We start from the raw sequence: 72,089 nt of genomic DNA, 5'->3' as shown, positions 1-72,089 counted from the left end.
GCACTGCGTGACTTTAACGGACAATTGCGCGGTCATGCGACGCTGTACCTAAACGAATTTGACGTCTTTTTTTTCCCACAAACAGAGCTTTCTTTTGGGGGTATTTGATCACCTGTGCGATTTTTTTATCATGCGCTATAAACAAAAAAAGAGCGTCAATTTTGCAAAAATAATATTTTTCACATTTTTTTATATGAAGTTCCCCAAAAAAAATGTAAAAATCAAAATTTTTTAACATTTTCAGCCAATTTGTTTTATGCTACATATGTTTGGTATAAAAAATCGCAAAAAGCGTATTTTGATTGGTTTGCGCAAAAGTTATCACGTTTACTTTGTTTTTTTTTTAACGCGTAATGGCGGAGATCTGCAATTTTTTTTGCGGGACTGCGACATTGGGGCAGACAGATCGGACCCTTGACTGACATTTTTGACACTTTTGGGGTTACCAGTGACATTTCTACAGTAATCAGTGCTATACATATTCACTGTTACTGTAAAATGACACTGGTAGTGAAGGGGTTAACTTTTTTTGAGAGGGAGGGGTGGTGTGTGTCCCTAGGGGCGTGATTCTTACTGTTATTGGCTGTGGCTTGAGCTGTAGGAACAGTGATCAAAGGTCCTACATAGTAGAACCGTATGATCACTATTCCTACACAGGGGAGAATGACAGGCGGCTTGTTTACATCAGCCGCCTGCCTTTCTCCCTCTGTCACAGACGATCGTGAGTGTCTGGCAGACATCGAGTCCGCCGGGCACACGCGCGGGGGGGTCCGTGACCGAGCGGGAGTGGGAGTGGGAGCGCGCCAACGGCAGCGCGCGATTGCTCCCCAGAGCCTCACAGGCTAGTGACGTACCCATACGTCACTTTGCCTGTGAGGGGCTGACCACCACAGTATATGTACTTGCGGCAGTCGGCAAGTGGTTAACTTATGCCTGGTTTGCTATTGGAGACATTTCCCATCACTTTCTTTCCTAAAAACAGATGTTTCAACCCTTTTCTGCCCCATGTAAAACAAAATAAATCTAGGACAATACCTTTTAGGGTTCCTGAGAGTTGTAATGGATTGCAGTTGATGCCTCTTGTCAGTTTAGAAGGGTTACATTGGGTGGATATACTTTTTTGCAAAACACAGAAATCCTGTATTTACTCTCTTTCTTGTGCTTGCTTCAGATAGTATTGATGCATTCATTCTCAATTACACCAATAAGAGTGTGCTCCTTTTAATTTTCCTTCTTACCTACATCTTAAATTAGCTTACACTTGTAATGTTCATGTGCCATGCCCACTACACAGAGGCTTCTTAGGATATGTGATATGTGGGAATTTCTCATCTTTATGTTTTTATGCACTTCCTCAATGAGGTCTGATAAGCTAACAGAGAACTTAGATAATTCATACCTTTACGAAACCAAAGGTAACTTATGAGATAATGATACATGATCATTAGGAGTACTGTGCAAAGGGAAATGTGTTGTTTGCTGGCATACTTCCCATTGACAATTGCAATCCTTGCTATAATTTATATACTCTTCATTATTAGGACTATCTATCATCTATCTGGTTAAAACAGGTCAAGAAATGTTTAATGACAGACTAAACATTTAAAATTTGGTAGCTTAGTTCAACGGTAAATAATTGCATAATTACATTTATCCTATACTCTATAAAGGAGGTGTATGATTATGAAGACACTTATAATCAATAATTATTGGGTATGATTTCAAAATGTACAGTATGTATTACACTACTGACTCTAAAAATATGGTGTAAGTCTGAAGAAGGCGCTATATACTTAATCATATTCCTGCTATTCCACCCAATGCTGAACTTCTGAAACCTGTGTTTTCTATGTTCTGTCTTTAATTGTGGTATGTTTATTTGTTTACCCATCTGTAGACTGGTCCTTGCAATGTTTTCTTACCTTTAATTTTTAACCTTTATAGGCTTTAACATTTAGAAGTATCTCTTAATGTCTGTTCCTAAATCTTTATGAAGTGAAAATCATGCTCTGTCTAACCAGCCTTAATTTACTAATTCTTGATTGGTTAATTGGATAGCCTCCACCCCAGGTCTAACAGTATATAAGTACAGCATCTCTTGGGGAAGGCACGTTTGCAAGGGGGGCACGTTTGTTTTTTGGGGGCTCATTCTCAAAGTGGGGCAATTTCTATAAGTGGATGCACTTCTGACTTTGCACTTCAGCGAATGCACAAAGTGAAAGAACAAAGGAAAGGCTGAGATATACACCACATAGACTCCAGGTGACCTAATTTATCCTATCAGCTCTTGCTCCTTGTAACATGCACTCTCTACCACTACTTTTTACTGCCGTGTCCTCTATCCTTAAACTCTCTCTCCTTCACCCCTCTTCTCCACCCCACAGCTTACATATATCACCCTCACTACTGTCCTCTCCTTATTACTGCACATACCATCTCCTGCTATTTCTAAATCCACACGCACACAAAACCTCAAGGACACTGGGGCATGTCCCTTCATATAAATCACACTCTCATATTACCACCCTCACCTTTTTGCTTCTCCTAACCTCTGGAGACATATCCCCAAACCCTGGGCCTCCATCATTTACATGTACTCAACACACCCACTACCCTGCACCCTCTGGCTGCAGCCGCAATCAGCACAATCTAGTTTCCATCTCTCTTCTTCCCAAGACCAGACTCAGTTTCTCTTGCGCCCTTCGGAACGCCCGCTCTGTCTGTAATAAACTCACCTCTCTCCATGACCTTTTTATAGCTAACTCATTTAATCTACTTGCCATCACTGAAACCTGGCTTCATAAATCTGACACCACGTCTCCTGCTTCCCTATCCCAAGGTGGTCTTCTATGGACTCACTCCCCCAGACCCAATGGACGCAAAGGAGGGGATGTTGGGATCCTTCTAGCCCCACATAGCACCTTTCAAGTACTTCACCCACCTCCCTCTCTGTCACTCTCCTCATTTGAGGTACATTGCATTCGTCTTTTCTCCCCTGTTTCCCTAAGCATAGCTGTGATCTACCGCCCACCTGGACCTAAATCGACCTTTCTTGATGACTTTTCTGCCTGGCTAGCCTACTTTCTCTTTTCCGAAATCCCCACAATCACTCCCGGCGACTTCAACATCCCTTTTAATACTAACACCCCTGCCACTTCCAAACTTCTCAATCTAACCTCCTCCTTTGACCTGAAGCAATGGGTACATGCTTCTACTCATTCTGAAGGCAATATCCTTGACCTTGTTTTCTCCCACCTATGCACGCCTACACAACCTTTAAAACAATCCTTTCCCTCTCTCTGATCACTACCTTATTAGTTTCACTCTCTCCCTCTACTCCACCTCCTCTCCCTCCAGCTACCTTACAGTTACCCGCAGAAACCTACGCCATCTCAACCCTTCTCTTCTCTTCTCTACTCTGCTACCGACCACCTCTATGACAAAATCGCACCCCTGTCCTGCACCAACCTAGCCACTTCTGTATAAAACGCTTCACTCTTATGGGCCATACATGCTATAAGATTTTCTGAAGACCTTTTCCTTTAGACTTACCAAAACCATATAATACCAGGTCAAACCTAAACACTTTCAATTTGTATGCAATCTGGCAGGCCCTTGCACTACATAGAAAAGGTAAATCTGAAGGAAATCTAACCACAAAAGTTGGATAGTGTGTATCCAGCTTTAGCCTCCCTGGACACACTGGCCCCCCTCACTACACACCGAATCAGACCCCGACCCCTTCAACCTTGGCAAACAGATAACGCTAGAAGTCTGAAAAAGCATAGCCGTGCTCTTGAGCGCCTATGGCGTAAGACAGTCTCAGAAAGATTTAAACCAATATAAATCTGCCCTCCAAAAATACAATTCCAATCTCCACACTGCCAAGCAGACCTATTTTATCACTCTCATTAACAACTTGTCATCTCAAGATAGGTTGGTAAAGGCGCTACCTGTAAGAAATGACTAAAATAGATACTGTGTGTGTAAAATCACTGAATACATACACAAATTAAATACAATATGGAGATAAAGTGCGAAAGTGCAAGTAAACTGGAATAATCAATAAATAAATACTGTGTGTATAAAATCACTGGATACATACACAAATAAAATTCAATGTTGATATAAAGTGCAAAAGTGCCAGTAAACTGGAATAATCAGGGTTGTAATTGCCACAAACGCCCCAAAAAAGTGCTCAGTGTAACGGAAGTGTGCAATAGGCAATAATAACAAAAGTGCACAAGATGTGATAAATATTTATTGTAGGTTGTATTTTATATATAGTGCAGGAGATAAAAATATATAGTGCAAAAATTATATAGAAACCGTTTGGAATGCTGCAAAAAAAATATTATATTATGTATATATATTTTTCTCGATTTGATGCAAAATATAGTGAGCAAAGGTAAATAGTGGAAAGCAAGAGGTTCTTTCCTAAAGAGTGTTAAGAAACAGTGTCCAGGATAAAACCGAAAATGTTTCACAAGAGTGTGTACACCTGTGTCAAATACTAGGTGTCACACTACCAATACGACCTGTATGTTGGAGACAGGCTGGCAAATCCGGGGGTCCCCTCCGCTTCTGATGAGCAGATGCTTTAGGCAGAAGGATCGATCTGAATGCTCAAGCAGAAAGAGAACCCCATGAGAAAGTGTGCAAGGCGATAACACAAAGAGTAGTATCCACTCACTCAGTAGGCTGATCAGGATCAGTAAGATGACGGGAAGCTTCCGCGTTCCACGGCTCAGGCGCACTGTCAGAGTATTGAGTCCAAATTACTCATAACATTTGATATCTAATATACAGATAATTTTTTAAAATTTATCTTTGTTACCATTTGGTATATATTGGGATTAAAGCATATGCCCTACACTTTATTTACAGCTTCAAGCATGTACAATCCCTCTATTTTGCCCTCTGCCATCTACTATTCCTTTCCTCCTTTCTCCCCCCCCCTTTTTTTCCTCTTTCTCCCCCCCCCTTTCCTCTTACTTTCTTCTTCTTCCCCTTTTTTTCCTTGCTTTCCTTTTCTCCCCCCCCCTTTTTCCTTCTTTCTTTCTTCCCCCTCCCCCTTTTCTTTCCTCTTTTTCCGCCCCCCCCCCCTTTCCCCCCCTTGTTTCCTTCCCCTCTCTTCCTTTGTCCCCCTCCCACCCTTCCCCCTTTTTCCTTTAGGTTCCTCTTCCCTCTTTTTTTTTTGCATACTATATATATGCTTGGATAGACGTCTCCAAAACTCCTGTTTCGTCTTACCGACGTAGAAGGAGCCACACTCGCACTGAAATAGGTATACAATGCCACGTGTCTGGCAATTTGTGAAATGTTTCAGGATAAACAATTCCCCATTAGGGAGTTTGAAGGATTTCCGTTTCTTAATGTAGGGACAGTGGGAACAGTGTCCACATGGGTAAGAACCCACAGTTGGACAATGTTTGTTTTTACTTGCATCACGATATTCACTGTGTGTAAGTTTGTCTTTGAGTGAACTAGCTCTTTTAAATGTGATAGATGGAACTGTCGGTACGAATTTATTGATTTTTGGATCGTCTGTTAATATTGACCAGTGTTGTCCAATGATGTTTCTGATAGCCGAGTGTTGAAGGAAATAACGCATGATGATGCGTAGTGGATCTCTATCTGTACTTTTTGGAATCTTTGATTTTTTTGTTGCTAAACAATAATTCATGTCGTGATTTGGAAAGAGCCTTGTTATATGCTCTTTTAAGTCATGAACGACTTTCTTATCGGGCATTTGTGGGCGTTTTCCATCTTACAATACAGACATGGGCCCCTGTCTCCCAAAATAAGTTAATACTATGATTTTACAGGCAGGTGTCTATGCCCCGTTTGGTAGGCTCTAGATGTGGCTCCTTGTAGCCCTGTGCATTTTCCTTGCTGCCTTGGTGGGAGAATCCATGCCTCCATTTTGGAAGATGACTTCTTAGCCATCAACATATCTTCTGGTTCCTGACCAACATCGCCAATTTGGTAAAGTTATCCTACATGTCTGTACACTCATGTGACAGCATACAATCTTTGTTTTGTGTGTGTCCTAACTGTAATACATGTTCTTTTTAGACATCACAGACCCCCCGAGGAAGACCTTACTCCATAGGTCGAAACGCATTGGGGTTTCCTGCATTTCCATGTGATGATCTTATCATGCGATTGTTATATATTTTTTGATACACCATGTTATTATGTTTGTAACCAGAGCTCATAATCTACCTATTTTTCTCCCCACATGGGGATTGTTTTATCATGTATGTTTTTTTATACATTTTTTCATTCTACTAATAAAAGTTAATTTTTATAAAAAAAACACAGTTTGATACATTCTATACAAAATTCATTGCTACTAAAAAAAAAAACCTGGGGGTCGGTACTTGTGTACTCTCTTTCTCCATCTGCTTTTAGCAAGGCATCCGACCTAGCGCAACTGCTTGCCATTGGCAAAGCTTCCGTTATTACAGGTGTTAATCGTCTGCGCATGTGTGTCATTCACCACCCTGCTGTAAGCCGGGCATTTGGTGACTACTGGAGCCATCCTAGAACTTCTGGACACCACATGATGCTCCCAAAATCCACACGGCTGTCCTGCGTGAGACCCCAGTCACCACATCTTCCAAAAGGTAGGAAACTGTATACAAAATGGTCCTTATGAGTGAGGAGGCAAAAAAGGACTGCGACCTCTGGCTCAGCCTGAAAATTTATGGGAGTGGGGTCCTATGGGGTTGGAGCGAGGGCGGGGCTACCCAAACATATGCTGCCATGGAAGTCTGTCAGGAAATGCATTTATGATTGATTTGTTTGTGAGTTTATTTCCTTTCTTTTGATACCAATAAACAATACTTGGGTAATGCGTAAGGATGGTGAGCCCTGTTTTAGTTTTTCTACAGTATTACTTCTGCAGGACAGTTTGTTCTGTAGCCGTCACATCTAAAATTTGGTTAGCTGCAATATAATAAATGTTTGGTTTTGTGTTTAACCACTTCTGGACCGGAAGGACTTGCCCCCTTAACCTCCCTGGCGGTAATCCCGAGCGTAACTCGGGGTGGATTTTTTAGTCCAGGATGGGTATCCCCGAGTCACGCTCGGGGTAGATGTGCAGAGAGCGCAGCGGTGTCTCTTACCTTCTCCTGGCGATCCAGCGATGATCTCTCATTGCTGTGACCGCCAGCCGAGAGTCCCGCCGCTCGTCCTTCGGTGTAATGACTTCCTAGTTCCGTTCCCTGCAGCAGCAATGCTGCATGGGAGCGGAACTAGAGAGGGAAATTCAAAACGTTGCACAAAACACAAACACATAACACATTTTATATTATATATATATATATATATATATATATATATATATATATATATATATATATATGTATATATGTGTATATATATATATATATATATATATATGCACACACACACACACATATATATATATATATATATATATATATATATATATATATATATATACACCTATATACACACGTATATATATATATAATAAAATTATATTATTGATTCGATTATAATTCATGCGTTATATATTATATATATATATATTGTGGGGATTAGCTCGGTGGCTGGTGTGTATGACCCCTTGGGGGGGTGCATTTACACAGGGAGATAGCCGAGAAGTGGTTGCAAACAACAGTTTGGTTTATTCTTGCAATTTACTTCACACAAGTGCAAGCCTCAAAAACATCAAAATAAAAATAAAACACAAAATAAATCCTTGCCACTGTGGGCGGCTACCTTCTCACATACAGGAACCTACCTATGGAGTCTGTCTCCAACCTACTGCTGGGCAAACTTTGCTGATCCTACAGCAGACACTCAATAGTCCATGTTTTTTCTTCACACAACAAATGTCAATTGATCATGTCCCTTTTCCTCTTCACATTGAACATGTCCCTTTGCTTTTCTCTTCACATAGAACACATTCCTTTGTTCGTCTCTTCACATAGCAAACAGTGCATTTATTTCTTTCCACATAGAAATAGTCCAAGACCTCACCTTGAGTAGTCTTCAGTCTTAATTAATTTCCCCTTCACACAGGAAATGTCCATTGGTTTCTTTTCACATAGAAACGTTCCAAGACGTCACCTTGAGTAGTCTTCACACTTGTTACCCTCCTCAGCGCACATCGCTTCAGGAGGTCTTCCCCATGCTCACACAGCTTCAGGGGGCATCCCTTCTCCCATGCCCACACAGCGTCGGGAGGCACACATCTGACTGTCCTCCTCTCCCCACACGGTGTCAGGAGGCAGCAATCAATAGACTTCCTTTGGACAAATTATAGAGGCCTTAACTTCCTCATTCCGAACAGCTGAAGGCCTTTCAACTTCCTTAAGCCAGTTCTGGCTACCTTTGCAGCCGACACCCTATAGTAATTGGTGAATTTTCTAAACCAGGTGGAAATGTATCTCCTGTCTGTGACTACATCCACAGATTTACCTGACTTCCTGTCACATACCTCCCCCCCTCTTGTTTCAACCCTAGGGTTGGGACACAGATTTCCAGACACGCATGTGTCAGGCACTGCTCTTGACTCTCACTGATAAGCCTCCTAGTATCTTCAAGCTTCAGGATGAAACTGTTTCTGTCATCTTCATTGACAGATTTCTCATAAATGTCAGACAACTTGTCCTTTATCTCATATACACATTCTTTAACTGCATTTTTGGCATCATTTCGCTCCTTTTCAAGTTTGTCCTGCATAACCGTCTGTCCTATCCGCCATGGAGGACCGTGATCCATAGGCAACTCAATTGTGCTAGTCTTAATGTCTTCAACATTCTTAAGACGCCTCTCTCTGCAGTCAACAAATGACTTCCACAACACTTTGAGAACCTCTGCTTCACTTGGCTTTGTTCCAAGAAATGTCTGTACTTTATCAACTTTCCTTCCACCTTCATATGGGTCAAAAGCAGTAGCTTCATTAATTAGCCGTAGACAGTTGAACCCAGTGATCTGGGTGGTATCCATTACAGACCTCCTCTCTGCATCAATGAAGGAGCATGGAACTGCAACACAGTCTATTACAGGTTTCTTCAATGCACTCTCTGCTATTGCATTACTTTTCACTTGTAGCTCCTTTTCTTTATCTGAACTCCACATGGAATGTATCTCAAGATCACGCTCAAACTTCTGCCACCTGTCTTTCACCAGATCCATTTTGGAAATATTCCCAGCCTTAGTTTTCTCCACTAGGTGGTGTTTTCTTTTTTCTCCAAGATTTATATCACTTGCGTTTTTCACTAGACTTTCAGCCTGAACTGAGAAATCATCACATTTCTTACACAGCTCCTTTGTTTGCTGAAGTTCTAATGATACATTTTCCAGTGCTTGAAGTTTTTGAAGGAACGGTTTATTCCAAAGGGGTGATTCAAGCCACATGTCATCAAATTTCTGATGCTCACTCAGGACAGACCCCAAAACACTGATCCTTTTAAAAACTGCATCAGGCACACTATCCCCTCTTTGGGACAGATCCTCTGTTGCCTGTAATTCCTCTTCAAGTTCCTGCAACGGAATCTTCATCTCTTCTACTTGCTGTTCAAAGGCTCGCTTAGACTTTTCTAGCTCCTGAACGCTTTTCCCAACATCATCCTTAGAGCTGACCAAATCTTCCATTTCTGTACACAGCTGTTTGTTAACTCTTTCTAGTTCAACCTTACACTCTAGAGCTTCCTCCAAAGAGCGAGCCAAGAACAGGGCTTTGCTCTCTTTATCACGCGCCTCCGCTTCTGCACGGTCGCGTTCTTCTGCATATTTTGCAGACACAGTCTTCTCCTCACCAAGCATCTGATCCAACTTCTTTTTCACATTTTCAACATTTTCTAATGAACCAACGCTTTCTTCCATGCGTTTTTTTATATCCGCTATCTGAGCTTGCAATGTTGCGACTTGCTCTGATAGGTTTTTCTTTGCTTCCTCCTCCTCTTTTAATTGTTCCAGGACGCCATTTTTCTCATCTTCCATTTGTTTGAGCTTTGTGCTAAAATTCAGCCTTTGACACCTCTCTTCCTGTAAGAGTTCCTGCGTGTCTTGCAGCTGCGATTCCAAGATAGAGAAATCTTTGGCAATTTCTCTAGATTTGCTGTCTGCTTGAGAAAACTGATTTATGACATTGTCCAACTCAACCTGCAGTCAGTTTGCCTTCTCTGACAGCTTAGCACACAATCGGTCACCTTCTGACACCTTGACTTGCGATTCCTGCAGCTGTGCCTCTACTTTTTTCCTCTTGTGTTCAGAATCTCCTTTTCCCTGCATAAGAGCCTTCACCTCATTGGCTAGTTTCTGGGAATGAGACTGTAATTCTGCCACACAGGCTTCTTTCTCCTTTAGCTGCTGCTGGACACGTTGGACTTCATCTTTCCAACTTTCACAGTCTGTACGTAATTCATCTACCACATTGCTCAAAGTGGTGAGCTCATACACATTACTCAGTAATTTAGCCTCTCTCTCATTTTTCTCCTTGTAGCTGAGAGACAATGTTGTTTTCAGAGCGACATTCTGTTCCTGCGCCCCCTGCAGGTCTATTTTTGTAGCTTCCAAAGACTGAAGACTTTTTTTCAGCTGATTACGCAACTCCAACATTTCACCCATACTTTGCTCCTGCAAAGTCTTAACTTCAATTTCCTTCTCCATGAGGATGGTATCTTTCTCCATTATAGTCTCTCTGCGTTTTTTCAACTCGGAAAAAAAAAGAGCAGTGGATTCTTCCCACTGTAACACTTGAGCCTGCAAGTTTCTATGCTCCATCCTAAGCAACTCCAGGGTGTGTTCCTTTTCTTCCATTTTCCATTGCAAGGCATCCAGCTCAGCCCTGCACACATACTCGGTTTCCTCCAAACTGATGACCTCCATTTGCTGCTGGCGTCTCTGTTTCCAGCCTGCCATGCTCTCTTGGTGAGCCTTTTGTTGAGCTGCAAAGCTCTGCTGAAAATTCGCATTTGCCCCAGTGTTGCTAGGGACAACAACCTTTCTCTTTAGCAGACTTTGTTCAGGCATGGATGGGGCTCGTTCAGGCGGTAACATCCCTTCCATCCATAGAATTCGGTCTCTCATTTCAGCTATCTTTGCATCTTTCAGGCGTTTTGACCGCCTCATCTTCAATTACTCCACAATAAATTTTTCACAGTCCAGCAAAAATTTTGAGACCACTGTCTCTTTAAAGCCAGTAGCTTTTCTCTCTCTTGCAGGATCTTCTCTCCTGCACACATAGATTGTGCAATCTCATGCACCAGACAAAGTTCATAGAACATATGCACTTCTTTGCAGGGATCTCTGCTTCTGCCCGCATCCTCCACCATATGTGGGGATTAGCTCGGTGGCGGGTGTGGATGACCCCTTGGGGGGGGGTGCGTTTACACAGGGAGATAGCCGAGAAGTGGTTGCAAACAACAGTTTGGTTTATTCTTGCAATTTACTTCACACAAGTGCAAGCCTCAAAAACATCAAAATAAAAATAAAACACAAAATAAATCCTTGCCACTGTGGGCGGCTACCTTTCTTACATACAGGAACCTACCTACCTAACCTACCTAGAGTCTGTCTCCAACCTACTGTTGGGCAAACTTTGCTGATCCTACAGCAGACACTCAATAGTCCATGTTTTTTTCTTCACACAACAAATGTCCATTGATCATATCCCTTTTCCTCTTCACATTGAACATGTCCCTTTGCTTTTCTCTTCACATAGAACACATTCCTTTGTTTGTCTCTTCACATAGCAAACAGTGTATTTATTTCTTTCCACATAGAAATAGTCCAAGACCTCACCTTGAGTAGTCTTCAGTCTTAATTAATTTCCCCTTCACACAGGAAATGTCCATTGGTTTCTTTTCACATAGAAACGATCCAAGACCTCACCTTGAGTAGTCTTCACACTTGTTACCCTCCTCAGCGCACATCGCTTCAGGAGGTCTTCCCCATGCTCATACAGCTTCAGGGGGCATCCCTTCTCCCATGCCCACACAGCGTCGGGAGGCACACATCTGACTGTCCTCCTCTCCCCACACGGTGTCAGGAGGCAGCAATCAATAGACTTCCTTTGGACAAATTATAGAGGCCTTAACTTCCTCATTCCGAACAGCTGAAAGCCTTTCAACTTCCTTAAGCCAGTTCTGGCTACCTTTGCAGCCGACACCCTATAGTAATTGGTGAATCTTCTAAACCAGGTGGAAATGTATCTCCTGTCTGTGACTACATCCACAGATTTACCTGACTTCCTGTCACAACATATATATATATATATATATATATATATATATATGTGTGTGTATATATATATATATATATATATATATATATATATATATATATATATATACACACACACACACACACACATATATATATATAATATATAACGCATGAATTATAATCTAATCAATAATATAATTGTATTATATATATTATATAATAAAATTATATTATTGATTCGATTATAATTCATGCGTTTGTGTTTCAAATTTATCACATCTGGGATGTCTACTAGACTCTTGTTTTGGTCAGGTTTAAGTCAGTAATTACTAATAATTGTAGGCCTATAATACATAACGCCAAATTTCCATGAAAAAGAATTGTACCGCTTTTGGTATATAATTCCTGACATAATCATACCGCCAGGGAGGTTAATGACCAGGCCATATTTTGCGATTCGGCACTTCGTTACTTTAACGGAAAATTGCACAGTCGTGCGACACTGTACCTAAATAAAATTGATGTCCTTTTTTTTTCCACAAATAGAGCTTTTTTTTGGTGAAAAAACTTTTTTTTTTCACATTCTACTATATAACATTCCCCAAAAAAAATAAAAAAATAAAAATTCTTTAATATTTTAGGCCAATTTGTTTTCTGCTACATGTTTTTGGTAAAAAAAAATCACAATAAGCGTATTTTGATTGGTTTCGCGTCTACTAACTACGGGAAAGATTTATGTCATTTTTATTCTTTTTTTTTTTTACTAGTAATGGTGGCGATCTGCGATTTTTTGCGGGACTGCAACATTGTGGCGGACAGATCGGACCCCTGACTGACATGTTTTACACTTTTGGGGGGATCAGTGACATTACTACAGTAATCAGTGCTAAAAATATGCACTGTTACTGTAATAATGACACTGGCAGGGAAGGGGTTAACTGTGTGGGTGATCAAGGGGTTAAATGTGTACCTAGGGGCGTGTTTCTAACTGTGGGGGGCATGGCTTGTGGAATGACTGTAGAGACCTGTGATCCTATATAGAAGGATCACAGGCACTCTGTGATCATTTCAGAGAGAAGAACGGTCAGCTGTGTTTACAACAGCTGACCGTTCTTCTCTCTCAGCGGGGAGCAATTGTGGATGTCAGGTGGCAATCAGAGCAGCCTGCCCCATGCATTGGCTTCCCTGCTGACGAGCGGGGGCAGGAGCGTGCTGGTGGCAGTGCGCGCTCGTCCCCTAGCTGCAGGCGCATGACTGACGTCGATTTGCCTGGGAGAGCCACACTGCCGCCGTTTTTCAGGCGGACCTGATGGGATGCTCCATGCAGCCCTATGGAGCAGCAGATGTTAGCGGAGACATCTCCACTGACACCCGCAGCTATCCAATCCAATCCTGTCCGTGAAATCCGACTGCAGGATCAGAAAAGATAAGATCGGATGAAAACGGACAGGCGGTCTGTTATCATCCGAACTCTCATAGAGGAGAGCAGGGATCTGACAGCTCCGCTGGGCAAAGTAAGCGGAGACGGAGCTGTCATCCACCTGCTTAGCGGGGATCGGCAGATTAATCCCTGCTGAGCAAAACGGAGTCTGTCGGGCACACCGACTATGTGAAAGGGGCTGTAGATTAGTGGAAGTCCACCAGGAATAAATGAGGGAAATGCATTAAACAACAATAGGGTGGAAATATTCCAGTAGGCACTATTGTTCCAGTGATAATTCTTTCGGGGGGTTTTCCTTTCAAGAGATTTCTTTTTACATCTTTCTGTGTTTTTAAGACAGGAAGTAAAGGTGAAAAACTGACTGGGGTCTTAACCATTCCATAATCCATCTATAACTAAAAAATTTAATAAAAATCATTTTTATATTTAAAGTTAATGTGTTAAAAAAAGTGGGCACACTCAAACACTGAGCATTTTAGAAAAGAATCCATAAATGAAAGCACCCTGATGGGAAAGCTACATGTCAAAATTAGAAGAAGATCCAAAGATATAGGCATCTAAAACTATATGCAATCCTCAGGCTTTTCTGTAAAATACAGCACCAGCTACCCCCACCCCTTCTAATATGCTCAGTTTAAACCAGTGTACTGCATATGTTACTTTTGATTGTGGGCATTAGTATTTTTCTATAACCACTGCTTGTAATTTTTTAAGTCATTTGCAAAAAAAAAATTTTATAAACCAGAAAGTCTATCTTTGTTTCTTTTTTATCCCGGTAATGTCTAATCTTATAGGTGTATTTGTGAAACAGGAAATTAATCAGCACGTATTTTGTTAAAAATAAATATACATTTTAAAAGCTGTGTTGGTAAGTCCACATTAAGTGAACAATATCTCTACAGTATTAATATTTACTACAAAACCTGAATGTAGCCTACCTTTGTTGACTTGGGATAGGCTATTAAAAGTAATAGCACAAGCAACAAAACAGAGCCACCACTTTATCAAGATAGTGGTCACATCTTCTCATCAAGCCTTATGGCCCATACACACAATCAGAAAATTTCTAAGAAAAATACAGTTTTTAAAGAGATTGTACGGTAATCTGATTGTTAGTACACAGTTTTGAGAGCAAATCGCGACAATTCATGCAAAATAATCCAATGGGACAAGCATAAAAGGTTTTCTCGTATGATACCGAATCGTACAATTTTCTTTTAAAGCAGAGCTTCCCCTTTTGGGTGGAGCTCTGCTCCACTGCCACATTTGGCATTTTTTGGGGGGAGGGGAGAGCGGGTACCTGGTTTTGACAGGTACCCACTCCCACTTCCTGGTAAGATTGCCGCACGGCAATCTACGTAATTTGCGACCCCTCCTCCTTCATCTTGCTGCCTTCTGGGACCCGTGGGTGTCCCAGAAGATGGCAGGACCATTCAGAAAGCACAGCGCGACTCATGTATGACAGTAGGAAATTGGTTGCGAAGCCTGAGGGCTTCACTGACGGTTTCCCTTACTTGTAAAGCCGGCGCCTGCACCCAAAGCCGATGGACGAATCAATTTGGGGTGCCAACATAGTGGGATCTCTGGACTTATTGTCCTTATATTAAAAGTTAGCAGCTCCAGGATTTTCAGCTGCTGACTTATAGTTTTTTTTTTTTTTTTTTTACAGAGCTCCGCTTTAATCAGTACAGTTGTCGTCCAAAAATGCAATACAAATACAATACAACACATTACACCACTGCCATATTTTTATTCTGTCATATGAGAATTTTCACTAGTAACCTCTTTTATTTTCGATATGAGACTAGTGGGCATGCAAAAAAAAAAATGGACGACCACTTATCCGATAATCTCATCGTGTGTACCAAGCATTATTTGTTTTGAATAAATCAGTTTGCTTTACAGAACTATAAAGCCCTGATTTATCTCATCAATTTAACAAACTCTACTACTTTTAAGAAGATGGATATTATTTTCTGTAATCATAGCTCCGTATAGATCTCCTTGTTGGGCTTTAAAATGGAATGTAAATATGTTTAAAGCAAAAACAGAAGATATAATGTTTTCTCTTTCCCTAGCCAGATGTGTAATTGCCACTAAAAAGATAAAAAAAACTAAAATCACAATGAAACCTAATTCATTACCATTTGACTTTTGTCCTCTGCTTACGGTTGTCTGATATAGATACTCTTGGACTGAAGTTTGAAGAAAGGTATCCTTAGAAGAAGGTTTTTTTTTTTTGTTTTTTTTTACATAGTGACAGTGTGCAATGAGTAAGGTTCAGACTATCTATCTGATACAAAGGAACATACGTACTGTAGAGAAGGTGAATCTTTGGTTATGTATTTATATCCAAGAATGATTATAGGTATTGTGAGGATCAGGCCATAGGTTACATTTGATTATGGGTTGCTTGTGTGTGCTGTGTACTGTCTCCATCACTATTCTTCTAATGTATACCACTAAAGGTGTTCACCCTATTATTTCATGTATGACTTCTGTCCAACACTCTCTGCCCGGCTTCATCTCATCCCTGTGGATCTGATATTTGCTACCCCTCCTGTTTTTTTAGCTTAATCAGAATCCTTGTTCTCAGTCCTTTTTTGTGACTCCATAATCCTCCTCCCTTGTTATTATTATACCCTTAATGCAAAACTATAACTCCAGCTTACTTAGCCCCGTGTTTAATCCGTGATTTGTCTACCTCTTCACTTCTTAGTATCTACTTGGCCTTGTTTTTATTGCCTACTTTTGTTTCAGTATGTTCTTGCCTAATGTCATTAAGTAATTTACTGTGCACTTTGCCAGTTACTGTCTCTCTGTGATTCACTCATTTCTGTTATTATATTAGCTGGGGCAACAGGGGCAATACCTAGAATTAGGTTGCTTTCAGGAATATCTTCATAATGTGTACAAAGACATAAAAAACTGCTAATGTGAACATTTGCATCATAGGTGTGCGCAGCCTTTTGCATTAGGGTGTGCACCCCAAAAGCTCAAACACACGTCTTTTTTAATTATTTTATTTTATTTTTTTATCATTTTTTACAGTAATATATATATATATATATATATATATATTATATATATATATATATATTTACAATTTGTAGGAGCACTGTTGACTTTGCTGAAATATCAGGGGTCAAAACAAATCCTTGATGTCTCATATTTAAAATAGAGAATGGAATTGAGGACAGAGATTCCTCAGTCCCTTTCTCTGCAGCCTCAGCTGCATTGCCAGTGAATGAATAGAAAGTGCTCTGTGCTGAGCAGCTCCCTGTCCATTCATAAACTTAAGCATAGTAAGCACATTTTACTATGGTTTCAGTTATGAATGAACACATTGAGTGATCCGTACCGATCACTCACTGTGTTCATTCAGAGAAGGAAGGGACCAGTAAATTACATATTTGTTGTCCAGTTCCCTTGTTTCTCATTCTGAAACATATTCCTCAGCAGCCGGTGGGAGAGGAGAGTAGGTAAGCAGGCAGGGGAAGGTGGGAAACATGGGGGGTCCTGGGCAGCAGGGGCAATCTGCACCTCACAGGGGGATTAGGATGTGCCCAGGCACACCCAGCACACCCCTTGAGCACGCCTATGATTTGCACTGTGAAGTACATTCACAATGCAAATGGTGACTTTAGCAACTTTCCACATCTTCATTCACATTATATTGGCAATATTGCATCGCTAATAGCAACCTAATGTCCCTGTGACAATGATAATCATGGGTTCAATCATGATCTACCTTCATCACAGCACTGCACTGCATTACTATTTACAGCCACTTAAATGTTGACAAGAAATCAAAATTAAACTTTTCAATTCTATTTTAAAATCAGACCTGTAGAGATGTCTGTGACAACTGAATTATTTTGTACTACATTGTGCTCCAGACAGCAGACAGCCAATCAGCTCATCCCTCCATGCAAGCAGCTTGTGTCTCTTTCTCCCCCCCCAACCCAACCCCACCCCCCAGCATCTGTATTTTCTGTGCAAGCACAGAGGGGGCAGGAGGAGGGAGGAAGGGTAAAAGAGTGGGTGGCTGTAACAGTAATCCTGACCCTGTACATTAAGTAAGGGAGACTCGCTCATTTCCCAGGATGGAGCTCAGAATTAAAACAGCCAAAGACAAGCAGCTAACACATGGGACTGTTGGGACTGTTGGCAATATGCACAGCAACCTCCTCCCGGCTCTCTCATCCTTGCTCCTGGCGCTGGGTTGACAGGAGTAGTGATGCTGGGGTAAATTCCTCCCCTGCCCCCCCCGCCCCCTAGTTTTGACCCTGAGTGTTAGACCACACTACTTCAAAGAACATATATCCAAAAAAGTTTTGGATCATTCCAGTGTACTCAAATAACAGCATGCTTAGTTTACATAGTAACATAGTTACATAGTTAGTGAGGTTGAAAAAAGACATCAGTCCATCGAGTTCAACCTATGATGTGTGTGTGTTTGCTGCTAACCGTACATTGTATACCCCTGTTTGTTGTGGTCTTTAAGGTGCCCATCTGATAGATTTTTTAAACTATCGATGCTACCTGCTAATACCACTGTTTGCGGAAGAGAATTCCACATCCTTACTGCTCTGACAGTAAAGAACCCCCTACGTACTTTAAGGTTAAACCGCCTTTCCTCTAGTTTTACTGAGTGGCCACTTGTCTTATTGTATTCCCTTTCTCTGAATAGTTTGTTCCTTATGCTAGGGTCGCCAGTACAGTATTTGTACATTGATATCCTATCCCCCCTCAATCGTCTCTTCTCCAGGGAGAATAAGTTCAGTGCTTGTAGTCTTTCCTCATAGCTGATGTCCTCCATCATTAATTATTATTAATTAATTAATTATTTTTGTTGCCCTTCTCTGGTCTCTTTCCAGTTCCAGCACATCCTTCCTGAGGACCGGTGCCCAGAACTGGACAGCATACTCCAGATGTGGCCGGACCACTAATGACATTTCATGCATTTCACCTAATAGCTGGACTGTCAGGGCTAATTGAATACTGAATCCCGTCTCTTACATTCTCTATCTCTCTCTCTCTCTCTCTCTCTCTCTCTCTCTCTCTCTCTTTCTATATATATATATATATATACACACACACACACTTCATACCACCCATACAGAGGCAGGTCCTTACAATTAACATGTATTGTGATTACAAAGAGAATGGGCTTTCTGGATACTAATAGGTTTACCAATTCATTTTAAATCGTAAAACACGATTGCGAGGGATCTATTTCAAATATAGGATTTTTTCCTTTGTACTCTACAAACTCTAAGACAGGAATGTGTTTAATTCAAGCACATGTGATTGCATTCACCATAAAAGAATTGGTACAATCTATAAAATATCTAATGGAAAATGGCCGTGTTCCCTCCTTGTTTTATCAACATATTTGCAGATGCCATAGTGTCCACATTTAAACACTCTCTTCAGAAATCTTTGGGACCTGAATTCATTATGTACATCATGTATGCATGTCTCTATTTTAATACTCTTCTTGTAAATCTTTATCGATATCACCTTTCTTTCTGCTAAAATTCTTGAATTTTGTTTAGGAAACAAAATGGAACTTTGCTAAAGAGTGAATTAAGGTTTAGGCTTGACACATTTGAACTCTTATTATAAAATGTTATTACCAACTGGAGCAACATGGTTTCTCTTTGTAGAATCCAGTGGTTTAGCAAGGTACAGATGTGGGTATCAGACTTATTCTTAGCATACCCCAATACACTTATATGTAAAGCTGCTTTTTTATATTTAAAGCTGATTTGTTTTTTCACTTAATTTCTTCACTTCTGTTCACATGGAAGGCCAAGGTCTTTGACTTTCGACATGTTAATACAACATTAGTAGTTATACCAGAGTAGGGATTTGCTGCCCTCTACTGTCTATAAATGGCTGTGCAGACTAATGTTCAGAGAATATTTATGTACATCACTTCTTGACTCTGTGTGTCTGGGTTAGAAACCCCAGAAGGAGGAAGAAAGACGAGAGAGAGGAAATTACGCACATGATTTTACACACTCAGAAGCTGATCTAGTTCACCCAGACCAGCGGAGACTATTAGGCAAGTATCCCTATGTTTTAATAGTTTAACTGCAGGTGCCCATATCTTCTTGGGGGTGTATCTCAATCCTTGTGAGGTTTATCTGTCCTATTGTTATTCTCTCACATGCACAGTGCCAAATAGCCAGGTCTGTGCTACTGTATATGTGTAGGGGTCACCTTCTAGTATATTAGTAGGTGAACCTGTTTGTTGCAACAGAATTTATTTGCAGCTCTTTTTATTTTAGTTAACACTTTCCCTTCTGGTATGGGATTCTGTAGCTAGTTTTAGCTCAGGGTTCAATAACTAGTATAGGCTAGAGCCGGGTTAGGCATCCAATGGCCAATTCTGGTAGTCAGGGGTCAGATTGCATGACAAATTAGACTCTTCCAGGAACTAACGCAGATTAGATTGGCTGTTCCAGTGCCTCACCACAGTTTCTTCTAGTGGAAATCTGCATTCCAGGCTGGTTTGACAGTGGCTGGGTGGTTTCTTCATCCCCGCAGGTCTTGTCTTCAGGTCTCCAACACCAAGACAAACACTGCATTGCAATCATCCTCAGGGGCCCTGCAAATGGAGTTTGCTGCAATTTTCATCTGGAGGTATTCTTTTAACAATTATATATACCCAGCTATATGTGCGCAATTCCACCACTTGTTGGGCCCTGAAAATACCTGTTTGAATATTCCATATATGTATCAATATTAATCTTTGCTCATAGAAAGCTTATTTTATTTCCATACTGGTTTTCATCTATATACTTTTGGTTATGGTTTATGCTGGTTGCAGTAGTTTATCTGCTCCCACTTTCTTTGATTAGATTATTTGTTAACTTTCTAGTAAGGGAATCCCTCTGTACACAGATGCCCGGTCCTGGGTGGAGGCACTGCCAATGTTATTATCAAAACTACTTTTCCACTTAGTGAAGGTTCTGGTTCTCTTATTTACCTACAGGTTTAGCACAGTGTCCTGTTTGAGGAGGGCCATTTGTCATATCCTTTTCCAAAAATAAGTCTATATCAGCAAAAGTAAGCTATCCCAGCTACATGCTGATACGTTCTTATCTCTGCATATGACCAGACAGGTCCAGAGGCTGCTTTATTAAAAAAAAATAAAATGGACTGGTTACTATGAGTTTTATTTAATGCATTCAAAAATCTGACTAGATGATTCCATCCATATCAGTGCCTGGCATTACCATTACTATTACCATTACCATTACCATTAAGGCTGTGCTTTAAGTACAAAGTTAGGCAGTGTCTTTTCCCTATATAGTTATCAGTCACACATTTTTCCATCATCAGTAGAAATACAGTTATTTTATGTAAGTTTATTTATATAGTGTCACAATATTCTAACCTAGGTTAGAATGAGTAACAAAAAAAGCAAAAAAAAAAAAAACACTCTGTAACATAAGTGATCCTAACAGCAAGCATTGCCTTTGGTGCAAATGGTTGCATGCCTTTCAGTTTCCTTGTGATGAATATTATTATTTTTTTATTACCTCTCTTCTCATCCCCTTGATCCACACTTTAGTGAATGCAGGTCATTCACTCTTTAATCTCAACCATGAGATCAGAAAGCTCCAATTTTAATTTTTGCTTACTCCTACCATTCTCCCTCTATGGCAAGCTTGTGCTATAATAAAAGGCATTAAATATATAAGAACGCTTTACTCCTACACTATTTTCACTTAATTTTCAAGATATACTCGCGTAACTCATTCATTACTTTACTTATGTTGCCATTATAAAGACTATGTTTAAATACATCGTTTTCTATCCATATGCAGCTAAAACATCGATAAATGCCATTCCAATTCTCTTGCTGTTATTGTATTTTCTGTTGTTGATATCAGCTGTTTTGCTCCTTGACTGCCTTGGCAAGGTCATGTTTTGTATCATTTGACTTATATACTTTCAATAAAATAATTTTTTCGAAAAGAAAAAACATGAATTCTTGAACAAACACTGGCTTAGCTCACCATACTGGGATGGCCAAAAATGATATTGCACAACACAGTTACACATACAAAACATAATTTCTATAATCTATAATTTCTTATTACAATATAGCTGTTTCAGAAAGGTTAAAAATACAAAACAATGGCTTGAATTTAGAGTTAGTCATTAACATTGAACACACAATATGATTATTATTTACATGGTGCAGGTAGTTATTGGTATTGGGGTGTTGGACTGGAAAATTGGCATACAGAGGTTGTGTACCGAGTATATTAATATGAAAGTTACATTTTGCAATGAACATGTGCATTGTGTAGTGTACTAAATTAAAGATAATGCATACCCAAAACCTTTTTTATTTAATTATAGGGGAGGATTAAAGCTGCTGTAATTTTCTTTTTTGCAGACTGTGTTCTGTTAGAGATATTCTATTTACTTTCTGTAGTTGAGACAAAACAAGAAATGAGAGGAAATCTCTACAAAGTTTTTACAATGAACATTCTTATCTCCTTTAGTAAATCAGCCTGGTAAATCAGGATGTAACAGCAAATGGAGAATATCAACCCACAGTGCCCCCATTCTGCACATTACCAGACTGAAGCATTGTGGGTAAGGGATGGGGAGAACTAGCACTCTTAAAGGGAGCATAGGATCCTTGATTTTAGTAAGGGTGGATTGCGAATATTCATCTGTTCTACCCTAATCTGTTCATCACTACTGTGCTATCTATAACCTCTATCTGCTGCCTTTTTCATTTGCTACCTGGCTGTTGGTGACCCTGAAAATCAGTGACAAATCACCAGTTCAAGCTCCACTGGGCCGTGGACAAAAAATTCAATGCAAAGGATAAAAAAAAGAGGGCCCGGCCGCCCTAGCATAATACAGTTTTATTGAAAAGAAATAGGAAGCTTGTTGGTGACCCTGGCCTTACAACCAAACTTCTGTCTGTTAAATTAGAACCTTTGCCACGCAAATGTTGGGGACATTGTCTTGGCTATAGCCAGTGGTAATTTGCATCAGCTGCATATTTCCAGTGAGGAAAACAAAACAAAATTATCCCACATTTTCATCAATTGACAAAAACCGTGACGGAAATCAATTCAATTTTCATCAATGAACGAAAACAGAATGAAAATGTGAGGGAGGGATGTTTGCCCACATGAAATTCCAGTTTACATGGAGTTCCGCCTGTAAAGCCTGTGAGTGTTTCCCCTCCCAGTAAGCAAGGTAACGACCACAGCATGCTTATTGGTGTGGCTTGCTTAAATATTATTAAATAATTATTTCAACTTACATTTAGGTTAAAAGACTTCTACTTGTGAATGACAGCGGGGCTCTGAGGCTCCCGCGTCACTTCCGATTTCGGCAGCGTCACCTGGTTCTGTACCACTCTTGAGAGGTGGTCAGGTTAGTTTGTTTTGCACATTAGGATGGCTTATTACGGTGAATTTCACTGTTATAAGCAACCATATTTTTCTGAATGAAAGCTACTCATTCAGTGTTTACTATTGTGATTAGCTGTGATTGGCCCTATCTGTACTATGTGATCACTGTGACCAATCAGAAGATCAACACAATAGTACACAATGAACTGCATGAGTGGAAGCCATCCATTGTGTACAACTGTCATGTGATCTGCTGTGATTGATCACAGTGATACCAGCAGCCGGCCAGTACATTGATCTGTCATCGGACCAGCGGGTGACAGATCGCCCATGGGGCTCCCACCCAGCTGTCATTTTACTATTGGCTGTGCGGGAAGGTTTTAAAAACATTCTTCACCTCAGTTTATTTGAAGAAAAAGGAGAGGTAAATTATAGCAAGACAGAAAGGTTAATAACAGTATATTAAATGTATCCTTGTGATTGATAGAATCCTGTATTCAAAAAAGATTAAAGAAAACTTAATGTGAATACATCACCAGGATCGAATGGCTTACACCCGAGACTTCTCAAATGACTTAGCCATGTTAAAGCCAAACCACTGTTCCTAATTTTTAAGGATAACTTACGGACTGGAATAGAATCAGCTAATTTGCGAAAAGCAAATGTAATACCAAAATTCAAAAAAGGGCTCAGAGATATATCTAGAAATGACAGACCAGTCAGCTTAACATCAGTGGTATGCAAACTATTGAAAGGAATTAGACATGTGCAGAATAAAAACATTGTTTTTTTTTCATTTCGATTCGTTATTTGCATTAATTTGTTTAATTAAATTTGTTTATTCCGTTTAATTCATTTTCTGAATTCCTTTCCTTTCTTCGTAATCAAATTGATTCAAATTTTCCAAATTCAAATAGTTTTATTTTTCTCATTCGAAAAGTTTTCAAATTTGAATTCGAAACATTTTCGAATTCGAAAAGTTTTCGATTTGTTTCCCAATTTCCAAAGACGCTAAAATAGAAAAGAAGTTAAAAGAATAGAATATAAAAAATACAATAGAATATAAAATTATATAACATAAAATAAAAGAGTATAATATCATAGCGTAAAACAGAACAAAATAGAATAGAAAAATAAAAGAATAGAATAGAATAAAAAAGGATAGAATAAAATTGAAAGAAAACAACCAACTTCTGAAATTCTAGAATTAAAAAGAATAGAATTAAAAAACAATAGAATAGAATAGAATGAATATAACCATTTTCCAAAATTCAAATAGAATCAATTCAAATTTGATTAAAATGGAAAGAAAATAGATTAGAAATAGAAAAAAACAGAATAGTATAAAAAAACAGAATAGAATAGAAATAATATAACCATCTTCATATTCTGATCTATTCTTTTCTATTCTATTCAAATTTGAATTGATTGTATTAGAATTTTGGAAAATGGTTATATTCCTTCTATTCTATTCTATTCTACTCAATTGTTTTTTGAATTCTATTATTTTTCTATTTGTTTATTCTATTATATTCTATTCTATTCTTTTCTAGTCAAATCCAAATTTGTTTCTATTCACAATTCTAATTTCGGAAGATGGTTATATTTGTTCTATTCTATTCTGTTATTTTCTATTCTATTATAATTTAAATTGATTATATTTAAATTTTGGGAAATGGTTACATTCTTTCTTTTCTATTCTATGTTATTCTATTTTATTGTATTGTATTCTATTTTTTATTTAGTTCTATTCATTTCTGTTCTATTATAGTCTATTCTATGATTTTTTTTCTATTCTTTTCTATTCTATTATTTTCTTATTTATTCAAATCTGAATTTATTCTATTTGAAATTCGAATTTCAGAAGATGGTTATATTCTTTCTATTTTATTCTTTTTTTTTTTTTTTTTACTCTATTTTACTTTTTCTATTGTATTCCTTTACTTTCTATTCTATTTGGAAAACAAATGGAAAAGTATTTGAATCTGAAAACTTTTCAAATTTAAATTTGAAAAGTATTCAAATTCAAAAACTATTCAAAATTGATTCTGAATTTTTTTCTGAATTTCAATTCTTAACTAAACAAACTGCACATGTCTAAAAAGAATATCAAGGGACCATATCCAAGAATTTGCTGATGAAAATATTATTATTAGTAGTATTCAACGTGGTTTTATGCAGAACTCTTCTTGCCATACCAACCTCTTAACAATCTATGGAGGGAAGTTATAATTTGGTAGAGAAAGGCATGTGGATGTAGTGATATTATCCTCATTGTTACCATACATCAAATAGATAAATAAATAAATGACAAACCTTACAAATACATAAGTGCACAGAGTTTGCTTGTTCCCCCTGTGCCTGCGTGGGTTTCCTCTGGGTACTCCGGTTTCCTCCCACACTCCAAAGACGTGCTGGTAGTTGACTCCTGTCAGCCATAGCATGTGTTTGTATGAAAGTGAGTTAGGGACCTTAGACTACTCCTTGATGGCAGGGACTGATGTGAAGGTATAATAAATATGTAAAGCACTGCGTAAATTGATGGCGCTATAAGTACCTGTGATAAATAAATAAATAATTAACAAATAAAAGTGCAACAAGCTGTCACTTCGCTTGTCTGGATCTGAGCTTGCAGTCAGAGTGGAGTGGCTGGAGCAGACAGGTTGCAGTATTTCTTATGCGATTCACCAGTGTCTGTTTTTTGTATAATTTTGTATAATTTTGTTTTAACAAATAAATTAGCTGTTTTCTGCTATAAAGTTCTTCCTTCCTTTCTTCTGCTATGGTTATTGGGCATAATGCTGTTTTCATGGTAACCAAATTTTTTTTGAATTCTTGCGCTTGTTGCTGGTTATAAAAGATACCAGCAATGTGATCTGGTGAGTTTCTGGAACAGCTGGGGGTGGTGATCACTTTGGTGGTGCACTGAAACAAGCAGCACGTTGGAGATATGATCTGTGGATTTTGTGTGATTTATATACTGCACTTTATGAAGGAACATTTTCATATTTTACATTATCTGTGAAGAAATATTTTTTTCACAGTTTTGGACACAGTATTGCAAATTATTTACTTATATGTGAACTTGAAAAGCACATGTCACTTTTGTTTTTATTGGCACTTGGCACTTTGGTTGTTGCACTTATTATTTAGTTGTAAGGTCTGTTATTTATTGATGCATTTGATGTAAAGTATCAATTAAGGTATTAACACATAACAGTGCACATACTGTAGGTGTGCGCAGCCTACTGCATTAGGGTGTGCACCCCAAAGCTCAAACACACATGCCTTGCTCTGCAGCCTCAGCTGCACTGGACAGTGAAACAGTTTACTATGCTTCAGTTTGTGAATGAACAGGAAGCCGCTCAGCACAGAGCACCTCTCAGTTTACTATGGTTTAGTTATCAATGAACACAGTGGGTGACTGTGTTCATTTTGAAAAGGAAGGCACTGGTAAATTATATATTTACTAGCCCTTTCCCCCACTCTCCATACTGAAACATCCCCCACAGCAGCTGGAGGGAGAGGAGGTAACCCAGCAGCACTGCAGGGGGGGCACAACACAGGGAGAAGGGGGCAGTAGGGTTAATCAGCACTGCATGTAGTGTTTAGGGTTTGCCCAGGCACACCTGGCACATGCCCTGCGCACGCCTATGATAGTGCATAGTTAGAGTAGTGAATAGTGCTGTTCCATATTTGTTTTTAAATTTTTGGGGTGAGTTTTTTTCACTAGAGGAATAGCTGCTGAATAGTTTTTTTAGAGGCTCTGTGCGCAGTTCATTTTTTTGCCTGTGGATGTAGTGTATTTGGTGTATCTGGATATAATGAAGGCATTTGATACAGTACCCCATAAACACTTAATTTACAAATTAAGTACTATTGGAATTGATGATATTGTATGTACCTGGATAGAAAACTGGTTTCTTATACCTCATGTTAAGTCATTCGTTCTAATGAAAAATATATTGTTTTACCATGTTCAGCATTTATGAAAACTGACATGCAATTAATATACACTATTTTATGCTAATGTACCTGTTGATTCCTACACCTTCGTTAAAAAGTTCAATACAAATTATTGGAAAAAAAAAAAGATAAATGCAAATGTATTTGCAAGTAGAAAAGTGTACATTCATTTACAGTATCTCACAAAAGAGAGTACACCCCTCACATTTTTGTAAATATTTTATTATATCTTTTCATGTGAAGAAATGACACTTTGCTACAATGTAAAGTAATGAGTGTACAGCTTGTATAACAGTGTAAATTTGCTGTCCCCTCGAAATATCTCAACACGCAGCCAATAATGTCTAAACCGCTGGCAACAAAAGTGAGTACACCCCTAAGCCAAAATGTCCAAATTGGGCCCAAAGTGTCATTAATTTGTGTGGCCACCATTATTTTCCAGCACTGCCTTGGGCATTTAGTTCACCAGAGCTTTACAGGTTGCTACTGGGGTCCTCTTCCACTCCTCCATGACGACATCACAAAGCTGGTGGATTTTAGAAACCTTACGCTCCTCCACCTTCTGTTTGAGGATGCCCCATAGATGCAAAATAGGGTTTAGGTCTGGAGACATGCTTGGCCAGTCCATTACCTTTACCCTCAGCTTCTTTAGCAAGGCCATGGTCATCTTGGAGGTGTGTTTGGGGTCATTATAAAGTTGGAATATTGCCCGGCGGCTCAGTCTCCAAAGGGAGGGGATCATGGTCTGCTTCAGTATGTCACAGTAAATGTTGGCATTCATGGTTCCCTCAATGAACTGTAGCTCCCCAGGGCCAGCAGCACTCATGCAGCCCCAGACCATGACACTCCAAGACACACTTGTCTTTGTACTCCTCACCTGATTACTGCTACACACGCTTGACACCATCTGAACCAAATAAGTTTATCTTGGTCTCATCAGACCACAGGACACGGTTCCAGTAATCCATGTCCTTAGTCTGCTTGTTTTCAGCAAACTGTTTGCGGGCTTTCTTGTGCATCATCTTTAGAAGAGGCTTCCTTCTGGGACGACAGCCATGCAGACAAATTTAATGTAGTGCGCAGCGTATGGTCTGAGCACTGACACGCTGACCCCCCACCCCTTCAAATTCTGCAGCAATGCTGGCAGCACTCATACGTCTATTTACCAAAGACAACCTCTTGATATGATGCTGAGCATGTGCACTCAACTTCTTTAGTCGACCATGGCAAGGCATGTTCTGAGTGGAACCTGACCTGTTAAACAGCTGTATGGCCTTGGCCACCGTGCTGAAGCTCAGTTTCAGGATCTTGGCAATCTTCTTATAGCCTAGGCCACCTTTATGTAGAGCAACAATTCTTTTTTCAGACCTTCAGAGAGTTCTTTGCCATGAGGTGCCATGTTGAACTTCCAGTGACCAGTATGAGAGAGTGAGAGCAATAACCCCAAATTTAACACACCTGCTCCCCATTCACACTTGAGACCATGTAACACTAATGAGTCACATGACATGGGGGAGGGAAAATGGCTAATTGGGCCCAATTTGGACATTTTTACTTAGGGGTGTACTCACTTGTACTGGTGTACTGGCAGTGGTTTTGACATTAATGGCTATGTGTTGAGTTATTTTGAGGAAACAGAAAATTTACACTATTTAACAAGCTGTACACTCACTACTTTACATTCTAGCAAAGTGTAATTTCTTCAGTTTTGTCACATGAAAATATATAATAAAATATTTACAAAAATGTGGGGGGTGCGCTCACTTTTGTGAGATACTGTACTTTTTGTCATGAGCCTGAGATCATGGGTGCAATATTAGTCTCCTGCAGACACTGCCCAGAGCTTTCTGCCTGTACCTTTATGCAGGCTTTCTGTTTTAAAGCTGTATGAAGTGTCCATGAACTACAACAGCACTCACCAATGCCTTGGATGTTCATTGAGAACTACAGTACAAGCCATCTGCCGCAATGCCTGACAGAACTTGTAATTCATTCATTCACAGATTCCTCTGAATGAGTGGACAGAGCTCTGCACAGTTGTGCTGTTTTTGAATAGTGACAACAGGGAGAAGAACCCCCACCCCCATCACAGGTAGGAATCTGCAGGTGTGGGGACTAGAGCATAGTAACACATTACATGTTACACCTTAAATTGCGGTGTTCTAAAACATTTAAAATTTTACTGGACTTAACCCTTAACTTGTTAATAAATGGTATTGAGGATGGTGTAAATAGTTCAATAAAAGTGTTTACTGATGATAGAAAGCGTAACAGGGCAATACCTACTTAGAATAGAGGGTTGGGCGGCTATATGGCAGATAAGGTTTAATAATAAAAAATGTAAAGTAATGCACTTGAGAGCTAAGAATATTCATGCAAGTTATACGCTAAAAAATTAACATATTGTCTTCGCCCTCAGGAATCAGTTGTAAAAGAATTAAGCTGCTAGCGCTATACCTTGGTGGAGTATATCAAGAAATTGGTGATTTTTTCTCGATACCCTGGGCTTGAGGACAATGCCATGATGGTATGTATCTCACGCCCCGCATGTTACGATTTGTTTAATAATAGTATATGCGAATCTAATAATATGATTCTATGTTTTTTTATATTATATTACACACAGTACCTGCAGGGGCCTTGTGGATCTGCCCCCATGCTCACCCAGGGACATTGACCTTGGTGCCTCTGTTGATTGCTGACTTGGTTGACTCAGGTCTTGAGGAAAAGATCCTTTATATCTTTTCTTGAACAGTTGCAGAATATGTAAGTTAATTGTTACTAATTGACATCATGTTGTGTACTTATGGTTTTTATTATTATTACTTGTAGTGTTTGGTCCCCGTTTGATGTCTTTTATTATTATTTATTATTATTATACAGGATTTATATAAAGCGCCAACAGTTTGCGCAGCGCTTTACAATGTGAAGGAAGACAATACAGTTACAATACAGTTCAAAACAGGAGGAACTAGAGGGCCCTGCTCGTTAGAGCTTACAATCTAGAAGGGAGGGTCAAGTGAAACAAAAGGCAATAACTGTGGGGGATGGGTTGATGGAGAAAAGGAGGTACATTTGTTAGGGGTTGGTAGGATAGGCTTCTCTGAAGAGGAGGGTTTTCAGAGATCGCCTAAAAGCTAATAGAGTGGGGGATAATCTGACAGATAAGGGTAAGGAGTTCCATAGGATTGGAGAGGCTCTGGAAAAGTCCTGGAGGCGAGCATGGGAGGAGGTGATGAGTGAGCTAGAGAGCAGGAGGTTTTGAGAAGAACGAAGAGAGCGATTAGGTTGGTATTTTGAGATGAGGCTGGTGATGTAGCTGGGGGCTAGGCTGTGGATTGCTTTGTAAGATGTTGTAAGTATTTTGAATTTAATTCATTGGGTGAGCAGAAGCCAGTGGAGGGCTTGACAGAGAGGAGCGGCGGACACTGAGCGATTGGTGAGGTGGATGAGTCTGGCGGCAGCATTCATGATGGATTGAAGGGGGGATAGCCTGTGTAGAGGTAAGCCAAGGAGAAGAGAAGTGCAGTAGTCGAGGCGCGAGATGACCAGGGAGTGAACTAGGAGTTTTGTTGTGTCTTTGGTTAGAAAGGGGCGTATTTTGGAGATGTTGCGGAGGCTGAGGCGGCAAGATTTGGACAGCGATTGGATGTGGGGTTTGAAGGAGAGTTCAGAGTCCAGGACAACACCTAAGACCTTGGCATGTGGGGATGGGCTGATGGTAATGCCATTGATATTGACGGAGAAATCAGGGGAAGGGGCACGCGGTGGAGGAAAAATTATAAGCTCGGTTTTGGATGGATTTAGTTTGAGGAAGTGGTGAGACATCCAGACCGATATATCTAATAGTAAATTAGTGATGCGTGAGGAGACTGAGGGAGTGAGCTGAGGAGTGGATAGGTAGATTTGGGTATCGTCAGCGTAGAGGTGGTATTGGAAGCCGCGGAGACCAAAGGCATGGAGTTTTTTGAGGAGGAGGGGATGGTCAACCGTATCAAAGGCAGCAGAAAGGTCCAGAAGTAGGAGTACAGAATAGTGTCCATTGGTTTTGGCCGTTAGCAGATCGTTTGTCAGCTTTAGGAGTGCAGTTTCAGTGGAGTGTTGAGGCCGAAATCCAGACTGAAGAGGATCAAGGAGGCTATTCTCGGCAAGGTGGTCGCACAGTCGGTTGTAGACTAGACGTTCGAGGAGTTTGGATGAAAAGGGGAGCAAGTAAATAGGGCGTAGGTTGTTCAGATCGGTTGGGTCCAGTGAGGGCTTTTTAAGTATGGGGCTGACTAGTGCCCGCACTTGTGGGCGTGAAGCATAAGGCATGGAGGAAGGTATCTGAACAGCAACAATCTCCTTACGAATTGTGTCAAAAAAGTGGTTGGCAATCTCCTGGGCAGTGAGTGAGTCAGTGGGAGGGGGTAGTGGAGGACGGAGTAGAGAGTTAAAGGTAGCGAAGAGTTGCCGGGGGCGTGATGACAGGCTGTTAATGAGAGTGATAAAAAAGGTCTGTTTGGCAGTGTGGAGACTGTAATTGTATTTTTGGAGGGCGGATTTATATTGGTTGAAATCCTTCTGAGACCGAGTCTTATGCCATAGGCGCTCAAGAGCACGACTATGCTTTTTCAGACTTCTAGTGTTATCGGTTTGCCAAGGTTGAAGGGGTCGGGGCTTGATTCGGTGTGTGGTGAGGGGGGCCAATGTGTCCAGGGAGGCTAAGAGTGAAGTGTTGTAGACAGAAGTGGCTAGGTTGGTGCAGGACAGGGGTGCAATATTGTCATAGAGGTGGCCGGTAGCAGAGTAGAGAAGAGAAGGGTTGAGATGGCGTAGGTTTCTGCGGGTAACTGTACGGTAGCTGGAGGGAGAGGAGGTGGAGTAGAGGGAGAGAGTGAAACTAATAAGGTAGTGATCAGAGAGAGGGAAAGGATTGTTGGAAAGGTTGTGCGGGATGCATAGGTGGGATAAAACAAGGTCAAGTATATTGCCTTCAGAGTGAGTAGAAACGTGTATCCATTGCTTCAGGTCAAAGGAGGAGGTTAGATTGAGAAGTTTGGAAGTGGTAGGAGTGTTAGTATTAACAGGGATGTTGAAGTCGCCGAGAATGATTGTGGGGATTTCAGAAGAGAGAAAGTAGGGTAGCCAGGCGGAGAAGTCATCAAGAAAGGTTGATACTGGTCCAGGGGGGCGGTAGATCACAGCTATCCTTAGAGAGACAGGGGAGAAAAGACGAATGCAGTGTACCTCAAATGAGGAGAGTGACAGAGAGGGAGGCGGCTGAAGTACCTGAAAGGAGCTATGTGGGGCTAGAAGGATCCCGACACCCCCTCCCTTGCGTCCGTTGGGTCTAGGGGAGTGAGTCCATAGAAGACCACCTTGGGATAGGGCAGCAGAAGACGCAGTGTCGGATTTGTGCGGCCAGGTTTCGGTGATGGCGAGTAGATTAAATGAGTTAGCGATGAAAAGGTCATGGAGAGAGGTGAGTTTATTACAGACGGAGCGGGCGTTCCAAAGGGCGCAAGAGAAAGGGAGTCCGGTTTTGGGAAGAAGAGAGATTGGAACTAGATTGTGCTGACTGCGACTGCAGCCAGAGGGTGTAGGGTACGTTGTGTATTGAGCATGGGTAGATGGAGGCCCAGGGTTTGGGGATATGTCTCCAGAGGCCAGGAGAAGCAGAAAGGTGAGGGTGGTAATATGAGAGTGTGATTTATATGAGGGGACATGCCCCAGTTTCCTGGAGGATTTGTGTGCATGTGGATTTAGAAGTAGCAGGAGATGGTGAGTGCAGTAATAAGGTGAAGACAGAAGTGAGGGTGATATATATAAGATGTGGGGTGGAGAAGAGGGGTGAAGTAGAGAGAATTTAAGGATGGAGGATAGGGCAGTCAGAAGAAGTGCCAGAGAGTGCATTTTACCAGGATAGAGCTGAAGAGGTTAAAAAAAAAAAAAGGAGGAGATCACCTGCAGTATATGTGGTGTATATCTCAGCCTTTCCTGTGTTCCCTCACTTTGTGCATTCTCTGAAGTGCAGATTCAGAAGTGTGTCCCACTTAGCGAAATCGCCCCCCACTTCGAGAAGAGAGCCCCCCGAGAGCAAACGTGCCCCCCCTGCACACGTGCCTTCCCCAAGTGATGTGCTGATTTTATACTATTAGACCTGGGGTGGGGGCTTATCCAATTAGTAATCAGGAATCGATAAATTAGGGCTGGACATATACTGCAGTTTCACTTCACAAAGATTTAAAGATAACTGGCAGATACCCCTAAAGGTTAAAGGCTATAATGGTTGTAAATTTAAGGTAAGAAAACATAGGAAGGATAGGCTACGGATGGATAAGCAAGTAAGCATACCACATAAACTGTATAGAAAACGCAGGGTACAGGAATATTCAGTTTGGGTTGCAATCCTAGATGGACATACCTGTGAAGAGACAGAAGAAGGTTTTCAGATGACACATTGAGATGACCTATGCAGATTCAGAAGTGTGTCCCACTTAGCGAAATCGCCCCCCACTTTGAGCAGAGAGCCCCCCGAGAGCAAACGTGCCCCCCCTGCACACGTGCCTTCCCCAAGTGATGTGCTGATTTTATACTATTAGACCTGGGGTGGGGGCTTATCCAATTAGTAATCAGGAATCGATAAATTAGGGCTGGACATATACTGCAGTTTCACTTCACAAAGATTTAAAGATAACTGGCAGATACCCCTAAAGGTTAAAGGCTATAATGGTTGTAAATTTAAGGTAAGAAAACATAGGAAGGATAGGCTACGGATGGATAAGCAAGTAAGCATACCACATAAACTGTATAGAAAACGCAGGGTACAGGAATATTCAGTTTGGGTTGCAATCCTAGATGGACATACCTGTGAAGAGACAGAAGAAGGTTTTCAGATGACACATTGAGATGACCTATGCAGATTCAGAAGTGTGTCCCACTTAGCGAAATCGCCCCCCACTTCGAGAAGAGAGCCCCCCGAGAGCAAACGTGCCCCCCCTGCACACGTGCCTTCCCCAAGTGATGTGCTGATTTTATACTATTAGACCTGGGGTGGGGGCTTAACCAATTAGTAATCAGGAATTGATAAATTAGGGCTGGACATATACTGCAGTTTCACTTCACAAAGATTTAAAGATAGCTGGCAGATACCCCTAAAGGTTAAAGGCTATAATGGTTGTAAATTTAAGGTAAGAAAACATAGGAAGGATAGGCTACGGATGGATAAGCAAGTAAGCATACCACATAAACTGTATAGAAAACGCAGGGTACAGGAATATTCAGTTTGGGTTGCAATCCTAGATGGACATACCACATAAACTGTATAGAAAACGCAGGGTACAGGAATATTCAGTTTGGGTTGCAATCCTAGATGGACATACCTGTGAAGAGACAGAAGAAGGTTTTCAGATGACACATTGAGATGACCTATGCAGATTCAGAAGTGTGTCCCACTTAGCGAAATCGCCCCCCACTTCGAGAAGAGAGCCCCCCGAGAGCAAACGTGCCCCCCCTGCACACGTGCCTTCCCCAAGTGATGTGCTGATTTTATACTATTAGACCTGGGGTGGGGGATTATCCAATTAGTAATCAGGAATTGATAAATTAGGGCTGGATATATACTGCAGTTTCACTTCACAAAGATTTAAAGATAACTGGCAGATACCCCTAAAGGTTAAAGGCTATAATGGTTGTAAATTTAAGGTAAGAAAACATAGGAAGGATAGGCTACGGATGGATAAGCAAGTAAGCATACCACATAAACTGTATAGAAAACGCAGGGTACAGGAATAATCAGTTTGGGTTGCAATCCTAGATGGACATACTACATAAACTGTATAGAAAACGTAGGGTACAGGAATATTCAGTTTGGGTTGCAATCCTAGATGGACATACCACATAAACTGTATAGAAAACGCAGGGTACAGGAATATTCAGTTTGGGTTGCAATCCTAGATGGACATACCTGTGAAGAGACAGAAGAAGGTTTTCAGATGACACATTGAGATGACCTATGCAGATTCAGAAGTGTGTCCCACTTAGCGAAATCGCCCCCCACTTCGAGAAGAGAGCCCCCCCGAGAGCAAACGTGCCCCCCCTGCACACGTGCCTTCCCCAAGTGATGTGCTGATTTTATACTATTAGACCTGGGGTGGGGGCTTATCCAATTAGTAATCAGGAATTGATAAATTAGGGCTGGACATATACTGCAGTTTCACTTCACAAAGATTTAAAGATAACTGGCAGATACCCCTAAAGGTTAAAGGCTATAATGGTTGTAAATTTAAGGTAAGAAAACATAGGAAGGATAGGCTACGGATGGATAAGCAAGTAAGCATACCACATAAACTGTATAGAAAACGCAGGGTACAGGAATATTCAGTTTGGGTTGCAATCCTAGATGGACATACCACATAAACTGTATAGAAAACGCAGGGTACAGGAATATTCAGTTTGGGTTGCAATCCTAGATGGACATACCACATAAACTGTATAGAAAACGCAGGGTACAGGAATATTCAGTTTGGGTTGCAATCCTAGATGGACATACCTGTGAAGAGACAGAAGAAGGTTTTCAGATGACACATTGAGATGACCTATGCAGATTCAGAAGTGTGTCCCACTTAGCGAAGTCGCCCCCCACTTTGAGAAGAGAGCCCCGCAAGAGCAAACGTGCCCCCCCTGCACACGTGCCTTCCCCAAGTGATGTGCTGATTTTATACTATTAGACCTGGGGTGGGGGCTTATCCAATTAGTAATCAGGAATTGATAAATTAGGGCTGGACATATACTGCAGTTTCACTTCACAAAGATTTAAAGATAACTGGCAGATACCCCTAAAGGTTAAAGGCTATAATGGTTGTAAATTTAAGGTAAGAAAACATAGGAAGGATAGGCTACGGATGGATAAGCAAGTAAGCATACCACATAAACTGTATAGAAAATGCAGGGTACAGGAATATTCAGTTTGGGTTGCAATCCTAGATGGACATACCACATAAACTGTATAGAAAACGCAGGGTACAGGAATATTCAGTTTGGGTTGCAATCCTAGATGGACATACCTGTGAAGAGACAGAAGAAGGTTTTCAGATGACACATTGAGATGACCTATGCAGATTCAGAAGTGTGTCCCACTTAGCGAAATCGCCCCCCACTTCGAGAAGAGAGCCCCCCGAGAGCAAACGTGCCCCCCCTGCACACGTGCCTTCCCCAAGTGATGTGCTGATTTTATACTATTAGACCTGGGGTGGGGGCTTATCCAATTAGTAATCAGGAATTGATAAATTAGGGCTAGACATATACTTCAGTTTCACTTCACAAAGATTTAAAGATAACTGGCAGATACCCCTAAAGGTTAAAGGCTATAATGGTTGTAAATTTAAGGTAAGAAAACATAGAAAGGATAGGCTGCGGATGGATAAGCAAGTAAGCATACCACATAAACTGTATAGAAAACGCAGGGTACAGGAATATTCAGTTTGGGTTGCAATCCTAGATGGACATACCACATAAACTGTACAGAAAACGCAGGGTACAGGAATATTCAGTTTGGGTTGCAATCCTAGATGGACATACCACATAAACTGTATAGAAAACGCAGGGTACAGGAATATTCAGTTTGGGTTGCAATCCTAGATGGACATACCACATAAACTGTATAGAAAACGCAGGGTACAGGAATATTCAGTTTGGGTTGCAATCCTAGATGGACATACCACATAAACTGTACAGAAAACGCAGGGTACAGGAATATTCAGTTTGGGTTGCAATCCTAGATGGACATACCACATAAACTGTATAGAAAACGCAGGGTACAGGAATATTCAGTTTGGGTTGCAATCCTAGATGGACATACCACATAAACTGTATAGAAAACGCAGGGTACAGGAATATTCAGTTTTGGTTGCAATCCTAGATGGACATACCTGTGAAGAGACAGAAGAAGGTTTTCAGATGACACATTGAGATGACCTATGCAGATTCAGAAGTGTGTCCCACTTAGCGAAATCGCCCCCCACTTCGAGAAGAGAGCCCCCCGAGAGCAAACGTGCCCCCCCTTTTCTCCTGAAGAAGGGGGCAACCGCCATACATGTTGAGAGCTTGACTGTCCATACCTAGATTACTCTCAGGGGTATCCTTGGATCCAAGTATCCTCCCAGAAAGGTTTAAGGGACTGTCTAGAGGGACCTATTCATGTACTTTGAATGTTCCTTTTGATTTTACATTGTCATTTTGTTTCTATATATGTGAAATAAATGTATTTGATTTTAAACAAGTTGTTTGTAATGTCTCATTACGGTACCGGAAAAATCCCTTTGTGCCAATCTTCCAAATGTGTTCCAATATATCAAGAAATTGTTATGAAAATGTGCAGCGCTAAATTAAAACTAAGGTGCATACACATTCTTTTTAACACAGCATATGCAGTGTGAAATATACAATCATGAACATTCCACATGTAATATAACATTCCCAAATAAAGTTCAAAGTGCATAAATCGTGCTGAGAGAACTCATTCAAAGTAAAAACAACAACTAAATCTTAAAAAATTGGGCTCATTTGACAGTCCATAAGGTAAAAAAGAAAATTATATTTCCAGTTAGCCAATATTTCACAGTCCTTCTATAGATGGAAGCATCACCCAGGAGAAGAGCGTGAGAAGATAGCTTGGAAAGCCCTCTAAGGAAAAAAGCACTCCACCATGTGCTGAAGAATGGAAGGCTTACCAGAGCATTCTGACCCCGATGAAGGTGGTCAAAACCAGCTCAATGCATATGTAGGAACACCAGTTGACTCTTCAATAATCAAGGCAGGTAATCCCAGCTTCAAATATGTCCTCGGTCAGCCCTCTAACCCACGTTCCTCAGGTTACATGTAAAGTATATAAATGGAAGACCGGCCATAGTGTAATTCATTATAAAATATTTATTGAATCTAAAAGGTTGCACTTACATGTTATCGGCAACAAACAAGATGACTATGCAGTGAAGGAACAGCTCCACTCGTTAGTACCCAAAATGATCGGCCGCGCATGCATGGTAAATTCAGCGTTGTATGTCCTAACTCCACCCTACGCATTTAATCATAGAGGACATCATCAGGGGCATTGGACGTACGACACTACCACGTAGTTATTATAGGCAATCCCTCGGGGAGGATCTGGACGGACACCGCTCACAGTTCCAAATCTACCAATAAAGGAGGAGATTAACCTCTATGCTTAATTAAATCACCGGAATGTTTATATTACCCATAGATGATCGTCATCTAGTGGTAAAATTCAAGATCAAAAATAAGAAAAAAGGGGAAGACGGACGCTTTGGAAAGAGCTCCGCCGGAGTCAAACAGAATCGGTGTCCATCCACCTCTAAAAACCCACCAATTGCCCCCAAAATCGGTGGAGGCACCCTTCGGGACCCACTTCACAATCCTGGAAAGTTTGGGGAAAAACGGACCACGATTTCCGCGATCCGGATTTGAGGCCTACAATACAGCCGAAGCCGCGGACTTTCCTGCGGGATCCCGCGATCGGGCGGCCAGCACTCCGGTAAGCGGCGGTGGTTTGCCATAGAGGAGAAGTGCACATTACCCCCTGCAACCAGGCCACAACACCCTCCGACCTCTCCCATCACAAAAAACTAGCAATACATCCTCAGGCAACTGGGCACTAACCGCCATATTGCCCCCATGTGCGGTGGGCACCCCCAACCAATATATACATCTCCAGTCAGGAAGGTGGTGACTGGAAAATGACCACTTAATACTGTAACTCCTTACCGCCTGAGGGGACCGTGACATCTGCCGCACAAATCAACCGCAGCTTCACATCACTGACAGGATCACAAATACACTGGGCCATAAACAAACATGGGCAGAAGAAGGAGAGATCCTCCAGAGCTCAGCAAAATGAGCAAAACTGGGCTTCATCTCAGCCCCGGATCTTTCCAAAATAGCAGCTCCGCACAGCAGATCAGAGGCAGCTCTTCTCAACACTGCAATCCGGCTCAATCCATCCATCCAATCTACCAGATAGGCAATCCAGATAGTGAGGGATCCTCTGGCTCAGCCTCTCCTATCTCCCCATCCTCCAAAAGTCCTGCCAAAGCTAAGCAGAGGATCAACTCTCCAGCTAAACAGTGGCATGGCATGGACAGTAACCCCTTGCAACAGACAGGCCTCAATACTAACCAAATACCACATACTCAGGATCCCTTTGAATCCTTCCCCACTGGTGGTCAACCTGCTTCAGAGACTACTTTGAAGAATATGTTATATACACTCAAAGCCTCGATGCATGCGGATATGATGTCTTGTATGCACCAGATTAGACAGGAAATGTCCAGTATGGGGAACAGAATCCATATAGTCGAAGAATCTTTGGGGAATCATGCTCTATCCTTCAATACTATGGTGGACGCTCACAACCACCACTCTGATGATATTGCCTGGCTGAAGGATAAAGTGGCAGACTTGGAGGATAGGTCGAGACGCAACAACGTCAAGCTGCGGGGTATACCAGAAACAATACAAGCCCCTGACCTAATGCAGTATGCGACTCGTCTATTTACCACCCTAGTCCCCTCACTGTCTGCTGCAGATCTGGCCATTGACAGAATACACCGTCTACCAAAACCTGCATTCCTAGCAGCAGAAATCCCTAGAGACGTCCTGCTGCGAATACACTTTTTTCAAACTAAAGAAAAAGTCATGTCAGCTTCCCGCCAAACCAATGACCTGTCAGGAGAGTTTGCAGGCCTGCAAATCTTGCCGGACTTATCGCGGCACACTCTACAGAAACGACGCAACCTGTCAACCATTACTAAAGCGCTTAGAAACCACAAGATTCCACACAAGTGGAAGTACCCCGCTTCCCTGGTCATCACCTATAATGGGAACTCTACCACAGTCACAGCGCTTGAAGAGGGGATTGCCCTGCTTCAAAAATGGGGGATACTATTACCAGCGGAGATAACCAACCCCCACAGGGGGCCTGGCCCTTCTCATTTACCCGAGGAATGGAATGTTGTGTCCAAAAAGAAATCGGGAAAACAAAACAACAAATCCCACGCGGATGGTTTTCCCACTACTCATCCTCAAAATCACGGTCCCCAGGCCCATGGATCTTCCTAAATCCATATGGCCCCTCACCCAGAACTGTTATTAACTGTTTCAGTTAATCACGGACCTATACTACGGTCCCTTTTTTTACTAGTTCATACCCTTCTTCCTTGTACACACTGGTTATACCTTCATTCCTCTCTCTCATGAAGTCCACCAAGCCATTAACCGGGCTATCAATTATACTAGCGCCACATCGCCAATAAATGAATCAAAATACCCACCGTAATGCCTTTCAAGTGTCTCTCAATCAATGCTAACGGACTAAACCACCCGGTTAAGAGATTCGCAATGTGGAAAGAAGTGAAATCCTCAAACGCCGACATCCTTTCAGTCCAGGAGACACACTTCCAAACCGCAAACCATCCCAAGTGTTCACACAGAGACTTTCCCAACATTTTCCTAGCAACATCCCCAGCTAAGAAGAAAGGAATCCTTTTTGCCATAAAAAATACTATCACCTTTCAATTGAAGGAAGAGATTGCTGACCCAGAAGGCCGCTACCTGATCATTACAGGAGACTTTAATAATCTACAAATGACCTTTGTCACAATCTATGCGCCAAATACACATCAGCTCAGATTCCTGCGTAGACTTTTTAAGCTCATTGCCAAGAAGAAATATGGAAACCTGGTCATCGGTGGAGACTTCAACCTCACAGTAGACCCGGACATAGACACCTCTACCTCCCCAAAAGGTCGTAGGATTTCTCTGCTCAACTTACTCAATAGTGAACATCTCTACGACGCATGGAGGTGCCTTCATGCATCAGAAAGAGACTTCACCTTCTATTCAGCACGACATAAATCGTATTCCAGGATTGACCTCTTTCTGGTGGACTGGCACCTCCTGGGAAGAACTACCTCTGCAGAGATTAAAAACATTACATGGTCCGACCATGCAGCAATAGAAATGACTGTGAATGAAGGAATCCCGAGATCTGCAGGGCAAGTATGGAGATGTAACATCAGAAACCTTCAGAATGAACAGGTTGGTAAGTGTGTATCCCAGCACCTGCAGGAATTCTTTAGTTTAAACGAAAACTCGGTCTCTAATCCATGGTCCTTATGGGGTGCCCATAAGGCATTCATAAGAGGCATATGCATCCAACAAAATTCTATAATGAAAAAATTATACAACCAAAAACTCTCTAACCTTCTATCCCAAATCAACACCCTAGAACAAAAACACAAAGCTGTACCTGACTCATCCTTAGGCAATACCCTTCACGACCTGAGACATGACCTACGTCAACTTCTGCTTACACAACATGACAAAATATTCCGTAAACTCAAAACGACATACTATGCTCACGCTAACAAACCTGGAAAAGCACTGGCTAATAGAATCAAAGCCAAACAGACTAAATCCAAGATCTCCCACATGACTAACACTCAGACGAATACTAAATATACCCATCCTAAAGACATAGCAAATGAATTTGCAACCTATTATCAATCACTATACAATCTTGACCAGGACAATACCATCCACACCCCGACTACAGCTGAAATATCTGCCTTTTTGGATAAATTAGACCTACCGACCCTTACCGAACAACAATTGTCTATACTCAATGCGCCATTTACGCATGACGAAATTAGGAAAACTATAAACTCACTTCCCAACGGTAAATCCCCGGGACCCGACGGGTTCCCAAGTGAATATTATAAATTATACAGCGATACTCTAATACCGCATCTATTGAATGTTTATACTAAAGCTGCAACCGAGACGAGTTTTCCTGCAGATATGCTCGGAGCATACATTGTTACCATACCAAAAACAGGGAAGGACCCATCTCTCCCGGGCAACTACCGCCCTATATCTCTGTTGAATACAGACATTAAAATTTTTGCCAAAATGCTTGCAGGGCGCCTACAGGAGATGATTCCCTCCCTCATAGGAAAAGACCAAATGGGATTCATACCAGGTCGCCAAACTTCAGACGCTACTAGACGTATAGTAAATGTGCTACACATGGCTGAAAAAAGTCAAACGCCTTCTCTCCTCCTTTCCCTGGATGCGGAGAAGGCGTTTGACAGAGTCAACTGGAGCTACATGACGGCCGCCCTACACAAATTCGGCCTTCGAGGCAATATATTTTCTGCCATTATGGCACTTTATTCACAACCTTCTGCCAGAGTCTTCGCCTCAGGAGCACTGTCCAAATCGCTCACCATATCCAATGGTACCAGACAGGGATGCCCCTTATCCCCTACAGTCTTTAATTTAATTATAGAACCACTTGCTGCAGCCCTACGCTCTGACGGACATGTTCATGGCTTTAAAATTGATGGTTATGACCATAAAATAAATTTATTTGCAGATGACATTATATTAATGATGACAAAACCCGAAATCTCTCTACCCGCTGCATACCAAACCTTGACTAAATTTAGTAAAATTTCATTTTACAAAATTAACACCACGAAATCGATAATCCTTGACCTAGGAGTATCTCCTGAAACTAAACAAACCTTAATCAACACCTGTCCCTTTCCCTGGACTACAGACAAGATTTCGTACCTGGGGATTTATATTACATCCAAAACCACAGATCTTGTTAAAAATAATTTAGGCCCCCTTAGACAAAAGCTAACATCTGAATTAGAAAGGATAGCTTCCCTAAACTTATCCTGGGGGGCTAGAATCTCTGCTATTAAGATGAATATCTTACCACAAATCCTCTACCTATTCCGAGCCCTCCCTGTCCCTTTCACCAAAACACAACTACACACTCTTGTAGCCACACTGAGGAAATTTCTATGGCTGGGTAAAAAAGCAAGAGTTGCATATGATATACTCACAAATCATAAACACCAAGGAGGAGCGGGACTACCCGATATTTCCGCTTATTACTGGGCCACTAGACTCGACCAGCTTAAACACTGGACCCCCCGTGACGATACTCCACTTTGGTCAGGAATCGAAAAATACCTAGTACCTACCTCTAACCTTAACCTAATGCTGCTAAGAGACCTTTGGATCCCATGGAACTTAGCCAAACTGCCACCTACGGTTAAGGCTTCTCTCCAAGCCTGGAGAACAGTAAACAAAATAGAACCAAGAGCCATACCTACTGACATTCGCAACCTACCACTTTCTATCCTCACGACTATATACAGTAATCTGAATGTCTCCAAATTAAAAACCCTAGGACTAACGCAAATCTCACAACTCTGGTCACCCCTAGGTCTCAAAAACAGAGAAGACATAATGTCAGAATTTAAGCTACCGCCCGACACATCCTTGACCCTATCAAGGATACTTTTTCTACTTGGGAAACACTCCCTTACCTCCACCCATGTTAATCTAACCACATGGAACTTCCTGGTATCAAACCCCCCAGCCAATAAAGGTATAACTACCTTCTATAATATCCTAACAAGTGATACAACCTCCGAGAAAACGGTAAATATGCTTAAATGGGAGAAAGATCTGAAGCTAAATCTTACCTTCAAACAGTGGCATACAGCACTGTGCTCTATATATACATTTTCTAAATGCACTAATCACTGGGAAACTACAATTAAAATTATCAACAGATGGTATTACACACCATACAGGCTGGCCAAGATGGCGCCGTCAATACCCTCACTCTGCTGGAGGGAATGTGGCAAAACAGGTACCCTGCATCACATCCTGTGGGGCTGCGCATCCCTCACGAGTTTTTGGCATAAAATATTCCAGTGTATTTCCTCATGCACAGGAGTATTTTCCCCCCCAAATCCAGAACTGGCAATATTAAATATTAACATTGACATATACCCTCACAGCCATAGACAAATGGTAACTCACATACTGTTAGCAGCCAGGACCCTTATTCTCCGCAATTGGAGATCTACTACCACTCCCAATCTACCTGAAGTAATATCTCTTGTTAATGACAATTATCTCCTAGAGAAATCTCTAGCAATCAATTCCCTGTCATATAAAAAATTCCAAAAGTCCTGGGAAAGCTGGCCCTATCTAAATCAGGCATTAAGACTCTCTTGAAATAATAATACCTGCCTAATAGCCATAAGGATAGTGGGGGTGCTCCCTCCGACCGGACCTAGTGACAATGCTCCTTAGGGTTCTAGGCCCGGAACGGTGGAGATTCTCACTCCTATTCTACTCCCTTTTTGTTACTACTACTTTTTTCACTTGCCATACCTCTTTACAACCTGTAACGCTTTGGTTATACCTGATTCCTCTATGTTATAGTTCATTTATCTGTGTACATGCATTGGAACCTGTTGAAAAACTGTAATTCCTGTTATATTTGTTCTAATATTTGCTTATGTAAAAACTCAATAAAAACCTATTGAATGAAAAAAAAAAAAAAAAATAAGAAAAAAGTTTATAGAAATAGCAGTTACTCAGTAACATAAAAACTGTTTCTGGGGGCATTATGTACACCTCCAGATAGCCATATTGCATTCATAGAAAATTACAAAGCTGCAAATTGAAAAGGAAAGATAGTTTTTTAGTAACATTCAATTACAATATGATTTGTGTCGCAATTTTATATGCTATATTATTTTTTCTTTATTTGCTATTTTTTTCCCAATGAAAGTGGAATTACCCTTTAAATGTGTTTCTTAGCAAGCACAATGTACAGGGATATGGAAAATATTAGTCACACACAGATAAACACACACTTGGGTTGAAGTGAATGGACTGGTGTCTTTATTAAATCCTTCCAACTATGTACAGTCTGTAACTATGTAAGTAGAGTAAAGTGGATGTAAACCCTCACATATAACCAGTGAAGTGAACAGCCTCAGATAATACACAGAGACAAAACAAGCCTCCCTACATCCCTACATCAGCATACTAGGACATTTTGGACAATTTCATGCTCCCAACTTTGTGGGAACAGTTTGGGGTTAGCCCTTCCTGTTCCAACATGACTGCGCACCAGTGCACAAAGCAAGGTCCATTAAGACATGGGTGAGCTAGTTTGGGGGGGAGGAACTTGCCTAGCCTGCACAGAGTCCTGACCTCAACTTGATTGAACACCTTTGTGATGAATTAGAGTGGAGACTGTGAGCCAAGTCTTCTGGAAGAATAGTCAAACAGTCCAACAAGCTGCAATGAGTGGGCTAAACTCAATATTGAACCCTACGGACTAAGACTGGGTTGCCATTAAAGCTCATGTGCGTATAAAGGCAGGTGTCACAATACTTTTGGTAATATAGTGTACACGCTTATGGCTGGCAGGAAGGAATTAATGTTACCCTTTTTAAGGAATCCATTAAAGAGACCTTTGTGCTTGAGCTCCGAAACACCTGCCACAGTCTTTACATATTGACGAGGCAAAGAACAAGGACCTACAGCACAGAAATCATGCCACTACGGTGTGCAAAGGAAAAGGTTAGTAGGTAACTCAGCCCATCGAACTTCACCCTTAACTGAAATATCACTTTTGAAAGAAATGCTAGGATGGGGCCACCTGTTGAATGATTAGGCTACAGTTTCCGTGCTTTTTGAATGAGGCCCTCTATGTCATTTAAACCAGGGCTGATTGCCAGAATCACTATCCTGATCCAAATTATAGAGTCTTTAACACAGCAAAAGTTAAAGGGAGCTGATGAAACCATTATGCTGCATTTTATGCTTAGTATACATGATGAGAATATCGGAAGAAAAATACCACTTTCAGAGTGATCGTCTGATAATCTGATCATTAGTAGGGATGATCAAACTTTTGAAAAGTTTGGTTCGGGCCAGAACACCGAACTTCCCGAAAGTTCGGGTCCAGGTTCCAGAACCCCATTGAAATCAATGGGACCCGAACCTCGGTAATAAAAAAACACCATTTTGAAGCCCTAAAACCCAATAAATGCCCCTAAAAAGTGCCTAGGGTTCTGGGTCATGCCCCAGGGACTATTAATCACACCAAAAAAGTTCTTAAAAATTGTCATTATTGATAGAGAGCCAATTATTGAACAAATTATTGAAAAAAGAAAAAAGAGATTTCTTTGGATTTAGTGTCTGTGGGGTCTACAAAGTGTACCTGTGAAGTTTCAGCTCTGTAGCATGTCCAGAACCAGAAAAAAAGATATTTTTTCTTAGAATTTTGTAATAGAGCAGGGATGTGGCTCCGCTCCTTTCACACCTGGGCGTTTTTGTTTCAGACGTTTATTGGGCATTTTTTGGGCGTCTTTGGAGGCATGCATGACATCTGAACTCCTGTGTAGGGGTATATATACACACACACATATATGTATATATATACACATACACACATATAGGTGTGAAAGGAGCGGAACCCCATCCCTGCGCTAATGAAATTATTTGCAGGGATGGGGTTCCGCTCCTTTCACACCTATATGTGTGTATGTGTATATATATATATATATATATATATATATATATATATATGTGTGTGTGTGTATATATACCCCTATACAGAAGTTCAGATGTCATGCCTGCCTCCAAAGACGCCCAAAAAATGCCCAATAAACGCCTGCAACAAAAACACCCAGGTGTGTTTTTTCAGGCATTACTGGGCGCGTATTCACTACTGATTGGCCTCTGGACCCCTTAGTCACTCCAACCACATTCCTAGCAGACTCCTGCCCCCTCAATTGGCTTTTCCTGACGTTTCTGGTCCAATCACGGGCTTTTAAAGCCCAGTTCCCGTCCCATTGCATTTTGGGCGGTTCTGGTGCCGAATTCCGAACTTTTACCACAAAAAGTTCGGAATTCGGCCGAATTTCGAACAGCCAATGTTCGGGTCAAACCGATGGTCGACTCGAACCGTTCGATCATCCCTAATCATTAGTACACAGCTTTCAAGAGCTGTGACAGTTCATGCAAATGTTTCTCGTATGATAACAGAATGAATGATTTTCATGTAATTAGTATTGGATTTGTACAAAAAAAGTTGTGTGATCAAGACCACGCATGCTCAGAAACGAAATAATACATTACAATACATTACATCACTTCCAAAGTTGTATTCAGTTGTACGAGAATTTTTGTAACTTTAGTAATGTATTTGTTTTCGATTTGAGACTAGCATGCAAAAAAAAAAGGACGATCATTCATCTGATATTCTGTACTGCTCCTTTAAACATCTACTATATACACAGTCAGCAAATTATATGTGTATGTTCTGTTGTCCTTAATAACCTATTGGGCATGAATAAGATTATTCCTTCCAGCACCATTGCTTATGTATTCACTTGAACACAATAAAGTGGCATGTGCAGTGTACTGGAATTATTAATGATAGTCATTTACTTGTTAGCTTTGGGTTGGCTACACCTTGAAACCAGATCAAACCAGACAGCAAATTACATTCTTGAACAATACTTAATGGCATTCATTTTAAATTATGGTACACATACCCAAAATAAAAGTATATACATTTACCAATACTATAGCCATACTCAATTATAATTATAATATTTCTCTCCCATGTGTCAACTGTGACATCAATGTCCCATGAAAAATAAATATAAACTAATGCTTTCCATATGCAAGGCACTTTTTCCTCATGTTCACTAAAATAGAAGTTGATTACTATTACCATTACATAACCCAAAATTATTTTTCATTTTGGGTGGAGTGCACAGGATTTGTAGAGTTTTTCCTGGACCGTATAGTGAAATTTCTCACAATCTTTAAGATAGCTAATAGGGATGAGTGCATATACTAAGGTTTGGTTCATTGCGGTTTGGTGCATGCACAATTTTGGAAATGTTTCATACTTTTGTTTCAATAGATTTTTTTTTGGTATATATACAGTATATATATATATATATATATATATATATCTAAAATACACAGGATACTCAGTAATGCCAGTAAATATTGTAATCCGGGGGTTCAGAGTACATGATCAGGGCTCCCTTCTATCCAAGGTTGCCAAGCCTTTGAGAAGGACAAGTATGAGTTATTACTAATAGCAATGGTCTTTTCATAGGAAAAGTTAGTTCTGACTATGGAGGGGTTGGGAGATAATTGGGATTTGCAATTTCTTACAATCATGGTCCTGGCTGCCAAACGGATGTGCGAAAAAATGGTTTGATATTCTCTTGGCCATTGCTCCACATCTAAATTAATGAGTTAATACTAATGGCAAGGGCCTTTTCATATGAAAAGTTAGTTCTGACTAGGAAGAGGGCTTCTGAGGGGTTGGGAGCAGCTGGAATTTTCAGTTTCTTACAATTGTGGTCCTGGCCGCCAAAAGGATGTTCACAAGAATGGTTCGATATTCTTTCAGCCATTGCTCCACACCTGAATTAAGACGCACTGGGGCTAATGGGTACCAGGACTCTAGCAATATTAGAGAGAATACGAGATATTTTACGCCAAAATCTAGCTAGATATTTACATGCCCAGAATATCTGATACAGAGATTGTACTTGTCTACATTCCCACCAACACATAGGGTAGCCAATGGAGGGTTAAGTCAATTTTGATTTGTGAATAAGGCCCCTTTCACACCAGTGCGACTTGTCCCGCGATTTTGGACCGCAAAATCGCATGAAAAGTCGTTCCCCACTATTTCCAATGAGTACCGTTCATATCAGTGCGTTTTGAAGTCGCACCAACTTCAAAGTAGTCCCTGCACTACTTTGCTCTAACTTTCACGCGTTTTCATGTCCATAGACCTTAATGTAAACCCTCCAAAAATGCATGCAAATCACACATGAATAATACAGATGCGATTTCAGCACAACTTCTGTCCGTCTTTGTATCTCAAAGCTAAACACAAGCAGCTTTTTGACCCTTGCCCCACCCAATCCTTTCGGCAGAGTAGCCCCTCCCAGTCACACTTTTCCAAACACATATGACTTCCTTGCTGTCTCCCTCACAATGTGTTCAAGAAGACAGGCCAGAAAAAGAGACGTGCTGGACAATGAAATAATAATTAGACTTGTCCGTGAGTGCCCAGCCATATATGATTTGCGTGACCCCATGTACAAGGACAAGATAAAGAAGGAAAGTGCATGGTTGCAAGTAGCAAGGCAATATTTTGAAGACTGGGATGCCTTATCACACCGTGAGCAGTCAGCAAACCGTAAGTTTGTGTTGTGTGTCATTCTAAACTTGGGCTACAATCATGTTAGCATTGTGTTGAAACATTAAGGACCAGAAGGATACCTGTTATGACCAGGCCTTTTTTATACCCCAATATTAAATTCATGTCTTTTTTACCCCCACAAATAGAGCTTTCTGTTGGTGTGATCACCTCTAATGTTTTTTCTTTTATTTTGTGCAAAAAAGAGCAGTAATAAAGTTTAACAAATATCAACTTTTAAAATAAAAATGTTAACAAATATCAACTTTGTCAGGCTTTAATACAAATCACATAGCAAAAAAACATATTCATATAAGAACGTTGGTAGAACATCTCCAGAAATAATACCAAAGTCATATCTTTAGGGCCAAACATGTAGAAATAATCATGCAATGGCATCCATTTGCCATGGTAATTGGCCAACATCTGACATAAAATAAAAAAGGCGTATAAAGATGACATTTTAAATAAAAAAGAAATGAAATATTTGGTGCCTGAAGCCCCGAAGATGCCAATCATTTATCAGGTACCAAAGATTCATAAGAATCAGGAGAAACCGCCCGGACGTCCGATCATAAATGGAATGGAATCAATTTTTTCAAGGGTGGGTGAATATTTAGATTTTTATCTCCAGCCATTAGCACAGAAAACAACATCCTACCTCAAAGATAGCAAAGATGTGCTAAATTATATAGAACATTTACAAGTCACTGAAAATAAAATTTTAGCTAGTGTGGAACTGTGGATGTGAATTCACTATATACTAATATAAATCAAAAAGATGCCATGGCAGCAGTTAAATGGGCTCTGAAAGCAGATAAGAAACTACCTCCGTCTCAAATTGAGTTTTTATTAGACATTTTAGAATGGGCCATGTGCAATAATTATTTTTGGCACTCCAAGCACTTTTATAAACAAACAAAAGGCGTAGCCATGGGGGCTAAGTACGCACCTACAGTAGCGAATATATTTATGAATAAATGGGAAGCTGATTACATTTTTAACAAGCCCCACCCCCAATTAAAAGGTTTTAAAAGATTTATAGACGATATTTTAATCATATGGGAGGGATCGCAAGAATCCCTGTCAAAATATATAGAGTCTTTGAACAGAAATAGGTATCACATTACATTTACAGCGACTATAAATGAACAAGAAATCAATTATCTAGATCTCACAATTTCCAAAGCTAATGAGCATATGTCCACTAAAACGTACTTTAAAAGTACGGACAGAAACAGCTACATACCAATCAACAGTAATCACCACCCTAAGTGGTTGGCAGCAGTCCCTAAAGGACAACTTTTAAGACTTAGGAGAAACTGCCAGTCTGAAAGTGATTATTTACAGCAATCTAATATGTTGATTCAACGATTCAAAGACAAAGGATACAAACCCATAATGCTTAATCAGATCCAACAGAAAGTCATTAACATGGACAGAAAAGAATTATTAAAACCTAGCAAGAAAGTAAAGAAAACCCACCAAACTGCTTTTTGCACAGATTATAACCAGCAGTACAAGCAACTAGAGAGCATTTTTAAAACCCACTGGCCCATTCTAATGAGAGATCCGATTTTTAAGAACATTTTACCGAAAAAAACACATTTTATCTATAGAAGACCACCCATCCTTAAAGATAAAATTGCCAAAAATATACCTGACCCTCCGAAAAAAATGGTGACGTTTTTAGCCAAAAAAGGGTACTATCGATGCGGCAATTGTGTCATAAGTCGCACTTGCAGAAAGAATAATAAATCAAAAAAAGAAACACATTTCAAATCAAATGTCACAAAGCGCCAATATAAAATAGAAAAATTCATAACCTGCAGAACCACCCATGTTACCTATTTATTGGAGTGTGAATGTGGACTCCAATATATAGGACGTACCACCAGGGAATTAAGAATCAGACTCAGAGAACATATTGCAAACATTAAAAAAGGTTTTAAAAAGCACAGTTTATCTAATCATTTTAGAATCTGTCACAATAAAGATCCGAGCAAACTGAAATTTTGTGCAATAGATACAATAGAAAAACACTGGAGAGGTACAAATATGAGAAGAGCCATCTCACAAAATGAAACATGGTGGATTCACAAATTAGACAGTATGGCACCTAAAGGGTTAAACGTCGAAATTGATGTAAATTGTTTTATTAATGATTTTTAGGAGTTTTTAAATAATTTTGAATTTTTTAAGATGTATTTTTTAATTCATATACTAATATCTGTTTTAGCCTGTAATCATTGAACTGTATAGCTTATAATATAATATAGCTTGTTCAAGCCTTGAAAAATAATATGTATATGTATGAAAAATTGTGATTATATCTATGGAATGGCTCATGAGCAATCGAAAGATGTATGAGCCCAAATCAATTAATAGTGTAGAAGTTCGTAGCATTTACTAGGAGAGGGCATTATGGAGCGCCCTCAGGATTTAGTCCGAGAATGTTTTTAAACAGAATCATTGTATTTAAAGTTCAAATGATGTTTATAATTAAAGTATCTACTCCGACATAGTAACTACATGAATTAGGAATAGTTAACGTCCAGGAGTAAATGTATCGGTCTGCGGACTGGATACAAAGTAGGAGTGGCAATATAGCATATTTAACAGAGTGGTACACTCTACATGTCAGCTACAGATGACGCTGTGTCTTACAGCGAAACGCGTCTAGTGATTGGTCGAGCGAGTACCACGTGATTCCCGGCCGGTGGATTGTATGCTGCGGGAGCAGCTAATCGCCGAGCCGTCCTTTGTATTCCTGCATGTGTTTCGATTATGTTTGTGAGTATAAACCCCACTATTTTACCTCAATAAATGCTTTGTCAAAACGATCTTCACTATGATCGGTTTTCTTTTATGAGGATATCGGGGATGGATCTCTATCTTCCAGCAATGATCGTTTACTAACTGGAGAAGCAATGTGCAACAGTCTATTACATGCCTGATATTAACTACTTGGTGGTAAGTAGATAACCAAAGAGGGAGACCCCGAATAAAGCACAGACCGAGCACTCAAGCACTTTTATGATTATAAGTGGAAGGATTCATCATACCGCAAGGATGGATTAATGGACATTTATTTATTTATTTAGAGCACTTTATGATTTTATTCTATGAAGTTTTTGATCTTTTATGCATTTATGAATTTTTGATGTTCACAAACCAGTATTAGCAATTAATTTTAAGCAGCGCTGCAATCACAGTTTTACATTTCTAAAAGAGCACCAGCACTTTTCACTGCAGCTAGCAGCTTTATTACAACACCATTTAATCATTAGCACATTAATTAGCACATATATTTGGCACATCAGCACTTTACCCATAAGCGCGGGGTCCCCATAGTTCTAACGTCTGACATAAAGCTCCATCACTGGTGCCCCTGCTAGCACATCACTGTGCACCATCCATACTGTGTATCACAGAGTCTTCAAATAGGTAACTATCGCGTTGTCGCACAAAATTATGCAGTACACAGGCTGCTTTGACTGCTGCTATGGTATTGTCCATGCTGAGATTAATGGCGGTGTGCATAAAGCGCCATTTATTAGCTAAAATACCAAAGGCACACTCAACAAACCTTCTGGCACATGACAAACGGTAGTTAAAACTCTCCGTTCCAAAGTTAGAGAGCGATTCGAATATGGTCTTAGTACATGTCTGCTTAATGCAAACGCCTCATCTCCAACAAATGTATAGGGTAAAGGAGTCCCACTTGTTCCTGGAAGTGGAGAGTCTGTGGGAATATCAAGTTTATTCTCCCTCAGCATCTGACCAAAAGAACAGTGGGAAAATACGCTTGCATCTCAACTGCTTCCATAAGATCCAATGTCAATATACTGAAAACAGTAGTTGGCATCAGCCACACCCAGTAGCACAAATGAAAAAAAATTCTTATAATTAAAATATTGTGTTCCGCTGCCAACAGGCTTAACAATGCGTATATGTTTGCCATCAATGGCACCAATGCAATGACGGAAATTATGAACTATTTTATATGTCACTCAGCACTTTATTATCACTGTGAATTTTTTGGACTTGATTTTGGCACATTAATATATTCTATGATATGTATGTTTTAAGGGCATAGCTCTTTTAGTATTTTTAGAAGATTTTAAAGTATATTATATTGTAATCTTATTTTCCTAGTCTCCCGCACATATCAGCAAGCGCTATATTATCCCATTTAGTTTGGGATTTTCTATACAATGAGGGAAATTGCTTCGTTCAAGGAACACATTAGCTGTTTGCAGCCAATCTTCAGGAGTTGGTTTCTTCATCACTAGGTCCTTTAAAACCTCCCACAGGGCTCTGCATGTTTCATGAATAATTACACTTGCTGTAGATATCCCAATTAGAAATTCGTAATGTAAGCTTGATATTGTATGACCGGTTGCCAGGTATCTGAAATACAAAAGGTAATAATGATTATATGTTTCATAATTTACAGTGATGATAATACAAACTCGCTGGAGAAGTTTGAAAGGCTGCTATAAGCGCAATTTAAAAAAGATGAAAGAAGTATGAAGTGGGTCGGGAGGAAAGATTGTACACCCTTATTGCCATGCACAAGAGCTGGAGTTTCCTAAACCCATCCTGGAAATGAGAGAGTAGGTTATTATATTTCATAATATTGTTTTATATACAGTGGGTACGGAAAGTATTCAGACCCCCTTAAATTTTTCACTCTTTCTTATATTGCAGCCATTTGCTAAAATCATTTAAGTTCATTCTTCTTCCTCATGAATGTACACACAGCTCCCCATATTGACGGAAAAACACAGAATTGTTGACATTGTTGCAGATTTATTAAAAAAGAAAAACTGAAATATCACATGGTCCTAAGTATTCAGACCCTTTGCTGTGACACTCATATATTTAACTCAGGTGCTTTCCATTTCTTCTGATCATCCTTGAGATGGTTCTACACCTTCATTTGAGTCCAGCTGTGTTTGATTATACTGATTGGACTTGATTAGGAAAGCCACACACCTGTCTATATAAGACCTTCCAGATCACAATGCATGTCAGAGCAAATGAGAATCATGAGGTCAAAGGAACTGCCTGAAGAGCTCAGAGACAGAATTGTGGCAAGGCACAGATCTGGCCAAGGTTACAAAAAGATTTCTGCTGCACTTAAGGTTCCTAAGAGCACAGTGGCCTCCATAATCCTCAAATGGAAGACGTTTGGGACGACCAGAACCCTTCCTAGAGTTGGCCGTCCGGCCAAACTGAGCTATCGGGGGAGAAGAGTCTTGGTGAGAGAGGTAAAGAAGAACCCAAAGATCACTGTGGCTGAGCTCCAGAGATGCAGTCAGGAGATGGGAGAAAGTTGTAGAAAGTCAACCATCACTGCAGCCCTCCACCAGTCGGGGCTTTATGGCAGAGTGGCCCGACGGAAGCCTCTCCTCAGTGTAAGACACATGAAAGCCCGCATGGAGTTTGCTAAAAAACACCTGAAGGACTCCAAGATGGTGAGAAATAAGATTCTCTGGTCTGATGAGACCAAAATAGAACTTTTTGGCCTTAATTCTAAGCGGTATGTGTGGAGAAAACCAGGCACTGCTCATCACCTGTCCAATACAGTCCCAACAGTGAAGCATGGTGGTGGCAGCATCATGCTGTGGGGGTGTTTTTCAGCTGCAGGGACAGGACGACTGGTTGCAATCGAGGGAAAGATAAATGCGGCCAAGTACAGGGATATCCTGGACAAAAACCTTCTCCAGAGTGCTCTGGACCTCAGACTGGGCCGAAGGTTTACCTTCCAACAAGACAATGACCCTAAGCACACAGCTAAAATAACGAAGGAGTGGCTTCACAACAACTCCGTGACTGTTCTTGAATGGCCCAGCCAGAGCCCTGACTTAAACCCAATTGAGCATCTCTGGAGAGACCTAAAAATGTCTGTCCACCAACGTTTACCATCCAACCTGACAGAACTGGAGAGGATCTGCAATGAGGAATGGCAGAGGATCCCCAAATCCAGGTGTGAAAGACTTGTTACATCTTTCCCAAAAAGACTCCTGGCTGTATTAGATCAAAAGGGGGCTTCTACTAAATACTGAGCAAAGGGTCTGAATACTTAGGACCATGTGATATTTCAGTTTTTCTTTTTTAATAAATCTGCAACAATGTCAACAATTCTGTGTTTTTCTGTCAGTATGGGGTGCTATGTGTACATTCATGAGGAAGAAGAATGAACTTAAATGATTTTAGCAAATGGCTGCAATATAACAAAGAGTGAAAAATTTAAGGGGGTCTGAATACTTTCCGTACCCACTGTACATATATATATATGTATATATGTATATGAACATAGATGTGCTTAAAAAATCACCTTTTTCTAACACAGGCTAGCTGGCAAGATAACCCTTCGGAGGTGGAAGAAGAAGAGGAGGCAGAAAATGAGAATAATACATCCGCAGAATCTCAAGTTCTGGATAATCCAACCACTCCTCAATCTAGGCCTCAATCTAGGTCCTCAGTGACTGATCCACTGACAGATGAGGAGCCGGAACCTGGCCCCAGCACTATGCCTCCTGGAAGACTTTCCATAAGGGGAAGGAGGGGGGTAGAGCTGTTAAACCTATGGATAAAATGATGGATATGGTGTCTGAAATGTCACATAAACTGGAAAAACACACCAATGATGAGGCTGCATTTTCCACACTTCTAATGGGCATTTGTAAGAAGGTTAAGCCAGAAAAGCAATTTGCATTACGCTTGGCGCTCATGCAAACTGCTCAGTCTTTTGTGGATGATGACTGAGTCAGCACATGGCACATCCCCTATGTGTGCACCCACACCACAAAATTACAATTACAATTATAATCCATACCCACCACCTCCCCCGCAAACCTTATGTTCCACCAATAACCCATCGCTATTCAGATGATTACAGATACATGCAGCCCCCTTTTTGTATAGAAATCCCTCAGGCCCTACAAATAGCGCAGCACATGAGCAACATGTTAGTGCTCAAGCACAACACTGCTTGCCACCTACTGATTCAGTATCGGCACCAACCTGCGTCAGTGGTGCACTTTCAAGTGCCCACAACACAATTATGAATCTATGAGCAAGATTCTCATAGACATTCATTCAGTTAGGCACAAAGATACCGTGTAGTAGGGCCCATATGATATATAAAACAATTTTGGAAAGAAAAAATGTGAGGCTTTGCAGGGCAATGGGAGGAGAAGGATCACGACAATACCAAGATATATAAAAGATATTTTCATTGTACAACTTTAAAAAGTACATGAGCAAAGGATGCTCATGTGAAGAAAAAAATGAAAATTAATATAAAAACACGGAAATGTAGATAGGGTCACAATGTAGAAATACTTCCCAGGGAGAGCTGATAACCTGTATAGCTGGATGGTATATGGGTCTCAGATGGAGCATGGCACGGGGCTTGCTGGGGACCTTCATTGACCATGCTCCATCTGAGACCCCTATACCATCCAGCTATACAGGCTATCAGTAGTGATGTCGCGAACCTAAAATTCGCCGTTCGCGAACGGCGAACGCGAACATCGGCAAATGTTCGCGAACCGGCGAACCGGGCGAACCGCCATAGACTTCAATTTTAAAACACACAGGGACTCTTTCTGGCCACAATAGTGATGGAAAAGTTGTTTCAAGGGGACTAACACCTGGACTGTGGCATGCCGGAGAGGGATCACGCAAAAAAAGTTCTTAAAAATTATAATTTTTTGATAGAGAGCCAATTATTGGAAAAATTAAAAAAAAATAAAAATAAAAAATTTCTTTGGATTTAGCATCTGGGGGGTCTAAAAAGTGTACCTGTCAAGTTTCAGCTCTGTAGCATGTCCAGAACCCCTAAAAAACAGCATTTTTCTTATATTTTCAGGAATACGGCTTCTCTGCGGCTGGCTTTTTCTCTTGCAGGCATTTAGCGGGCATTTTTTTAGGCAGGCATGTCATTTTTTGTATTTAGTGTCTGGGGGGTCTAAAAAGTGTACCTGTCAAGTTTCAGCTCTGTAGCATGTCCAGAACCCCTAAAAAACAGCATTTTTCTTATATTTTCAGGAATACGGCTTCTCTGCGGCTGACTTTTTCTCTTGCAGGCATTTAGCGGGCATTTTTTTAGGCAGGCATGTCATTTTTTGTATTTAGTGTCTGGGGGGTCTAAAAAGTGTACCTGTCAAGTTTCAGCTCTGTAGCATGTCCAGAACCCCTAAAAAACAGCATTTTTCTTATATTTTCAGGAATACGGCTTCTCTGCGGCTGGCTTTTTCTCTTGCAGGCATTTAGCGGGCATTTTTTTAGGCAGGCATGTCATTTTTTGTATTTAGTGTCTGGGGGGTCTAAAAAGTGTACCTGTCAAGTTTCAGCTCTGTAGCATGTCCAGAACCCCTAAAAAACAGCATTTTTCTTATATTTTCAGGAATACGGCTTCTCTGCGGCTGGCTTTTTCTCTTGCAGGCATATATATCAGTGGTGGGTGGGCAGTGGCACAGTACACTCTCTGTGGACCTGACAGCAGTCACTGGCACCCAGGCAACTGCAATTTAAAAAATATATATATATTTTTTTACTTTGCAAGCTGCTGTGCCACCTTATATATCAGTGGTGGGTGGGCAGTGGCACAGTACACTCTCTGTGGACCTGACAGCAGTCACTGGCACCCAGGCAACTGCAATTTAAAAAAATATATATTTTGTTTACTTTGCAAGCTGCTGTGCCACCTTATATATCAGTGGTGGGTGGGCAGTGGCACAGTACACTCTCTGTGGACCTGACAGCAGTCACTGGCACCCAGGCAACTGCAATTTAAAAAAATATATATTTTTTTTTAGTTTGCAAGCTGCTGTGCCACCTTATATATCAGTGGTGGGTGGGCAGTGGCACAGTACACTCACTGTGGACCTGACAGCAGTCACTGGCACCCAGGCAACTGCAATTTAAAAAAAATATATATATTTTTTTACTTTGCAAGCTGCTGTGCCACCTTATATATCAGTGGTGGGTGGGCACACAGTGGCACTGCAGTGTGCACAGTACACTCTGTGGACCTGACAGTCACTGGCAGCCCAGGCAACTGCAATAATAAAAAATATTTTTTTTTTCAATTTATTGCAACAAGATGCTGTGCCACCGTATATATATCAGTGGTGGGCAGTGCACTGCAGTGGGTACAGTGCACTCTGTGGACCTGACACAGCACTCACTGCAATTATGACAGAGGAAAAAAAAAATATTTTTTAAAATGCCAGGTACTGTGCCTGTGCCACCCGAAATGAGTGTGGTGTGCACACAGTACAGTCTGTGGTAGGTCTGTGGCCTCTCACACACAGCGGGCAGGCAACTGCAGTGTACAATAGATATATATATATATATATATATAGGAAAAACTCTATTACCAGTTACCAGCCCTTAAAAGGGCTTTTGGGGACGCTAAATATATATATATGTATATATATAAATAAAAAAAAAAAAACTCAATTACCAGCCCTTAAAAGGGCTTTTGGGGACACTAGATAGATATATATATATATATATATATATATATATAAGAAGAAACAACTCAATTACCAGCCCTTAAAAGGGCTTTTGGGGACGCTAGATATATAGATATATATATATATATATAAAAAAATTACACAAATACCAGCCCTTAGAAGGGCTTTTTGGGGTGCTGTCCTTACAGCAGTAGTGGACCAAGAACACTGCAAGACCAGGAACACTGACTAACTGTCCCTAGCTTAACAGCAGCAGCAGCAGCAGCAGCAGCTCTCTCCCTACTCTCACTACACACACTGCTTCAGAATGATCTAAGATGGATGCTGCCCTTGCTTATTTATAGGAGGTGGGAGGGTGTGGGAGGGAGGTATGCTGATTGGCTGGAAATGTGTCTGCTGACTGTGAGGTTCAGGGTCAAAGTTTGCCTCAATGATGTATTATGGGGGGCGGACCGAACATCGCATATGTTCGCCCGCAGCGGCGAACGCGAACATGCGAAGTTCGCCGGGAACTGTTCGCCGGCGAACAGTTCTATACATCTCTAGCTATCAGCTCTCCCTGGGAAGTATTTCTACATTGTGACCCTATCTACATATCCTTGTTTTTATATTCATTTTCATTTTTTTTCTTCTTAACATGTGCATCCTTTGCTCATGTACTTTTGTACAATAAAAATATATTTTTTATATATCTTGGTATTGTCGAGATCCTTCTCCTCCCATTGGCCTGCAAAGCCCCACCTTTTTTCTTTACACAATTGTTTTTACATTCATTCAGCTGTTTCAAATGTTGTAACTCTTTTTGGGCATGCTATCTCAGTAGCCAAAGTTTGGTATGTTTAATTCCTTGGCTGACGTTCAGCCACATGTTACAGGGTTTATTGTTGGCCTTCAAGCAAGGCAAAAGTTATATTTTGTTGTTGGAAACAGTAAAATTCCTATTACATTTTAATAGAAATTTGTAATTTCTGTTAAATTTTGTGTAATTCCTATTTTTGGATAATTATCGATCCTTTTCGGGTCATATCTTGCACTTATAATAAAAATGTTCTTTGACAGATTATTTGTTTCCTTTTCTTTTTATAATGTATCAGTCTGCTGCTTCATTCATATAATAGAGTGAGAGTCCTAACCAAACCTTACACAACCTGCATAACCCCAAAAGACCGGTAACAAACAATTTGGGAATGGCTTCTTCCTGTTCCAACATGACTGCGCATTAGTGCACAAACAAGGTCCATAAAGACATGGATGAGTGAGTTTGGGGTGGGGGAACTTGACTGGCCTGCACAGAATCCTGACCTCAAACCAATGCACTTCTGGAAGAAAGGTGAAACATTCACATAGACACACTCCTAACCTTGTGGACAGCATTCCCAGAAGAGTTGAAGAATCCTGGGCCAAGGGTGAGAGCCAACTCAATATTGAACCCTACGGGAAGACTAGCAAGCCAAATATGAATGTTATGTTTTGTTTGAGCACTGTTTTTTTGTAAAGAGATTGGATACTTATCTCCTTATCTGTGCCTATCAGTATCCATCAGTGCAGTCTCAGCATCGCACATGTTTGCAGTAGAAACATTACCTGTTCACAACTGGCCAAATTTTAGGTCCTACAACCGTGACACTGAAAGGCAGGGTGTGATGATGATCTTACCTTAATATAAAAACCATTCTTTCCACAGGTGGAATACTTCTTCGGAAACTAGTATTCTGTCATTCAAGACGGCTAGACACTAAACTGAGTAACTCGTCAAAACTGAAAATTAAGACACATAGGTGACCATTAGCAACATTCAACATTTGAGAAACTAGTAGAGAGCACATGGACACATATTTTCTCACCTTTTAATAGACATGCGTGTATAATTAAAAAATGTATCTTCATGTGCACGAAGATCATTATAAAGGACCCAGAATTGTCCTCTATCTTCACGTTGTGCAATGACAGGATAGACCCAATATCGGTGCCTTTTGTGCCTCCGCTTCTCCTTCTCTTCTTCCTCATGCACTATTGCTGCTACAGCAGCAAGGACAACTGCTGTAGCAATATATTGAGTAGCAAACATTGTCACACACAACAACACAACAACCAGGAAGCAAACAGGAAGAAGAAAAGAATATGGCAGGAAAAGGAATTGTGTCATAACAGGTTGTTTTTCATTGGTTCCTGCTAAAGTTGCACCAAAGTCGGAATGACCACCAATCGCATCAACATTGCGTCAAAATCACAGTAAAATTGCGGTAAAATCGCGTCTACAAATCGCGGCAAAATCGCACGACTTTTCAGTCGCTCTAGTGTGAAAGGGGCCTAAGGTGTGCAACCCCTGCCATGGTGATAACAGCTTTTACAGCCTTTGGCATCAAAGAGGTGTCTTGAAACAATTCCTCCCAAATTAGTATTCCTGTCCAGCTCAGTGTCTACTGAGAACTGGCTGGTTCTGCTCTCCCTGTGTCCAAAATGAGATGCTGGAATGAAGCGGAAGGTTATATTTAGTTTATACGCCACTGCTTGGAATTTTTTGATATGTAGTAAGATACTGTATGTGACTCTTGCCCTGTACACCTATAAAAGGGCCATATAATACTTTATTAACATACAAAAAATAAAAAAAGTGTACCCAATTTACACACCTGAATACAATTGAACTTCAGTGCTTCATATTAGTGAATTTGAAATAAACATTCTTCCAATATTTATATCATCATTCATAAGATCTAACGAACAAAAAGCAAAGATGGAGGCACTCAACATCTAAAGTCCAAAATAAGTTTATTGGTGTTGATCTGATACAGAAAAAGTCCACCTACTCCTCTTAAGCATTTCACTCCATTAGACGCTTAACGGCAGAGTCATAAGATCTAGGATTAATTAGTAGGGTAAGAAAGGCCTAAAAGTCGCACATTGATGTGCAACTTTTAGGACTTCCTTTCCCTACTGGATTTTTTAAGCTAGGACGAGCTCTGTCCTTTGTCAGTACTCCTAGTGGTTTGTCATGCAAGACGACCTGGCAGAGCCTTGAGCGGCACCTGTATTTTTTGTTGTTGATCTAGGTTCAGTTTCCTTATGGCTGGAAGACAGAGTAAAGGCATGGCAATCCTGCTCTCTTCAAAGTAAACTTCAGATTATTTCACAGGAAGAGAAGACCTAGTGTGGGAAATGCAAATCTTTTTTTATAACATAATATTGGTAAGCATTCCAATAAAAAAATAAATAAAATAAAACCCCTTGTGCTAGACCTGTGCAACAATGGTAAATATACATACTGTACCTATAGATTTTACATGTCATTCATCCAGCTGCTTATTCTGCAGGGCCTGGGTGGTGGAAACGGATCACTGTATTTACAGTCTGTTGATATGGAAATTGTAGACTGATAAACCATTGTTTTGATTTGTCACAGCACAGATAAGGCTTGAATCATGAAGCCAGTAAGCATAGACCCTTTGAAATGGTAATAGCTTTTAACATGATTTGCACATAAAGCTTTGTAAATTTTGTATGGCAACTAAATAAAAACTGTATAAAAACATAAGGGACTGCACCACCATTGATAGAGTCATAGAACTTGGGATAGTAGATAAGAGACACTCTCTGGTCTCCTTGTATGTTTTATATTATTGTTTTAATCCAAAGATATGTCAACAGTGAATATAGAGTTTGAATATTGGGAGGGCAGCTTCTACACAATGAAGGGCTTCCAAGATGAAGGTACAGTAAGTGGTTATAGAGTTAAAGTGCCACATAATGACATTCAAGTCCAAATACACATACTGTATATGGGATGGTAGACAGGACTTAATTCTATACCTTAACTTATTCTAAAAGAATGATGACACTACACACCAATCTGGATTTTAAAAGGCCGCGGCCGTTTAATGCTTGTTTAAATACTTTAAAACATCCATATACATAAAATTGACCTGATCACTACGATCCAGGTCAAACCAATATATCATAACATCCAAGAATTATCCACAACATTAATATCTTGTAACCAAGAACAATTTCACCAATATCGTCCCCCTTTGCACTACGCAAAGGTGACCCTACAAGCAAAAACTGACCGCGACAAACAAAGGGGAGGGGGGGGGAGGGAAACAGAAAGCTGGTATCTTGACACGAAGTTCTTCCTGAGGTGAGTGAAAACTTCTCAAACTGAGCCCCCTTAAATAACCCACAGGCAGGCTCTGGAGGCGGGAAGGAAACAGGTCAAAACTGGTTAACAGCCTAAACTCCCTAGCTACATGGAATTCTTACTCCGATTGGGGCTTATTCTAACCAAACGTAACCTTGCTTGTCTAATCTGCCCTAGCAATAGCTAAACCCACCTAAACCCCTTAAGATGGCTTCTTTAAAGTTTAAACTAGCCTGTCACCATCCCATCTAGAAAAAGTGGCTTATTCAAACCCCTTTTTCTTTACATGGGATGGTAGACAGGACATAATTCTATACCTTAACTTATTCTAAAAGAATGATGACACTACACACCAATCTGGATTTTAAAAGGCCGCGGCCTTTAATGCTTGTTTAAATACTTTAAAACATCCATATACATAAAATTGACCCGATCACTACGATCCAGGTCAAACCAATATATCATAACATCCAAGAATTATCCAACAGACAGGAGGCTCAAGCCCCACAACGCGGCCTTTTCAACACAGGTGCCCAGATTGGCGTTGAAAATGTCGAGCCCCAGATCAGATAAGTTAATGTCATCATGCCTATAGAAGCTGGCAATTCCACCTTCCAGCTCGCAATGTCTGAATGATAAAATGCCAGCCCCACCTAACAATTTAGCCAAGGCCTTGTTGATTCGTTTCCTAACTTTTTCCAGCGGCTTCAGATGCCGGTGCTTGAACCAGACTAATCTGGGGATGACTTCCGAAAAAACAAACTTGATCCCTGGATAGGCGGACCTGAGATAATTAAAGTCATCCCGAATCTTAAAAATGAGGTCAAGCGTTCTGAACTTCCCAATGTCGTTCCCCCCTAGATGAACTAACATAACATCAGGGGGGGGAAGAACCTGCAATAATCTACAAATTTCGGGTAAGAATTCAGCCCAATACATGCCCCGCTTGCTAAACCACTGTACTTGAAAAACTTGTGGATCCAGACCAACGTTCTCGGAGTAACACCGTCTCCTAGCTCTCGCTCGGGCCCAGTGTATAAACGAATGGCCAACGATCCAGACCGATAGGCATTGGCGTCCTGGAATATTAATGACAAGTGTTAGGTCGAATGTAAGTAAGATAGGCGTCCGACTTCCATCTACCTATGTTTTTTAATGCCTGAGCATTAACCCCTAACCTAGCAGCTTCCGTGGCAGCCCCAATTCTAAAAGAGTGGGACGACAATTGATAATGATCTAGGTGTAAAAACTTCAAACATTTTCTAAAAACAGCATTAAACTGATATTTAGTTAAAGCTTTACCAGATTGGTGAACAAACAAAGATCCAGCCTCAATCGACCTGATCGACGAAAACTTTTTCAATAATAAAACAGGGCATATCCCAGAATTCGCATATTGGTGTAAATGAACCCACTTACCAATACCCAGTTGATCAGTCTTGGAAGAGCGCAGCAGGATGCTGATTGATGAAACATGGGTCTTAACATCAGATAGTTTCAGACCGGAATTGCCATACCTGTCATCATGAATGAGTTCGGAGATCCTCAGTGCCGCGAAGAACATAATAGAAAAAACCGCCCTGAACATAGCCGACTCGTAATTTGAAAAATATACATGCCCGGTGGCATAACATAACTTTTCAAGAAGGTGAGGGGTAATGGCCTCCCTGCGATCAGGGCGCCAATTCGTTTTGCGATAGCCCTTTAGAGCCTGTCGCACTGAAAAAAAAGGAAGAACAAGGTGGGTAATTCTTCAATTTAACGAAAAAGGAAACACCCGCTAATAATTTATTAATGTGGGACCATGAGTACCGTTTGTGGAACAAAAAATTTAAAAAAGACAAAACCAAGCCCTCAGAAAAACAATCATGCGGTTCCCCAAGAGAAGATAAATGAGACTTCCAAAGATCCCAGGCCGATTGATATCCGCCCAGCATGGACGGAGCAAGCGAAACCGCGATGTTATGAGCGACCAAATTTACACTATGCCCCAAAGCTGATCTGGATAATGACAACCCGTCTGATCCGCGACCGGAAACAGCAGAAAAAATTGCTCCATCTGCAGACAAGATAAAGAGTCTGCCAAACTGTTGTCCTTACCAGGTACAAAAGTAGCCTTAATCCATACGTTTAAACGTAAACATTTGGACACAAGGTACCGCAATAATTTAATGACAGGTGAGGATCTGGAAGAAAGGCAATTAATAGCAAACATTATCCCTTTATTGTCAGTTCGAACCAGAATACGTTTATTTTGAAAATGGGAACCCCAAATCTCAAGGGCGACAACAATCGGGAAAAGCTCCAACAACACACTGTTGCGAGTGTAACCCAGCTGCTGCCATCTGTCAGGCCAGGAATCTGCGCACCAGTGAGTATGACATATGGCGGCGAAACCCACCGAGCCCGCCGAGTCCGTGAAAAGACAGAAATCCTGATCAGTGATAAATTCCTCTTCCCATGTTGCTTTCCCATTGAAATAAATTAAAAACTGTACCCATACTACCAGCATGTCCTCCTTAGTTTCAGAGGACAAGCGGATGTGGGCAGAAAGCGATTTTAAACCAGAAATCATTGCATACAATTTCCGTGAAAATAACTTACCTAAAGGGATGATACGAGAGGCAAACGCTAACAGGCCTAACAATGACTGCATTTCTTTCAACGTCGTCTTTTTCTTGCGAATCATCATGATCAAGCAGTTCTCTAATTTATCAACTTTCTCTTGTGGCAATCTAAATTCCATTAAAACGGTATCAATAGTGATACCCAGAAATTGTACACTAGTTGACGGCCACTCCATTTTTTCATGCGCCAAAGGAATCCCAAACCGTTCACATATACCAAAAAATGTCTCAAGTAAATGCAAACAATCAGCGGACCCCGCCTGACCCATGAACAAAAAATCGTCCAAATAGTGTACAATACAAGATGAACCAGCCTTGCAGGACACTACCCACTCTAAAAAAGTAGAGAAACACTCAAAATAAAAACAGGACAGGGAACAACCCATCGGGAGACATTTATCGAAAAAATAATGTTTCAAAAAGAAAAAAACCGAGGGAATTAAACGAATCTGGGTGAACCGGCAGCAAACGAAATGCAGATTTGATATCCGTCTTTGCAAGAAGCACGCCTTTTCCCAATTTCCTCAAGATCACCAAAGCATCCTCAAAAGAAGAATACTGAACCGAAGCAGCATCCTCGCTAATCTCATCATTTAAAGACCCCCCAAAAGGGAATGACAAATGATGGATAAGGCGATATGTATTGGGTTCCTTCTTTTGAACTATGCCCAGAGGCGATATCCTGAAATTAGGAAAAGGGGGGGAAACAAAAGGACCGGCAAACCTTCCTGCATTCAATTCTTTGTTTATTTTTTCAACCACTATGTCTTCAAGGTGACCAACAGATTTAAGATTATTCACTACTGTACAACCAGAACCACTAAATGTAGGCAAATAAAAACCATTAGTGAAACCCTCAGTTACTAGGGTGGCTTTCGCCCTGTCGGGGAACTGTTGTTGTAGCATTTCGTGCACCTTCACCGGTGTTATAGCTTTTTGAAAAATTCCCTGGTTGCTGAGCACTTTGCATTTTCTTGAAACACTTTGCAATTGGGTGGAACCCTGCGCAGAAAGCACATTCATGCTTGTATTTGCATGTCCCCGGCCACTTGCACTGTGAATCATTGAAAGAGAAACACACTTCTTTCCGAAAGGAAGGAGCAGGGGGCTGCTGCTGCGATCCTGAAATGGCTTGCCTACCAAAAACTGACCTTTGTGGCAGAAAAAGATCCAGCCAAAGGCTGACATCCTTAACTCCCCACTTTAGGTTTTGTTGAACTGCCAACTTCTGATGGAACGCTACGTCATATGAAAACCAAGCTGTTCCACCAAAGTTTTTGTATGCTTCTAAAATAATGTCGAAATGTTGAAACAACCCAATACTTTTGGAAGGGTGTTTCTCGCACATCACAGCAGCATAAATAAAAAAGGCCTGTAACCAATTATTAAAATCTTTCGTTACCGGGCGTCTCCTCTCTTCCTCCTCCCTTTTATCACCTTTGGACACAAACTCTTTCAAAGACGGAAGCAAAGAAAGCAAGTCTACAAAATTACCATTCCAAATTTTTTCTTTCAGGGTATCCGACAGATGGAATCCTAAAGGTGATAACTCACATGTTAGTGCTTCTTTAAGACAGGTCTCGGGAAGATTCTGTGTCTTAGCCAAGGCGACAGAAGCAGGAGGAGCAGGAGGAGAACTAATACTGGGAACAGGATTACTAACTGGAGATTGCATGTTAATTGCTAATAGGCCGCTAGATGGCGCCCATACGTCCAGGGGAGATGTATTATGCACAACATTGGGAACAGCAGAGACAGGCACATTAACCACAGGGGTAGTAGAGACAGGGACATTAGGGGTAGGAACATTGGAGTGTAAAATGGCCTGGAAATCAGCAAGAAACCCCTGAAATAAAGTAGTTAAAGCAGTGGTGGCTGTCTGGGCAGAAGACTCAACACCCCTTAATGCAGCTCCCGCTATGACAGAATTCTGGGCATCTAAAGGGACTGGACCTGGTGACCCCATCAGTGCAGCCTGAAAATGATATGAATTGTCAGTCTCACCTTGCCCCTGGAGGGGTGGACGATCCGGAGCCCGACGAACCCGGTCTGTGGCTGCCGCGGCTGCGGCCAGCCCTCCGGCGGTGTGTGAGGCAGGCCTGCCTCTCTACCCTACTACAGGGAGTCACCACCTGACACAGCAGTAGAGCAGCAATTAACATGTGCTAAGGGTTACAATAGGTCCAAACATTATACTAAAATACAATTAAATATTAAAATTCAGTACAATTTAAAAGTTAAAATATACAGTTGCTACAGTCACTCGCTATTTGCATATAAAAATAAATATATGAGCAAAGCAAAAATTGTAATAAATATCACTAAAAAAATAATATTAGTTAACTCATTAAGAATGGATACAATAAAATAAGCATTAACGTGGAAATAGTATTAAAATGGATTCACTCATATTCATATAAAAAGTTCTCGAGATCCATATATATACAATGCTAAATAGTATCAGAACAAAAATGGGGCATGTGCCGTGACTTTAGAGGTACCGTCTAAGACCAATATTAATTGTGTGACACTATCACAGGAGTTGTATTAAAAATATTTCTTTAATATGAAAAAAGATTGTTTACAACAAAATACATGAAAAGACAGGGGAACACATCACTTCTACAAAAAATCAATACATAAAATCAATATGTGCATATCCTCATATCTTGAAAATGGCATCACCAGGAAGTACTGTTGGGCCAGACAAAACCGGTGCCAATCTGGTATTTCCTAAGGTGAACCCCAGCCCGCTACACTACATGTTTCGCGGTATGGACCACTTATTTAGCGGTACAGGAGGATACTTTAAGAGGATGGCTGCAGAACAATTAAACAAAAATTGGTTACAACCCATATAGAATTAAAAATAATACAACATATTCAATATGGTTACGTATATATGGAACCCAAGTGAAAACTACTTAGACCATTATACGTATTACAGAATAATTAACATCAAAATACATGAGTATAGGAGATCACAGCTTTCAAACAGACATAGGGATCAACAGAGAGCATGGATAATCCCACCTGATAGGCTGTTGGTCTGCAGATAATACAGGAGAACGTACTGGGGACAAACCACATCCCCCAGGCGAGCACGGACAGCCTGTAGTCACCCCAGAAAGCACACAGGAGATCCAATAGATCTATAGATAGTGATAGGTATACATAAATGAATTCATAATCAGTCTGTGTCCTCCTAGACTAGGAAAGTGAGAAATCAGTAACCCTCCTTGAGAAGATTCAAAAATCTCTTAGAACTCGTGGCCCCTAGAAAGTTCTTTTGAGGCAGAGTCAGAGTTGCTTTCCTGGAGAGGCCCAGGCAACATCCACGATAGGGCATCAGCCTTACCATTCCTTGACCCAGGGGGTACGAAATAACAAAATTGAACCTGCAGAAGTATAGGTTCAAACGTGCTTGTCTAAATGCCAACCTTTTGGCAGAATGAATAGATTCTATATTTGTATGATCCGTGTGAACCGTTACAGGGTGCTTAGCCCCTTCCAGCAGATGCTTTCACACAGAAAACGATTCCTTAATTGCAAGCAATTCCTTGTTTCCAATGTCATAATTCTTCTCAGCTGAAGATATTAGTTGAGAGAGCTAAGCACAAGGATGAAGCTGCATTTGTACTCTAATTCGCTGAGGAAGGATAGCTCCCACAGCAGAATCTGAAGCATCAACTTTTACAATTAACGGTGGTTCAGGATCTGGATATACCAGTATTGGTGCAGAAATGAAATGAGTTTTTAGTTAACTAAAAGCAGCCTGTGTCTTGGGTAACCACAAAAACGGCATCCCTTTTTTTGTCAGCTGTTTACCGTGTTTCCTGGAAAATTAGCCCTACCCCAAAAAAAAGACCTAGCGTGATTGTCGGGGAGGGCTGCAATATAAGTCCTACCCTGAAAATAAGCCCTAGTAAAACCATTGTAAAAATCTATAATCCATTTTGTAAAAAGATTATATAATGTTCAGTGTGTCTCCTGTTGTAACTTTATTGTTGAAAATACCTTATTTACAGCGCTGCTGGGTGCTCACGTGAACCGCGAGAGATCTTCTCTCCTCCCCCGCTTCCCTCAGCAGTGCTCAGAGTGGGGAAGTAGAGTCCAAGATTTCTGCTAAGCGCTTCTGACTTCCCTTTATGGTGACGGTCACACCTGTGGTGACATCCTTCTACCTCTGAACACGGATTGCTCTTTTTTTTGGATATTGAATTTATTCTTGATTTGATCATTATTTCAAGGACTTTGCACTTTTTCAACATTCTTTAATGTTTTTTGTGATGTTTATGGGCAGTATATTGTCTTTATTTTGCACATATAGCATTTTGCACTTTATGCATTTTTTGCACAGACCCACACAGTTGTGATGAAACACATTTTGTGTTAGAGCATTCTGACACTTTCTTTGATTTCTTGCGATGTTTATGGGCAGTACAGTGACTGTATTTTGCACATATACCAATTTGCACTTTATTTATTTTTTGCACAGACCCATACAGTTGTGATGTAACACTTTAGATGTCACTGTACATGTTGGCATTCATGGTTCCCTCAATGAACTGTAGCTCCCCAGTGCCGGTAGCACTCATGCAGCCCCAGACCATGGCACTACCACTAACATGCTTAAGTGCAGGCAGGACAGACTTGTCTTTGTACTCCTCACCTGGTTCCTGCCACACAAGCTTGACACCGTCTGAACCAAATAAGTTTATCTTGGTCTCATCAGACCACAGGACATGGTTCTAGTAATCCATGTCCTTAGTCTGCTTGGCTTCAGCAAACTGTTTGCAGACTTTCTTGTGCATAATCTTTAGAAGTCTTCCTTCTGGGACAACAGTCATGCAGATCAATTAGATGCAGTGTGCGGCATATGGTCTGAGCGCTGACAGGCTGACTCCCCCCCCCCCCCACCCCTTCAATCTCTGCAGCAATGCTGGCAGCACTCATACGTCTATTTCCCAAAGACCATCTCTGGATATAACACTGAGCATGTGCACTCATCTTCTTTGGTTGACCATGGCAAGGCCTGTTCTGAGTGGAACCTGTCCTGTTAAACCCCTGTATGGTCTTGGCCACCGTGCTGCAGCTCAGTTTCAGGGTCTTGGCAAACTTCTTATAGCCTTTATGTAGAGCAACAATTCTTTTTTTCAGATCCCCAGAGTGTTCCAGTGACCAACTTCCAGTGACCAATATGAGTGAGAGCAATAACACCAAATTTACCACACCTGCTCCCCATTCACACCTGGGACCTTGTAACACTAATGAGTCACATGACACCGGGGAGGGAAAATGGCTTATTGGGCCCAATTTGGACATTTTCACTTAAGGGTGTACTCACTTTTGTTGCCAGTGGTTTAGACATTAATGGCTGTGTGTTGACTTATTTTGAGGGGACATCAAATTTACACTGCTATACAAACTGTACACTTACTACTTTAAATTGTAGCAGAGTGTCATTTCTTCAGTGTGGTCACATGAAAAGATATAATAAAATATTTACAAAAATGCGAGGGGTGTATTCACTTTTGTGATATATTGTACATGATAAAAATTGTAGCGCTAAATAAATGAAGTTAAAAGCAAATCATTATAAAATAATCCAAATAGTGCTTGAACACTAAAATGCAGTGACAAATACATGTATGTAGTCTAAACGTATCTAACCACGTCAATTGAGCTTGTATACAAGGTCATTTTTATCATGGGAACCAACATTTTTAACTGCTGACTATTCACTGGATTGCTGTAAGTGTTTAGTAACCTTTTTTTCAAAATAAAAGTGTTTTACACTATGTGGACTCCCTTTTTCTTCCTTATTGGTCATGTCTGAGGAACACCAGGGGTTTGTTTGGCCAGCCATGTTACTTTCCTTTCCGGCCTAACGGCTCGATCAGTATTTAAACACTTGTCTAGACTCCTATAACGTGGAGTCTAGAGATCTGGTAAGCTTGCATCCTGTTTATTATCACGGTGGAGGTGCACCAGGTAGATATTCATCTAAACAATCACATTTCTTTGGTTATTACTTAAATTGACTTTCTTTTCATCTGTTACTATGCACTTTAGTGTTCAAGCACTGTATGGATTATTTTTAACGATTTACTTTGAAATTAATTTATTTAGCGCTGAAATTTTTATCATCTACCGCCATGGCTGGCCCTGCCATGGGTCCCGCTGGGTCCATTGGACCCAGGCAGAACTTGGGAGGGCAGAAAATTGACTCCCAAGATTTTTTTTCAGCAGTTTTGTGTGTCATCAGTTTGCGGCGCGTTACGGACGGCATTTCCCACCTCATACTGCCGCACTTAGTGCAAACTGATGAGTATGGAGAGGCAGAGCATCTCCTCCGGGGAACGTCCCTCATGTGATCATGGTGTGCACAATGATGTCAGAAATTAGCGCATCTCACGCAGGGCAGGCTGGATCTTCTAGGGCGGTGGGCGTGGCAGACACAGGAGTGACAGGAAGACTGAGCACTGGCAGTGGGTGTTTGGTGAACTGGTCTGGTGGCAAGTTATGGAAGAAGATAACAGTATATATCATTTCTAAATTTTATATTTATATAAAATAATGGATGTGGAAGAAAATATGGAAGAAGATAACAGTATATATAATATTTTCAAAATTTTGTATTTATATAAAATAATGGATGTGGGGGCCTTTTGTTGGGCATG

Source organism: Pelophylax lessonae (genome assembly GCF_965119305.1).
Source record: "Pelophylax lessonae genome assembly, chromosome: 4".
NCBI lineage: Eukaryota > Metazoa > Chordata > Amphibia > Anura > Ranidae > Pelophylax > Pelophylax lessonae.
This window is presented reverse-complemented; position numbering follows the sequence as displayed.